At 39.3% G+C, this 72089-nt stretch overlaps 2 protein-coding genes across 3 annotated transcripts; one reads left to right on the forward strand and one right to left on the reverse strand.

Moving 5' to 3' along the window:
* Nucleotides 1-11235: 11235 nt before the first annotated feature.
* LOC134214403 (snurportin-1) lies at nt 11236-12604 on the reverse strand. The gene has a single exon (XM_062693781.1). It carries the CDS (start codon nt 12439-12441, stop codon nt 11332-11334), a length of 1110 nt encoding a protein of 369 aa, XP_062549765.1. The 5' UTR covers nt 12442-12604; the 3' UTR covers nt 11236-11331.
* Nucleotides 12605-13477: 873 nt separating this feature from the next.
* LOC134214404 (deoxynucleotidyltransferase terminal-interacting protein 1) lies at nt 13478-15397 on the forward strand. Of its 2 annotated transcripts, none has more exons than XM_062693783.1 (2): nt 13478-13530; nt 13593-15397. In XM_062693783.1, the coding sequence occupies exon 2, from the start codon at nt 13667-13669 to the stop codon at nt 15074-15076; it is 1410 nt and encodes a 469-aa protein (XP_062549767.1). In that variant the 5' UTR covers nt 13478-13530; nt 13593-13666; the 3' UTR covers nt 15077-15397. The 2 variants fall into 2 exon arrangements, with proteins under 2 accessions (XP_062549767.1, XP_062549766.1); XM_062693782.1 differs by having other exon boundaries at nt 13489-13534.
* Nucleotides 15398-72089: the final 56692 nt, after the last annotated feature.

Raw genomic sequence — 72089 nt, forward strand, 5'->3', positions numbered from 1 at the left:
ATGTCGAAATTCTTATTAGCATATTGTAGATCAAGCTGAAAACCGAACCGAGGTCCCGCGAAATCGCATTTTCTCGCATTTCCGGATGTTGCAACTGCATCGCGAGTAGTGCGCAACTGTGCCATAGTCGGGCACCACTCGCGATACAGTTGCAACATCCGGAAATGGGACAAAATATGATTTTCGGTTTTCAACTGGATCTACAATATCTTTGCCATAAATAATCTGATTTTCATAGAACGTACAAAGAAATTTTCTCTTTTACTCCTAGCCACTAGCTCATCTTTTTTCAAGCACACACATTTTACGAAGGTCGAGAAAGGCACCATCACCGCTAGGTGGATTAATCTGGGTTTTTTACCAAGTGCTCAGTAACTGTTACAAATCTGCTCGGTATTTTTTGACAGTTCATTATCTTGAATGCTGAACCGAGAACTCGGTAATAGAATTCGATTACCGAGGTGACTACCGAGAGCTCAGCTGTTGAGAAATCGGTAATTCATTTACCAAACCCGGTAAATAGAATTAAGTGTGTACATTAAAATGTGTTTAAAAAAATGTAAATCAATTTTTTGCAAAACGGTGTAACATCATTGTTGAGAATATTGCACATACACCGCTTAGCAGAAAATGTACTTTAAAAAGTTTTTTCGAACAACTAAATAGTTTAATACGTGCGTCTGCTTGTACTTTTTCATCACTGATTTCAAAATTAAGCATGTTGCTTGAATATTGTCTATCCGGAATAAATTTATACCGCTTTTTATACCGAAGTTGGATTTTTCTCCAGATACAGGCAACTTTCCCAACTTCGGAAGTAGTGCGCTGGATTCGCCTAAAGATGCGTTAAACAACGCATCAATTAGTTTGACAAATAAAACTTCGGAAGAAAGTTCGGTTCGGAAGTCCTGACTTCCGAATTCTAACTTGGTGCTACGCCGACAATATTCTGATTTTCGTTAAGAAAAACATTTTACGTTGTTTTTTCTGCAGCAAATGTTGTTACGTCGTGTTGTAAGTGTTGCAATTTTTTTGTCGCATGTGTGTGAAACGTTTCAACTTGACGCAACATTTGCAGCGTGCAGCGTACGCAATGAGAATAAATAGAAGGTGAGGAAGAAGACCAAATGCAAGTGTATTAGTGGATGCTGGAAAATGTAAACAGCAAATGGTGACGTACATATTTGCACGGCTTCTTATGGGAGCTCGTTCAAATGTAGTAGTGAAAGATTTTTCGCCATACACAAAAGGCACGCACACAATATATGGATTTCCATACCTTAGTATTTATTTACATTGCAGCGTACGGAGCAGCGTAACATTTCGACGAAAGTAGCATGACCTCGGTCATGCTGACGTATCAAAACGACGTATGTGATTTATCTGTTGCAGAACGTTGTAACATATATTTTTATCAAAATAACTGAAATGTTCACACGCAGTGCAGATTTCAGAATCAGTGACGATAAACCTTTTCATAATGTATCAATTGCAATAAAAATGATTAGTTTCTAAATAGGAATAAAAATAAAATCTGAAAACTTCCAAGCTCATTTTCTCAGCTTGATCAAAATGTTACATACGCCGATTTGAAAAAGTTTCCGAGAAATATTTATACACGTAAAAAAATAACCTTATATATGTTTTGGCAAAAAACCATTCGAAAATACTCATACTCTTTATTATGCCACATGAATGATCCCATACCAAAAAGCTAATAACATTCATAAGTTAATGAAAAGTATAAGTTTCGGAATGTATGTGACTAATGCGATGTATAAGTTTTTTCTTATACATATCATTAAGCGCCTGCTTTGGCAAAAAGGTATTAGAAATATTAATAATAAATAACATTACATTTTTTTACGTTTAGACAAGACTTTTTAAGACGTTTGAAAGCAGGCCCGGATAAAAAATTACCATCAGTTTTGTTTCTGCTCTCGTCTCCCAGAGGCACTTTTAGTTAGAGGTTAGACACTGGTTAGGGGATGTTAGTTATGCTTCCCTTCAAGAAACATAAAACATAAAAAATGTTATGTTATCTTTCTTTTTTTCGCGCTATGCTGACTTGCTGACAGCTCAAAACAAAACAAAGAAAAAAGAAAATGCGTTTTGTTTCTGGATCAAGTCTTGATCGTCTTGATGGTACTGCGCATCTCAGGTATACGCCAGTAATCATGGAAAAGTAATCCGTAATTTTTGTTTTAGTTTGAACAGCAATTTTAATTTATTTTCTTTTAGATTCGATAGTGCACCTGAATTTTGCGGTTTTTTCTGGAGTAGGCAATAGAAGCTGCTGTGGATAAGAGCAAAATGGAGCCAGCGATGGACAGCGAATCGTATGAACTGCACCAGAAATATTTCATGGCGATCGTTGCTTAAGTGCATAAAGATGGACTTTTGAGACCGGCGCTTGTAAAAACGGTTGTCAAAGGTCGAGAATGACCTCGTATCTACAGGAGCGAAGCAATGCGACAAAAAATGCACCGAAGTGGAAAAGTCTCGTCGTGAAGCGAAAAAACGACGCGACGGTTGGTTGAGGCAGAAAAAACTGCTGCGCAGAATGAATTCGAGTCCGTTCCGGTAAGTGATGGTTTGGTGTGAAATTATTGAGGTGATATTTTAATCAGACATGAATCTTATCTCTATACTAAAATCGCAGGGGGTTTGGATTATTGATGATTGATAGACTCGAAAGGTATTTCTCTATACATACTGAAATAAATACCTCCAGCAGTGTTTCTGTGAATTCTTCACAAAAATTATCTCTGGGACATCCAGATCCGTTTGCCCATCAATACTTCCATGAACTCCATTGCGATTTCCTGTCAATTTCTCTAAAAATTACTATGGTGTTTACTCTATGATATTATCTGGGATTTATTCCTGTGAATTCCATACACGATAAAAAATCAACACGCTCAATTTAACTGTTCCATCTATTGAATGATCAACTTTACAATCACTATTATTGAAAATGATATTCCTTTGATTTTGAAGTGGTATCACACCTTTCACAAGTGTGTTGAATGCAGACAATTCCATAACATCAACACTATTGATCAAAGTGCTACTCACTGGATGTTGAAATGATTTGCACTTCGATCAGCACCAATAATGTCTCCACTAGAATTGAAAGTGCTATGCTATTGAATTCACAAGTTCAAGGCTATTGATTTAAGAGTGGAGCGATATTGGTGTTGTTCTAAAAATAGATGACAGTTCTTTCAACTGTTCTGCTTATTTCAAGAAGTATTTCGAAGTGTGAGATGGAGTCGTGGTAAGACGAAGGACTTTCAATCAAAGGTATGTTGAATAACATCTGAGCTGAGGCAATTATATTTTTTAATTTTGTTGTTTTATATTCAAAATATTGTGCACGTCAAATGGAAGTGGTGGTCTTTGAATGCGACGAGCTCAGCTATTGATATTGATTTGATTCCAAAGTAGTGCATATTCAAATGCAGAACAGTTCGCATGGACGTGCATATTTTTTACAGTGTATGGGTTGATAGGGTGAAGGATGTATTTTGGACCACCTTTACCGGGGCTCTTATTTTGGATCACCAAGAAGAATTTGCACTCAGTGGTCCAAAATATGAGCCGTCGAACTGGTGGTCCAAAATACCTCCCTTACCCTAGTGCTTTTGGTGGGTTTTGAGCACATGATATGATTTCTCAAACTGGATTCTTTTATATTTTCTAGGTCACGCTGGTTGCATCCTGAGAAGCCACGAAGCTGGAGACGGGCGCCGTCAGCCTGACGATGGAACAGTGCATGAAGATGGATACACCCAATATACGCAGGATAGTTTTAGTTTAGTGAAGAGTTTTGTTGTTCTTTAGTGAAGAGTTTTGTTGCCTTTCTACACTTTTCAAAATTCAATGTGTGATGCAACGGCATGGGCATAATTTCAGTTGAACATACCCAAAACAGTTGATCGTAACGGTATCAATGCGAGTAATTTGCACTGGCTGAAGACGACTATGTACTGGTATTTAAATTTAATTTTAATTTAATTTTAATTTAATTTTAATTTAATTTTAATTTAATTTTAATTTAATTTTAATTTTAATTTAATTTTAATTTAATTTTAATTTAATTTTAATTTAATTTTAATTTAATTTTAATTTAATTTTAATTTAATTTTAATTTAATTTTAATTTAATTTTAATTTAATTTTAATTTAATTTTAATTTAATTTTAATTTAATTTTAATTTAATTTTAATTTAATTTTAATTTAATTTTAATTTAATTTTAATTTAATTTTAATTTAATTTAAATTTAATTTTAATAACTTTTTAATTTAATTTTAATTTAATTTTGATTTAATTTTAATTTAATTTTAATTTAATTTTAATTTAATTTTAATTTAATTTTAATTTAATTTTAATTTAATTTTAATTTAATTTTAATTTAATTTTAATTTAATTTTAATTTAATTTTAATTTAATTTTAATTTAATTTTAATTTAATTTTAATTTAATTTTAATTTAATTTTTAATTTAATTTTAATTTAATTTTAATTTAATTTTAATTTAATTTTAATTTAATTTTAATTTAATTTTAATTTAATTTTAATTTAATTTTAATTTAATTTTAATTTAATTTTAATTTAATTTTAATTTAATTTTAATTTAATTTTAATTTAATTTTAATTTAATTTTAATTTAATTCTAATTTGATTTTAATTTAATTAATTTAAATTTAAATTAAATTTAAATTAAATTTAAATTAAATTAAAATTAAATTAAAATTAAATTAAAATTAAATTAAAATTAAATTAAAATTTAATTTTAATTTAATTTTAATTTAATTTTAATTTAATTTTAATTTAATTTTAATTTAATTTTAATTTAATTTTAATTTAATTTTAATTTAATTTTAATTTAATTTAATTTTAATTTAATTTTAATTTAATTTTAATTTAATTTTAATTTAATTTTAATTTAATTTTAATTTAATTTTAATTTAATTTTAATTTAATTTTAATTTAATTTTAATTTAATTTTAATTTAATTTTAATTTAATTTTAATTTAATTTTAATTTAATTTTAATTTAATTTTAATTTAATTTTAATTTAATTTTAATTTAATTTTAATTTAATTTTAATTTAATTTTAATTTAATTTTAATTTTAATTTAATTTTAATTTAATTTTAATTTAATTTAATTTAATTTTAATTTAATTTTAATTTAATTTTAATTTAATTTTAATTTAATTTTAATTTAATTTTAATTTAATTTTAATTTAATTTTAATTTAATTTTAATTTAATTTTAATTTAATTTTAATTTAATTTTAATTTAATTTTAATTTAATTTTTAATTTAATTTTAATTTAATTTTAATTTAATTTTAATTTAATTTTAATTTAATTTTAATTTAATTTTAATTTAATTTTAATTTAATTTTAATTTAATTTTAATTTAATTTTAATTTAATTTTAATTTAATTTTAATTTAATTTTAATTTAATTTTAATTTAATTTTAATTTAATTTTAATTTAATTTTAATTTAATTTTAATTTAATTTTAATTTAATTTTAATTTAATTTTAATTTAATTTTAATTTAATTTTAATTTAATTTTAATTTAATTTTAATTTAATTTTAATTTAATTTTAATTTAATTTTAATTTAATTTTAATTTAATTTTAATTTAATTTTAATTTAATTTTAATTTAATTTTAATTTAATTTTAATTTAATTTTAATTTAATTTTAATTTAATTTTAATTTAATTTTAATTTAATTTTAATTTAATTTTAATTTAATTTTAATTTAATTTTAATTTAATTTTAATTTAATTTAATTTAATTTAATTTTAATTTAATTTTAATTTAATTTTAATTTAATTTTAATTTAATTTTAATTTAATTTTAATTTAATTTTAATTTAATTTAATTTAATTTTAATTTAATTTTAATTTAATTTTAATTTAATTTTAATTTAATTTTAATTTAATTTTAATTTAATTTTAATTTAATTTTAATTTAATTTTAATTTAATTTTAATTTAATTTTAATTTAATTTTAATTTAATTTTAATTTAATTTTAATTTAATTTTAATTTAATTTTAATTTAATTTTAATTTAATTTTAATTTAATTTTAATTTAATTTAATTTTAATTTAATTTTAATTTAATTTTAATTTAATTTTAATTTAATTTTAATTTAATTTTAATTTAATTTTAATTTAATTTTAATTTAATTTTAATTTAATTTTAATTTAATTTTAATTTAATTTTAATTTAATTTTAATTTAATTTTAATTTAATTTTAATTTAATTTTAATTTAATTTTAATTTAATTTTAATTTAATTTTAATTTAATTTTAATTTAATTTTAATTTAATTTTAATTTAATTTTAATTTAATTTTAATTTAATTTTAATTTAATTTTAATTTAATTTTAATTTAATTTTAATTTAATTTTAATTTAATTTAATTTAATTTTAATTTAATTTTAATTTAATTTTAATTTAATTTTAATTTAATTTTAATTTAATTTTAATTTAATTTTAATTTAATTTTAATTTAATTTTAATTTAATTTTAATTTAATTTTAATTTAATTTTAATTTAATTTTAATTTAATTTTAATTTAATTTTAATTTAATTTTAATTTAATTTTAATTTAATTTTAATTTAATTTTAATTTAATTTTAATTTAATTTTAATTTAATTTTAATTTAATTTTAATTTAATTTTAATTTAATTTTAATTTAATTTTAATTTAATTTTAATTTAATTTTAATTTAATTTTAATTTAATTTTAATTTAATTTTAATTTAATTTTAATTTAATTTTAATTTAATTTTAATTTAATTTTAATTTAATTTTAATTTAATTTTAATTTAATTTTAATTTAATTTTAATTTAATTTTAATTTAATTTTAATTTAATTTTAATTTAATTTTAATTTAATTTTAATTTAATTTTAATTTAATTTTAATTTAATTTTAATTTAATTTTAATTTAATTTTAATTTAATTTTAATTTAATTTTAATTTAATTTTAATTTAATTTTAATTTAATTTTAATTTAATTTTAATTTAATTTTAATTTAATTTTAATTTAATTTTAATTTAATTTTAATTTAATTTTAATTTAATTTTAATTTAATTTTAATTTAATTTTAATATAGAATATAGAAGACCGCTTCGGAATCGGCGGCGGCTGTAGTGTAAATTGCAAAACTGCTTCCTTCCTATAGTCTATACATTATAAAACACGGGAGGAAAAAGATAAAATTATAATTTCATAATACATTACCTTAATTAAGCTAAATGTGGGTAATCTAAATATATAACAATTATTTTGGTAAATATAGAAAATTTCTAAGACGATTTTTATTGATAATTTATTTACATTCATCTGTTACTCGAGGCAGTTATGTATATTATGAACATTCTGCCTCGGATGACAGCTGAATGTAAATAAATCAGCATGAAAGCCCTTTCAAAACAACCCTCACAACTCCCTAACCGCTCACTGCGAAACATTGCTAACGTTATACTAAAGTGAGGCTAACAGGTTAGATTAAATTATGCAACTTACATTAACATATCTAACAAAAGTGTTGCAGATCTGTCTAATTTTAGTCTCATTTTACCCTAATGTTAGTGAGAAAATTAGAGTAACTTTCTAACAGGTTACACTCATGTTAGGGTCAAGTTAGAGTAACCTTGTTTGCTGGGCTCGTACGGACGAGCGCAGATCCCGCATAGAAATAAACTGAATGGTTATTATTATAAGATTTCCATTCCGCATGTGATCATCATTAACTGTACGATACGCGTACAATCATATGATTAATTTATCTATCGCTTTGATCAATAGAGGTAATAAACTATAGAGGAACATTGTCGCTGTCGTCACTGGCGAAACATATTTTGCTGGCGAGGATAGGGCACTAAATGTCAACGAAGGAAAAATCAGTACGTTTTGACAGATAGGTACCCAACATTTTTGGGGACGATAACAAAGGGAACCACAGCGACAATCGTCCTCTATAGTTTATTACCTCTGTCATAGATCGGTGGAAAAATTTTAGTGTGTAGTTCCCACATATTGCATTTGTGCTGATCACAGGCATCGGATGTCAAACCCATTAAATTTACACAATTCCTTTTTCTACTCGAAATGCAGCGCTGACCTAAGCCAACAGCGCACAGCACGAGTAATTGCATGCACATGTTTACTTGTATGTATGGTAAACGCCCTTTTTACATTTTTCCGTCCAATGATTGGTTATCGTTGTTTCAGCCTTCTCCGTAGCAGTAAAGTACTAGATTAACCTGCAGGTTAGCTTAAGTTTTGAAGTGAAATAAAAATCATTCGTGATCTTAACACCCAACCGTGCTGGTTGTGTTTCATTTAGTTAAGAATATAAGGGAAAACTCCAAAAGGGGCCCACACACGCTCCGACGTGTTGTACTACTTCGACTCCGCCCTCACGAAATTTGGTTCGATCGGAGCCAAGTCGGATCGTCTGTGGGCAAGTTGTACGACTTTTGGTTGATTGACATTGGATTTGGATAGGATTTGGATTGGATTTGAATTGAATTTGGATTGGATTTGGATTGGATTTGATTTGGTTTGGTTTGGATTTGGATTGGATTGTATTTTGATTGGATTGAAATTGGATAGGATTTGGATTACATTTGAATAGGATTTGGATTGGATATGAATTGAATTTGGATTTAATTTGGATTTGATTTATATTGGATTTGAATTGGATTTGTATAAGATTTGAATTGGATTCGGATTGGATTTGGATTGGATTTGGATTGGATTTGAATTGGATTTTGATTGAATTTGGATTGGAATTGTATTGGATTTGAATTAGATTTTGATTACATTTGGATTGGATTTGGATTGGATTTTGATTGGATTTGAATTGGATTTTGATTGAATTTGGATAGGATTTGGATTTGAATTGGATTGGATTCGGATCGGATTTGGATTGGATTTAGATTGAATTTGGATTGGATTTTGACTGTATTTGGAGTGAATTTAGCTTGAATTTGGATTAGATTTTGATTGAGTTGAATCTAGGATTGATTTGGATTGAATTTGGATAGTTTTTGCATTTTGGTTGGATTGGAATTGAATTGGAATTGGGTTCAGATTAGATTTTGATTGTACTAAGGATGAAATTGGAAATGTCTGTAATGGAAATGTCTGGAAATGATGAAAGTCTGTATGAACTTGGATTTGGATTGGATCGGATTAGGATGCGATTAGGATTGACTGTTGATTGGATTTGTTTTAGATTTTGATTGGTTTTGAATGGGATTTGGATTTGAAATGGATTCAATTAGAAATGGATAGACAATGCATAACATTCATTTTGAATTGGATATTGTTTTGTAACCCGTAGCGTTGGATTTAATCAAATATGATTCGTTTAAATTATTTGCAAGGATTGAAAATAAAAAGTTTTGAATTGTAATTTATTGAACAAAAAAAGTAGAGAATTCAAGGAATAACGATATATAGCTTTGAAGTCATTCTTCGTCTATTACACACCGGAGAGTAGAGTAGAGGAGGAGAAGAATGTAGTATACTATAAGTATACTATAAGATCATGTCTAAGAAATATCGAGAAAAAGTGATCCAGTGTATTTCTAATGTGTAGTGAGCTACCTTAGATATATTGATTTAATCCAACACGAAAACATTTCGGAATTATCGTGTCAAAACGAACTGCGAATCAGTTTGCGGAGTATTGTTGAGACTAACGGTCGAGACTGGAAATCTCGATCGGGTCACGACAAGGAATTTACCTTCGTAATCGCAAATTGAGTATAGCAAACCTTGCTTCAAAAGTGAACGTTTGAAATAGGCAAGTGAATCGACCTTCGAATCCATCGGTCACAATATTACAGATTGAAAAGATTTTTTACTTCCGAAATACAGATTTAAATGTGGCAACACTGATCAGGGTTTGATTCCAAAGGAGAAGGCAATACCAAATTTTCAAAACGACTTATCTACTTTTGTAAACAAAGATTCAAACGTTGATTAACGTGGGAGTGCTATCAGATTCGACAAATCGACGTTTGAATCTTTGTTTACAAAACCCGATAAGTCGATTTGAAAATTTGGTATTGAAAGAGAAAATCTCTCACTCATCATGTCTCACTTAGCATTAAAATCTGATTGATGTATAATACAGAAAAAGTTCCGAACTGTATGATAGATGCATTTTTGAAGAATATTCAAAAAATTGAGATAAACTTCCAAATATGTAATTCAGAACTTTTTCCGTATCGTACATCAATCAGATTTTAATTACATTTTCTCTAGAATTTATTATAAGCATTTTAAAATGATCTTCCTATGCTGTGTTGTGTGCTGTAGGATATGTCATAGTTAACACCAAGATTCTTTTATGTATACAGGTTATCCGTACTTGTCAATATCCCCAACTCAGCCATCTTGGATTTTTGTATGGAATTTATGCTCGTTTGTTTACTTTTTGCACTGAAAATGTATGTTTCCCCCCCGCGCTGGTTATTCTCATCTACTGACGAAGTCGGATAACCTGTACATAAAAAAAATCTTGGTTGACACCGTCGTGTGTCTTCTTCTTATTTTTACTTGGATTCGTCTATACACTCTCGATAGGTAGCATACCGTGAGAGACGTTTTTCGGTAGCTGTTACAATAATGAACAGATTGGTATGGTCCCATGGTAAATTTCTTTTAATAAGCCCCAATTGCGGGAGGCACCGGTTCCGATGATGCATTAATACTTGTTTTACACAGCTGTGCGAAAAAAAAACATGGTCCCCAACATAAAATGAGCGAGAACAAAGCGTTTTATCAACGCCCCTCGGTCGGGGCCGCCTATCCGCCTATCTACTAACTAAAAAAATCTTTTGTATGAACATTTTGTCCATTTCGCTCGAGACTTTTGCTGGTTTAAATGAGATATTGTGGACATTCATCGTCGCTTTTTGCTGTTTGGCCTCAAAATCAAAAGTATGCAAGCTGGCTGGTGGAATAATTCTGGTTGGAAATGCAAAATATGAAGATTTATAACGATAAATGTGCATATTGAGCTAAGGTTTGAGCCGTTCACCCTATTTTTGCATCGCCGCACCGCTGTACAAAATATGTCTCTATAATTTCTCATGGCTGTTAATTTTAGATTTAGGTTTAGGAATTTCGGGGGCAGTGTAATATCACGGAATTCTTTTCAGTTCATGGTCAATATAATCTCAGCTTCATCTGCACATCTACGTCAATTATTTCAATAAATATGATATTAATAAAAGCGAGCAAACGGTCACTCACCTCGTCATTCCCAACCTCAGTCCGTCTAACCTTCCATTTCAAGCCTCCTGATCTCGTCCAATTCCTTCCGTTGCCAATGCTCATCCTCGTATTGATCATCATCTGGCACCGGCACGGCATCCATTTCTTCCCAGATGGGCAGGTCACATGTTCCATCATCGTCACCTTCCTCCATGCCACAAATACGACCGCTTCTACGCGACCGCTTCTTCGCCAGTTTGGCATCAAATTCGTCCATATAAGCTTTACAGCCCAACTGTTGGTAATCGTTAGGTATCTGCTGCAAGTACTGATGATGCATCGCCTGGCTCAACTCGTTGCCAAGTACTTCTGGCACCATGAACGGAAACAGCCATGTTACAAGCGGCGTTCGCCCGTAGATGTAGTTCGATTCTTTGTGATAAAACAACAGTCCATCCAAACCAGTCTCGGTAAACATGGGATATTTAGACAAACACTGTTCGATTTGACTCCGATCCTTACAATCGAACATAGGAAGCACATCGAGGTGCCATCGGTTCTCAGTGGCTGTACAAAACCGTTTTTGCAAATTGTCCTCCTCAAGCTTGGACCTCAGCCAGAGGAACCGAAACTGGCACTCGCACTGCACAAGATCCATTTCATTATAAACCAACATATCCAGAGCGTAGAAAACTCGCCCCTTTGTCATGAAGCAATCCAAAACAGTAATCCGCTGCTTCTTTCCCAAACGAGTGGAAAACCGCGTAATCGATCGGCCGTTCTTACCATAAGCAACTGCCAAACCCTTCCGAATGACCAACAAACATCGGATCCCAACCGGACACGGCACCAGTAACCAGTTGTCCAGATCTTCCGGTTTCTCGTACATCCACTCGGAAAGTTGCGCTTTGTCCCGATAAAGTTTGCTGAACCATACCTTCGGTCGGTATCGTCTTCGTTCCGCAAAATCTCCCGAGCAGTCCGATTCCGTCGCAGTTTCGGCTTCGATTAGTTCCAGCAAGCCGGGACGTGTGCTGTCCAGTTCCGATCGGCGGAGACGTTTCTGTTCCTCCAGAAGTGTGCGTCGGCGTTCCGACTGGTGCTGCTCTTGGCTGCGGGATTTGTTTTTGTATAAGTCCGTGAACCGAGAAACACTATCATCCGAATCAGTCATCTTGTGTGGAGAGATGAGACTAACGATTGCACAAAAATTCACACAATAAAACTAAACTTTCAACGATTAATATTTTAATTTTGTTTTGTGTTTTAATTCATAACGGATTTCTGTCAACAAACATTCCCAAAGACTTGCTTTTGTTTTGCTCCTTTTGCTCTGAATTCTTCAAACGTCTGATCAGTGATGCCAACGCATTTATATTTTCAAGCATCTGATTAAATTGTACAAGTTAAGGTTACGGCTGTCGAGACAAAAGATATTTTAGTTACCAGATAAACATTGTCGCTGTCGTCGCTGTCTGAAACATCTTTTGCTGGCGAGGATAGGGGATCTAAATGTCAATGAAAAAAAAATACATACGATTTGACAGTTAGTTACCACACACATGTTTCGGACAGCAGAACAAAGGGAACCGAAGCGACAATCTTTATCTGGTAACTAAAATATCTTTTGTCGAGACTTTCATTTCTTCAGACTTTTTCTTTTTCTTTCTTGGTTATTGAGTTATCCATCTTCCCAAAGTGAAAACAAATGAAAATCCAATAAAATTTCATGAAAAAAACAAAAGAAAGTTTTCTTTTTGTAACTATATCAAAACCCATGATTCATCATTATTCAAATAAATGTTACATGTGTTTTTATAATATTATTTGTGTTTGCCACACGTAAATAGAATGATTGTATTTTTGTGCCAATAAAACAATGAAAAATTAGGTTCTCGTTCTAATTCAAGACAAAATTTTCAAAACGACTTATCTGCTTTTGTAAACAAAGATTCAAACGACGATTTGACGAATCTGGTAGCTCTCCCACGCAAACCAACATCACCGGACGGTAGGTGAAGGTTTCCGCTACCTGTTGATGGTGTTGGTTTGCGTGGAAGGGCTATCAGATTCGTCAAATCGTTATTTGAATCTTTGTTTACAAAAGCAGATAAGTCGTTTTGAAAATTTTGTCTTGAATTAACATCTTCAATAAATATCTGGCAGCACTGTCTTTCCAAACGTCTGATCTCTTAATGATACAAACAAATGGATGTCAAACGTGTAGTCTATCTTTAGGCACCTTTAGGCAACAGTTTTATCAGTTTGTAAAATTATATTTAATCTACATTTAGGCGTTCATTTCGAATATTTTTCAAATTCCAGTCCTACCACGTGTTATCGTTCCTGATCCCCACTAAAAGGAAATCCTATCAAACCCAACTGGACCCGCTTCAAGGATGGTTATCCAACGAGTTTGGCGTTCCTCTTCCAACACACCCAGCAGCAGCAGCAGCACAACAGTAACAAATAGCAACAGCGTCGTCGCCCTCACTTCATCATCATCGGCGTCGGCAGCAGCAACAAGTTCCTCTGAATTGGCGCCACAAAATGTGACCAGCGAACTTGGTTCGGATGGAACTGGAAGTAAGAGTTCTAAACTGCAACGTCCCAAATTGAGTGGAGAGGCCATGCTGGAGGTAATAAAGTTGCGCTACTCCGGGCGGACACACGTTACTCAATCAGTCGGTGATACGGCTATGAAATCGCTCGAGCTGTTGAGAGCCAACATTCAGTATCTGTTCGACAAAGAGATTGAGGTGGTCGTTAAGAAATTTAGCTCTCTATTCTTCATACCAGCTATAAAGAACATCAAGGAAAATCTTGGAGAAAGTGCAATATCGGAGGAAACCCTCAAGACGATTTATTGCTCTTTGCTGGAGAACAGTAAGAGCCAATACGTTGGGCAAATTGCTTCTCCTGCGGAGAATTCTCTCTCGAGGGCAAACACCCCTGGAATGGAGCTGAGTGATTCCGACTCGAGTACAGATAATGTGGTACCAGCAGGAACAACGAGTCTTCTTCAACAAGCACTCAAACGAAAACTTCCAGAGCCGAACCAGCCAGACACATTTAAACGACAATATTTCCTGCAAGGGTCTCTGTACTCTCAAAATCATTACTCTATTTTGCAATCGTTGGGAAACGTCCAGGGTTCGCTACCATATCAAATTCGACCATCAGTGCTAAATCCCACTGTTTACACAACCACCATTAGCCCTGAGACTCTTTTCATCTTGGATTTCAAAGCCGGCCGCGCCCTAGGAGTAGCAGATTTTCGCGAAAGACTGGTCAACAAGCACCCAGAAATCCTACGGTACTGTCCAGACAACCAGGACCGCGATTGGTTGCTGCAACAAAAACAAATATCCCCACTCAACAGAAATGGTCGTTTCTTCCTACTGGTTTTGGACGAAGTCAGGAAATTGGCCGATCGTAACTCGGAATACGCAAGCAACCCATACATGAAATTATCGGAACTGCAGGGCTTCAAACTCACAGAATTGATCTACGCCAAGGTGCAGAAACTCATCAAAGACAGTGCCGATTCGGGTGGTCTGAAACCTACGAACTCTTTGTCGTCGACAGCAGTAGTGGTCACAGCAACAGCAGCAGTTCCTACCAACACTATTCAATCGAGACCAAGAGTGTCTTCACTGAGTTCCTCGCATGCCACGCTAACGGCACTACTGTCCTCGCCTCAACAGTCTCAATCGAGCAGCACCGGAACGAATGCGGGGGCTTCCGCCAGCAGTCAGAGACAGGAGGCCAACACTGGTGAAACCGGAGGTGGCGAAGTGCAAACATAAAGCTGGAATGTTTTTACGATGGTTATATGAGATGTGATCTGGTTATAAGCAGTAGAATAGTTTTTACTATTTTGTGTGTACATATCAGGGTTTTTGAATAGTTGTGGATTTATTCATATTCAAAATTCGAAGAAAGGGATATTATTGATTCCATGGTAGAGTGACGAATACATAAATTCCTTTATCTTTTAGGCAGTTTAAAAGTTTTATTCTGTATTGCTAAACAATCTACTATTGGAATGTGTGAAATGATGGAATGTTTATCAGTGTGCTATCATTGGTGTAATGCGCTTTACATGTTTTAGAGTAATAAAATTTTAATCGAGGTGAGAACTGATCTTTCTCATTTTATATTTTGATGATTCCATTCCTTGATTCACCTGATCGATCCACCTTGCTCGCTGCGCATCTCGCCTTCTTGTGCCCATCGGATTCCCATCGAGAACCATTTTCACCGGGTTATTGTCCGACATTTTACGTGCCCGGACCACCACAGTCTTCCAGTTTTCGCGGTTTGAACGATGGATGATTCTCCCAATAGCTGTTGCAACTCGTGTTTTATTCGCCTTCTCTATGTACCGTCTTCTAGCTGCCATAGTTAGTGCGCATCACTTCCCTCTTGAAAACTCCAATCGCGCGTTAGTCCTCCACGAGCATTATCCAGGGGTCGTGTTTGTAGAGGACTAGCGGTTGGGCCAGCAGGGACTATGTCCAAGGGTTTTACGACCCCTCCCTATGCCCTCTGCGAGTTAGTTGTCAAGAACGTGGTGAGGCTTGGTAGTGGGCTCTGTTAAACCTCTACGAAAAGCTGCGTGTGTCTGCAAGCAGGCGCTATCAAAGCGACAATGTGCCGCTCAAAGCGCACAGGAGCCCAGGGAGTGCCAATTGGCACATCAGAATCAATACCAGTGCGATTCTGATTGGCACGGCAAATGCTGGGTAAAGCGTACCATTAGTACTTCGCGTAGCTAAAGGAATAAAATAGACCCCATCTCGCGGTCCTTAGCCTCTTACCCAGCAACTCCTATCCCTACCTCCCCGTGGTGCTGGCCGGGATACGAGAACCTTAGGGAAGATCGGGTAACCAACCCCGGTGGGAGCTATGGTCGAATGTTGACAGGGAAGGGGGGTTTGCTCCTCTCCGGAGGTGCAAATCTTACTGAGCGTCTGTTCTCCATGTCAGGATCGGCTCACAACAGCGTCTGTTCTCCATGTTATGGGCGGTTGATCATCGTCCGAGTGCCAGCGAGGGACTCTAAGTGAAACTGTGCACCATGGTTCACCGGGAATAAGTAGGAATGGTCCTCCGAAAATTTAGGAGGTTTGGTGTCAGGCCCAAGTCAGCTTTAAAAAAAACATACGCAACAAACAATCAACAAGAGAGTACGGACCGGAACCATCGCCGAAGACCACTGCGACGAAAAGGGACTAGCGATTGGAAACTCGGTTCGTGGAACTGCAAATCTCTCAACTGCAGGAGGTTTGTTGGAAGGGATCAATGGTGCGAACGTTTAGAGGTAATCAGGTAACCATCTGCCAGAGCTGCGGCAACACACATGAGCTGGGAACAGCTTTCATAGTGATGGGCGATATGCAAAGGCGCGTGATCGGGTGGTGGACGATCGATGAAAGAATGTGCAGGTTGAGGATTAAAGGCCGGTTCTTCAACTTCAGCATAATCAACGTCCATAGCCCCCACTCCGGAAGCACTGATGATGATAAGGACGCATTCTACGCGCAGCTGGAACGTGAGTACGACAGCTACCCAAGCCACGACGTCAAAATCATCATAGGAGATTTGAACGCTCAGGTTGGCCAAGAGGAGGAGTTTAGACCGACTATTGGGAAGTTCAGCGCCCACCAGCTGACGAACGAAAACTGCCTACGGCTCCACGAATATGGCCATTCGCAGCACCTACTTCCAACACAGCCTCCCGTATCGGTACACCAGGAGATCACCACTGCAGAAAGAATCACAAATCGACCACGTTCTGATTGATGGACGGCACTTCTCCTACATTATCGACGTCAGGACATATCGTGGCGCTAACATCGACTCTGACCACTATCTGGTGATGGTTAAACTGCGCCCAAAACTATCCGTCATCAACAATGTTCGGTACCGACGACCGCCGCGGTACGACCTAGAGCGACTGAAGCAACCTGATGTCGCCACTGCATACGCGCAGCATCTCGAGGCAGCGTTGCCGGAAGAGGGTGAGCTCGATGGGGCCCCTCTTGAAGACTGCTGGAATACAGAGTCTATTATATAGAGTTGCGCAAAGAGGATCTTCTTATTCTTATTCTGAATGATGCTCTTGTTATTATGTTGAAAACTTTCATTTTTGATCAACCCTTCAAGTGACTTCACGGGAGTGATCACTTCTAAAGCTTTTTAATTCGATAACCAAAGTCACCTACAGAGTGCAAACACGTGAGTTTCTTGTTGCAACTGTATTGGGGGGTGTATTGAAGTTTCTTGAAGCTGTTTCTAGAACAAATCTAATACATTTCAATTCATGAGTTTTAATTCGCCATAATAATCATCAGGCGATAACAATACTTCCGCCTTACCAACAATCATTTGTTTACTTTGCTCGATAGGTAGACGGTTTGACAGTTCAATAGGTAGATTTGGCTTCACTCTTTGCGTAACTCTATATATAATAGACTCTGCTGGAATACAGTCAAAGCAGCCATTAACGACGCAGCGGAGAACAACGTCGGGTATGTGGGTCGAAGTCGACGGAACGATTGGTTCGACGAAGAGTGCAGACAGATTCTGGAGGAGAAGGATGCAGCGCGGGCGGTCGTGCTGGAGCAAGGTACCCGGCAGAATGTGGAACGTTATAGACGGAAGCGGAGACAGCAGACCCGCCGTTTTCAGGAGAACCCAACTAACATTTAAGGGTCTGTTCAAATATTACGTAACGCGATAAACGTTGTTTTTATGAACCCCCCACCCCCTCGTAACAATCTGTAACACAATTTAGAACTATAGTTCTATAGTACAGTTCAAATTAATATACAGCTAATAAAACTAACTGTACGAAGAAGGATTGAATGTTTAGGTTTACTTACGATTGTCATTTATCATATGATTCAGATCAAGCGGTTTTTTAATCGAGGCTGTTTTGGCAGTTTTTCTGCGCTTGACAACAAAGTCCGATGCATCCGTAGATTGGCCAGAAAGATCGTCAGCCTCTTGCTCAGCCTCAGAGAATGTAGGGATAAATTTACGCTTGATCGAGCAAGACATTTTTATCCACGAAGGCGATGGTGTTGATGCTGCATTTTTACGGAGCTCGTTTGCTTGCTTGTTGGGCCACAAAAGAGTATTTCCGCAAACCCATTTATGTGGGACTACCGTTAATACTGGCTTACCAGTTTCGATGGTTTGCACCACCAAGAAATAATCTCCTGCAAGGACAAACAATGTTCTTCAATCGGAGGAGCATTTTTACAACATTAAAAATACATACCTTTGCTCATTTTGGTGGAAAATAGAAAATTTGCACCGGTACTGTCGAAATTTACTTCACAAATTGTTTTTGTTTTGAGATGAGTTTGACAGTTTGGTGCCGATTCAAAGAAGCAGTGTTACCAGATGGTTTAAGATGTGCTTATTCAGCTTATGTTATTGCTGTTTGCATTGAAACTTTTCGTTTCGTCGTTGAAGACAATGACATTTGTCTCCAGCGACTGCTTCCCCGATAGACCTTTTATATATGTTTTTCACTCGTACATGAATAATACTGTCAAAACTTGCATTTGACAATGAAAAATTCAGCTAAAAGCTCTATTTTTTGACATCGGTGCACTCACACAAACAATCGACATTAATTGTCAAAAATCAGGGTTACCAACTTTATAACTTTCCGCTTGTCGCCGAGTCTTGCGCTGAGTGCTCGGCGCGGAAACCCAAAGGTGGGAATAAAATTTTGGGATTTATGCGCAATAAATTTAGTAAGAGCATCGCCACCATTGATATTGATGAAATGTTTAATTCGATATTTGTTCAAACATTAACACTCTGTGATTCCATTAACTCTTAAGTCAAGAAACAATTGAATAAAGCAGTTGTTGTGATGTCTTTTAAATATGGCTACATCGAATAATTCAGCTCATAAATTGAAACTTTAAATACTACTTTCAACTTTCTACCAGATGTCATCAAGGATGGTGTTGGACGCATGCAGACAGCAGTGAATCAAAGGATCTGGAGATCGAGCCTAGTCATCGGTGGAGATTGCGATACATTTGGTTATTGAAAAATTTCTTCAGTGGTTCATAAGTTTAGTAATTACAAAGTAGTTACAAAAACGCAGGCTATGAAAATAATTGACTTTTTTTGTAAATGATAGTTTTAATAATTGTTGATGCTATGTTTCTTAGCAATTATTTAACAATCAATAATTGAATAACATGGGTTATAAAATCATATTCATCATTTTGATTACAATCAAAGAACAGCAGTAATCAAAAAGAGTTTGTTAATTGTTGAAGAAGAACTTCAAAACATCTAAATAAGGCTTATTAACTTGAAAATTAATCAATTGTTTGTAAGTGCTTATTCCATATTTGTATGCCAATGGAAAAGCAACTCGCTGTACAACTTTGTTCGCTAAGTGTTTGTTCATAAGGCGTCAGCAACGCCGTGCAATAAGTTGTGAAAAAATGTATTAACAGGTATATTCATAAAATAAACAGCAAACGTTCAGCGCTTCAACAACCACGTATCATCTGTTGTTGAATTATGTCTCCACTTTTGGGCGAACAGTATTTGTGAAGCAGTTTACATCTACATCAACACAGCTATTGTCAAACATTTAGCTTATTAAGGTAGTTTGATGAGACATTTCTTCAATTGAAAATTGTTTCTTGGGTACCCCCATCCCTATGCGTAACGCGTAACAAAAACATTTTTTTTTTGAAAAAATCTTGTTTTGGAAGAATTTGAACCACGATACAATACATTATTATTCTTTGTGTATTTAATGTTATTTTGAAGACAGTAACTATTTTTTGAAAAATTTAAATATTTTTTCTCAGTTGTTATGCGTAACAATTTCTCGAAGGACCCCCACCCCCTATACTTGGCGTAACAAATCGTAACAAAAATAAAACAACCCCCCACCCCCTATTGCGTTACGTAATATTTGAACAGACCCTAATGACAATGTAAATGTTATTTCAACTCGTCTATACGGCTTCAAGCTGAATATGTGTGCTATACATATGATCAAGAACTCCTATTCAATTCTTAACCCTTAAATGCGCAATGTTGTTTTAAAACAACAAACCGAAAACACGTTTAATATTAATAATTTCAATGATTATTTACGTTAAAAATATTTCCGACGATTTCTAAAAAAATCGCCTTGCACCTTTAAGGGTTAAACCAGCAAATCTGGCAAATCTATTCAGCTGTTTTTGACGTGCCTGCACAACTACTTTACAGCATGTTATACAATTTTTTCTCAATCTTTACTAAACCATTCAGTAATATAATTCGCTTCAATGGCGCTTATTCAGATTTTTTGAATCTGTTAAATAAGTTTTATACAGCCACTGAATTCAATTTGATTAAATATAGGAATTTGAGAGAAGAGTAAATTTCGGAGTTTATTTAATGTTTTTTTTTTGTGAAAACTGAAATACTAATTTTGTTGCTATCTATATTCGAACTCCGGATCTGCTGATTCAATGACTGCTGCTCTGTCATCACCGTCACTTTGACATATGTAAATAACAAAGAAAATTATGGATGTGCTTCTTCGCATATCCAATAGGTTGTTATACTAACGCTATTTTCAGTTTCGTGCTGTATAAACGTTAGAAAGAGTCCTACGTGCTGCTTTTAACACATAAGCTTGAAAATTATACTTTCAGCATAATTTCAACTATTCATCAACATCAACATCTTGACGGACGAACGTGTGGTGATCGAAATGTGGAAGCAGCACTACGACGAACATTTCAATGGCGCTGAGAGTACAGGCATTGAAAGTCAAGGCAGCGGAGGATATTACTACGTCAGTTCAGTGGGCGATGGAAGCCAACCAGCCCCCACATTGAGGGAAGTTAAGGATGCCATCCAACAGTTAAAGACCCATAAAGCTGCTGGTAAGGATGGTATCGGAGCTGAGCTCATCAAGATGGGCCCGGAAAAACTTGCCTGCACAAACTGATAGTCAGAATCTGGGAAACCGAACAGCTGCCGGGGGAGTGGAAGGAAGGTTATATGCCCCATCTACAAGAAAGGCGACAAACTGGAGTGTGAGAACTTTCGAGCGATCACCATCCTTAATGCCGCCTACAAAGTGATATCCCAGATCATCTTCCGTCGTCTGTCACCATTAGTGAACGAGTTCGTGGGAAGTTATCAAGCCGGCTTCGTTGACGGCCGCTCGACAACGGACCAGATCTTTACTGTACGACAAATCCTTCAAAAATGCCGTGAATACCAGGTCCCAAAGCACCATCTGTTCTTTGATTTCAAGGCGGCATACGGCAGTATAGACCGCGTAGAACTATGGAAAATTATGGACGAGAACAGCTTCCCTGGGAAGCTTACCAGACTGATCAAAGCAACGGTGGATGGTGTGCAAAACTGTGTGAAGATTTCGGGCGAACACTCAAGTTTGTTCGAATCGCGCCGGGGACTAAGACAAGGTGGTGGATTTTCGTGCCTGTTGTTCAACATTGCGCTAAAAGGTGTCATGCGGAGAGCCAGGTGTAACGGGCGGGGTACGATTTTCAACAGATCCAGTCAATTTATTTGTTTCGCGGATGACATGAACATTGTCGGCCGAACATTTGCATAGGTGGCAGAACTGTACATGCTTGTGGACAGAACCGAGCGCGACACAGCCATCTGAGAAGCAGTGTTACGATATACGGGGATACTTTCGAGGTGGTCGAGGAATTCGTCTACCTCGGATCCTTGCTAACGGCTGATAACAATGTTAGTCGTGAAATACGAAGGCGCATCATCTGTGGAAGTCGAGCCTACTACGGGCTTCAGAAGAAACTGCGGTCAAAAAAGATTCGCCACCGCACCAAATGTGTCATGTACAAAACGCCAATAAGACCGGTTGTCCTCTTCGGACATGAAACATGGACAATGCTCGAGGAGGACTTGCAAGCACTCGGAATATTCGAGAGACGGGTGCTTAGGACCATCTTTGGCGGTGTGCAAGAAGACGGTGTGTGGCGGCGAAGAATGAACCACGAGCTCGCCCAACTCTACGATAAACCCAGTATCCAGAAGATAGTTAGAGCCGGAAGGGTACGATGGGCAGGACATGTTGCAAGAACGCCGGACAGCAACCCTGAAAAGATTTTTTTTCGCTTCCGATCCCGCAGGTACATCGTGGAGCGCAGCGAGAGATGTGGGCAGACCAGGTGCAAAACGACTTGGCGAGCGTGGGGCGCGTTCGAGGATGGAGAGATGCGGCCTGGAACCATGTATTGTGGCGTCAAATTGTTGATTCAGTGTTATCTGTTTAGATGTAAACTAAATAAATGGAAATGATTGCGATCCTAATTATGGCACTCTGGCCGCGTGTTAATGGACTTTGTCTTGGATATCGTATTATAGGGTGCTGTCAATTCTATACACCGCGCGGCTGTTGTAATATTTCCAAAAGCGCATTTGCACAAAATTCCACGCGGCGTTCCATAGTCGAAAGGAACAACCGCACCTTAGGAACGCCGCAATGTTATCTCCCCATAAGAATCGAGTATACAGGCAGCGGTGCGGTGCGGTGCGTCGTTTTCCAAAGGAAGCGCCGCGTGTAATTTTGGGAAAATGCGTTAATAATATTGTGAAAGCGAGGGCTGGCAGTCTGACATTCTACTCTCTTAAAAGAGCAGGATGACACTGACTCGAAACGGCGAGTGGGCTAGTGGCTAGGCTGTCTTCCATTCCCTAAAACCGTGGCGGGCCTTGTAGCACGCTGTCCAATCCTGTCACCAGGCTTTGCCTGCTGGATGCGCGTTTCCTGACTTGACACATAAGTGTCAACCCTTGCATGGCCTCTCTGATTTGATTTCGCCCTGACGGCAAATGAAGAAAATACTGCGCTCGAACCGAAGCGGCTCAGGCAGCAATCCGGCGAAGGCGCTCAGAGCAAAGCCAAACGACGTGCGACCATAAAAGCCAAACGTCGTCTCAACGGAGCAGATCGGGGTGCAGAGGAGCCCGAAGGGCGTCGACCCGAGAAGGTGACTTCTCGCCCCAAAAAGGCCGAAAATCCCTGGCTGTTGGTCAGTAGGGCAAAGCGGAAGTCGGCATCTCGACCCGCAAAGAAAGCTAAGGACAGAGGCAACACGAGAGACAAGGCCTTGTTGGTGAAAACTGATAAGGAAAAGTACGCTGAAGTCCTTAAATCGATGCGGACGGCCGAAGAGCTTTCGGCGCTGGCTCAGGACATGCGAAGCATTAGACGCACCAAGGTGAGGTCATTGGGGTCGTTGGGGGCAAAAGTCGAGGTGAGGTCATTGGGGGCGGAAGTTACCCTCCAGTGCATGCAACTGGACGAGATCACGAACGCGGACGACGTCGTCTCTGCCGTCAGAGAACAGTGCGGTTGAGGAGAACGCGGTGCTATCGGTGCTTAGAGTCGGGGCACAAGTCCTACAACTGTAAGGGCCCAGACCGTAGCAACCTGTGTCGTCGCTGTGGTGCCTCAAGTGACTCATCTGCGCCAGCAAAAATAAGGGCCTTGGGTGGATCTTCGTGTCCCATCGGAGAGACAAACAAGAAAAAACCGTGCAAGTAACACAGCTTAATTACTGTGCAACTGCTCAGTAGCTGCTATGGCAGTCGGTCTCGGAGTCGAGGAGAGAATGATAATGGAAAATAGTGGTAACTTGACGAGACTGTGAATGTGAGCGAAGAAAGCGAGGATAGGCAGTTAGTCAGTTATAGTAAAGCGCAACGGACGTTTCGATTTCGTGCGCAGAAATATATTAAATTTCGGCCTGTAACTGCATCACTTCGGCTGGGACAGTTACGACGGGACGGTACCTGATCCAAGAGGTGGTACACTCCTCTGCTGACTGCTGAGGGTGTCGCGATAGCCAAGATCAATGGTGTGTTCTATTATAGCTGCTATGCCCCACCAAGGTGGCCATTAGAACATTTTAACCAGATGATCGATAGGCTATCGTCTGCAGCAACTCCTTTGCCTTATCACTTTGTGGTTCCCCTATTCCTTCTAGAACTTGCGTTGAATTTGACATGAAATTTCATAATTCGACTTCATAACTAGAGAAGGCTTTAGTATGAACTAACAAGACTTCCTTCGTCATGTCTATGGCTTCCTGGACGTTTCTAAAGCTGTTCAGGTAGTCATCTACATAATAGTTTTCTATGATGGCAGTTGCAGCGCGGGGAAACTCTGTTGCAAATTCTTGGACATTCCTGTTTTTAATATATTGAGCAGATGTGGGCGAGCATTGCATGTGGCCACATCCATCACGTAGGTTTGGATGGGTTCCTTAGGGCTATCACGCCAGAGAAAACATTGAGAGGATCGATCTGCTAGCGATATGGATATTTGATGAAACTTCTCCCGTATGTCTCCACAAATTGCTACCGGAAACTGACGGAAACGACACAGTACTGTTATCATTAGCGTCAACAGATCTGGTCCCATTAGAAGTTTAGAGTTGAAGGATACCCCGTGGGATTTGGCTGCAGAATCCCAGATCAGCCTTGTGTTCGTAGGTTTTTTGGGGTTTTTAACGACACCCAAGGGGAGAAACCACGTTCGTTTTGGGTCCATAGAGTCTAGCTCCTGCATGGTCGCCTTATGTGCGTATCCTTTACGCTCATAATCCCAAATTAGCTGTCGAACGGAATTTAGTAGTATTTCATCCTGTCGAGTGAATGGAGACGACGCACTGAGGAGTATTTCAGCCCAAATCCTGGCCAAAAGTCAAAAACAAAAATTTTAGATATTTCCATATTATTTTTCGTTTTTGAACTCTCAAATAGTAATACTAATTTGCCAAGGGATTTTTGAAACAATATTGTTTACTTGTAAGCAATGCTGACTGTCAAAACTTCACCATAATTCCAATGCTAGTTTAATCGCAATTGTGCATAAAAAAATGTTCACGTTTTTTCTTGTTTTTCTTGGTTATTAGTGATTTTGAAGATGAAAATCAATGTAGGTATCAATAATGAGAGTATGTAAAACGTTTTCAAGCATGATTCGATCTGAAACCGTTTTCAGGTGATCCATAATCATGATATCATTTGCTACCTTTTTTCTACCTTTTTTACAATTATTTGTTTTACAAAATACAACTTTTAATTAGGTTCCAAACTCGCCCAAGCAACAAAATTTTCAGCGTTGGAAAGATTGGATTTTCCTTAAAAAGCTCCACAAAACACATTTCACGCATCCTCACGCAATCGTGATTTATTTGTAATTTAATAATATGAAGTTTGCTTAAAAGCTAGTCAAAAAGATAAATAATCTTGGTTTTGAGCCACAAAGCTCACATAAATTAAGTTTTGCTTCCAAAAAATAGTGATGCCAAAAATTTTGTAATTAATGATAATCAAAGAATGAAAAATAACATAAGAAAGATCATACTCAATGACGGATCCACAGGTGGGCACCACTCGTCGCAAGCACGCTGTAGTTCTCAAAGGCAGCGTTCTTGCGCCAAGTGAAGCTTTACCAAATAACAATAACTGACGCCGCCAGTGGTCATACTGCACTGCTATGAATGAAAAAATCATAAAAACTAAAAAATACACTTTGCTGTGTATATTGACTGCATTTACAGACAATAAAATGATTGACATAGTTTTGGCCACGCTTTTACTCTGCCTACTCCTATGTGCGACGTACCGCCATTTCATAACATTCCGGGAACTGCATCTCATCTGCTCTCCAGAGGAGCCCTGTTTCAGGATCAGGATCTGACGTAGCTTCGAGATGGAAATTGACAGGAACCACTCTTGAAGAAAATTTGGAAGCATATCCATAAATGCCCCAACCCAGACGACACTTGGCGGCGATTGGATCTCTTCTTCCTCCTTCGTGAACTTTGAGGGGTACAGCCAAACGTAAATTGTCAATCCCTATGAGTAGCTTCGGTTGAGCGTTCTCGTAATCTTCTAAAGGTAAATCTCGTGAGTGTGGAAACTGATGGCAGAGATATCGCAATGTTTGTGTTGGGAGGACTAGACTATCAACTGTGTGAGCCTGCATAGAATGTGTTTGAGAGCCAGAACCCGAACCGACTATTCCAATTTCTATTCGTTGAGACTTCGATTCCTCACGACTCACATTCCCTGTCCACAGAAGCGTAAAAGGCTCCTTCTGACCACGAACTCCTAATTGCTTGGCAATGCTGGCTTCAAGAAGGGTCAGAGATGAACCTTCATCTATGAAGACAAAGACAGTAAGCGACGTCGCATTTGCAGCTAAGACCACTGGCCGGATGCGGAATAAGGGAAGTTCCACGATGTTGGGATACGTACTGACTTGATGAAACATTGAGAAAATGTGGACCTGGGTTTGAATTATGCAACAAAGTGTGATGTTTCAATGAACAACCGGTTACGCCACATCCTTTCCACGATTTACATGGCCATTTACCACGGTTGTTGAGACAGGTTCGGCAAACAGGGTGCGGCAGAAAATAATGCGAAAATTGCTTCTATTTTTCTTCAAATTCCATTTGAACTGCTCCAAGCAATAATATTATCATTTTCGAGTTCAGTTATCATTATAAGGTCCTTTCAAACAAATTTACTGAATGTGTGCTCTATTTTTATTAATAATATCCTCAAACCGACGCTGGAGCTAAAACATGCCTTTCAAACCTAGTTCTCCGACATCGACTGCCATGTGAATGTTAGGGCTGACGTTAGGGTCTTCACACAAGGGTGCGATAGTTAGCAGGCTCGTGTTTCAATATATGTCCCAATCGCATAAACCAACAGATTAAGATCCGGACTGCTAGGGGGTCACAAATCTTTCGATCAAAATTTCATGTTGTCAGAGCCGTAGCGTGGACTCTCAGCGCCCTTGGCGAAACCATTGTTGTGCGCCCTTTATTTACAAAAAAATTATCAATATTTTATATTTGTATCGATTGTAACAATTGGTAATAGCTTAAAATTCAAAAAAAAATAACTCTTGATATTTTCACAAATTTCTCAAAAATCGATCGAATCGCTAATGGACTCGATTCATTCCAGCTAAGAAAAAACCAACTCTATACCTGTAGGCCTATTCGAAGTTTTGAATCACTATTAGACCTAGTTGGGCCAATAAAATCCAACTCTGAAGTGAGATGGTTGATGCATGATGGTAAGAGTTGTTATTAGACCTAGTCGGATCAAAAACCCTGTGGCCGGAACCGCCAGCGAACCTATTCAGATCAAGAAAAATCCAAAGCCGGTCGATGGTTTGAAGGAATTTATTACTGGACTTCGTTGCGTCAAAATAATGCTACTCTGAGATGAATCTATGAAAGGAACCACAATAACCCAGTTACCCGTCCCTGGAATGGGTTAGTTATTTCAATAAAATCCAGCCGTGAAGTGAGAAGATCGATGATCGGGAAGTCGATTTGGATTAAGGAGGCACTACTGGTCTCTGGAAATCGTGGGGTTAAGGAAATTCAGCTCTCAAGTAAGTAGGTTGATGGTCGGAGTTGCTATCGGTAGCAGCAGGGTACATAACTTTCTAATCATCTAATACCAACCAACAATTTTACAAAACAAATATTTTGTTGTCGAAATCCTTCGCTTCGATCTTTTTTGATGTTTCTATTTGGCAAAATTGTCAGATGAGTACCACTAGTTCAAATACGCATTCTCGTTTTAAGCTTTTTAACTCTTATTGGTCCCAATGAAGAAGTCAAATTCTAACTATCACTGCTAATCTAATATTCAACGGCTTTGCTTTGTTTTTCTACCACCGTGCTAGTTCGTATGTGGTGCCAGAACAAGTTTCTTGTTTTCTGGTGTCCAAAAAAGTCGAAAAGTCAAATGCCCCCGAAATGGCCTAATTCTGCTAGTCTCTATAATAAACGTTTCCTGGTATTAGCTATTAGAGCAAAATGATCCTTCAGAATTTGGTTAACCAGCTGATCTTTGGGGTGTAGTCCCTTAAAATCTACTGAGAGAATCTGAGTTATCTCAAACCAATTTATTTATTTATCATCAGACTAAGGCCGGAGTGGCCTGTGCTGCACATAAAAGACTTCTCCATTCAGCTCGGTCCATGGCTGCACTTCGCCAACCACGCAGTCTGCGGAGGGTCCGCAAGTCGTCCTCCACCTGATCGATCCACCTTGCCCGCTGTGCACCTCGCCTTCTTGTTCCCGTCGGATCGTTGTCGAGAACCATTTTCACCGGATTACTGTCCGACATTCTGGCTACGTGCCCGGCCCACCGCAGTCTTCCGATTTTCGCGGTGTGAACGATGGATGGTTCTCCCAACAGCTGATGCAACTCGTGGTTCATTCGCCTCCTCCACGTACCATCCGCCATCTGCACCCCACCATAGATGGTACGCAACACTTTCCTTTCGAAAACTCCCAGTGCGCGTTGGTCCTCCACGAGCATCGTCCAGGTCTCGTGTCCGTAGAGAACTACCGGTCTTATAAGCGTTTTGTAGATAGTCAGTTTGGTACGGCGGCGAACTCTATTCGATCGTAGCGTCTTGCGGAGTCCAAAGTACGTACGATTTCCAGCCACTATGCGTCTCCGAATTTCTCTGCTGGTATCGTTATCGGCGGTCACCAGTGAGCCCAAGTACACGAATTCTTCAACCACCTCGATTTCGTCACCACCGATAGAAACTCGTGGTGGGTGGCTTACATTGACCACTCTTGAGCCTCTTCCTATCATGTACTTCGTCTTCGACGTGTTGATGACTAGTCCAATCCGTTTAGCTTCGCTTTTCAGTCTGATGTAGGCTTCCTCCATCCTCTCAAAGTTACGTGCCATGATATCAATGTCGTCGGCGAAACCAAATAACTGGACGGATTTCGTGAAAATCGTACCACTCGTGTCAATCCCTGCCCTTCGTATTACTCCCTCCAAAGCGATGTTGAATAGCAGACACGAAAGACCATCACCTTGCCGTAACCCTCTACGGGTTTCGAAGGGACTCGAGAATGCTCCTGAAACTCGAACTACGCACATCACCCGATCCATCGTCGCCTTGATCAACCGTATCAGTTTATCCGGAAATCCGTTTTCGTGCATTAGCTGCCATAGCTGGTCCCGATCGATTGTATCATATGCGGCTTTGAAGTCGATAAATAGGTGATGTGTGGGCACGTTGTATTCGCGGCATTTCTGCAATACCTGACGTATGGCAAACACCTGGTCTGTGGTAGAGCGTTCACCCATAAATCCCGCCTGGTACTGCCCCACGAACTCTCTTGCAATTGGTGTTAGTCGACGGCATAAAATTTGGGAGAGTACCTTGTAGGCGGCGTTCAGCAATGTGATTGCGCGGTAGTTGCTACAATCCAGCTTATCGCCCTTTTTGTAGATGGGACACACGACACCTTACATCCACTCCTGCGGCAGAACCTCATCCTCCCAAACCTTGGTAATCACCCAGTGCAGCCAGTGCTTCACCACCGTGTTTAAACAGCTCTCCAAATAGTTGGTCAACTCCAGGGGCTTTGTTGTTTTTCAGCCGGCCGATCTCCTCCTGGATTTCCTGGAGATTCGGAGCTGGAAGTCGCATGTCCTGCGCGCGTGCTCCTAGGTTCATTACCATACCGCCACCGTTGTCTGCCATATCGCCATTCAGGTGCTCTTCGTAGTGCTGCCGCCACCTTTGGATTACCTCACGCTCGTTCGTAAGAAGGTTCCCGTTTATGTCCTTACACATATCGGGCTGTGGCACGTGGCCCTTACGTGAACGGTTCAACTTCTCATAGAACTTTCGTGCGTTATTAGCGCGGTACAGTTCCTCCGTCTCTTCACGGTCTCGATCTTCCTGCTGGCGCTTTTTCCTCCGGAAAATCGAGTTTTGTCTGTTCCGCGCCCGTTTGTATCGTGCCTCGTTCGCCCTCGTGCGGTGTTGCAGCAATCTCGCCCATGCTGCATTCTTCTCCTCAACTAACTGCTCACATTCGCCATCATACCAGTCGTTTCTCTGATCCGGAGCCACCGTGCCTAGTGCAGCGGTTGCGGTGCTTCCAATGGCGGATCGAATATCTCTCCAGCCATCTTCAAGAGATGCTGCGCCTAGCTGCTCTTCCGTTGGGAGTGCCACTTCCAGCTGCTGCGCGTAGTCTTGGGCTAGTCTACCGTCTTGTAGCCGCCCAATGTTAAGCCGCGGCGGACGACTCCGACGCGTGTTGATCACCGTCGAGAGTTTTGAGCGCAGACATACTGCGACGAGGTAGTGGTCGGATTCAATATTCGCACTGCGGTAAGTGCGAACGTTCGTGATGTCGGAGAAGAATTTACCGTCGATTAGAACGTGGTCGATTTGGTTTTCCGTTACTTGATTAGGTGATTTCCATGTGGCCTTGTGGATATTCTTGCGGGGGAAGAAAGTGCTTCGGACTACCATTCCATTCTCAAACCAAATTGAGAATAAATTCTTCTCACTGCTGCATTATATTACGGTTCCACCCAAGTAACAATCGCAATGCTTCGAAGATTTATGCTAGTTTTATAGAGGTTTTATTACGGCATGTAGAAATGCTTAAAGTTTTATTTTGGTTTTATACAGTTGTCATTTAATCAGATCCGCAAGAGTACTTGAAAACTACGTTTTGAATTCCAATATAAAACCACAGCTCTTTGGGTTTTATAACGCTCCTGTGTTCCTCCTCAGAGCTAAAAAATGGAACTGACATAAACCCAACAGTTTAGTTAAATGTTGGTTTTGACCAAGACTTATAAAAGCTACCAAGCTTCGTAAAGTCCTGTATAGGACCCACATATAACTTTTAATCCTGAAGAAGACCTGCATAGGAGTACGAAGCTTTCAACTACAGTGATCGTTCGCTGATTGGGGCACAACCTCACCCCAACTAACGAATGCCGTTCGCTAATTGGGGCGTTTTGACAAGCGTCAATGTTGTTTACTTTTTGCATTGAACAAAGGAAAATTTTACGCGCCAGAAAATATCGATCCCGCCAAACATGGAAACAAAACGTCAACGCTTTTTTGACATCACATTCTGACGTTTAGCTGCTTTTTAATTGGGTTTCGCCCCAATTAGCGAACCCCCAACTAAAAAACGCCCCAACTAGAAAAACCCCAATTAGCGAACGTTCACTGTACTACAATGGATAGAAACCAAATTTCAAATTCAGCACAAATTGTTTGACCCACGGAAGTCTTTTCTTTTCGATTTCAGTCGAAAATAAAAAAAACCCAACTGCAGTTTTTTCTACGTCGTGAATTATGTAGGGGAACTGTTTTGATCTCCATCTCACTGAACATACATTCATCTCATCGAAAAGCAAAGAAATACGGTACCAATTTCGTCGCTTCTTTTTGTCAACATAAGTGCTCCTGCTGAAAAAGAAATTACAAATCAAATACCTTTCCATTGCTTTTATGGAATGAACATCGGAGCCATGAGATGAAATCCAGGAGCAGTTTCCTTATATATTTAGGTCGTAGAAAAACCTGTTGATGGGAAAAACCGATGAGGGGAATGAAAATATGTATTTCATCCATACATGCTTTACCACTTTAACACAGTAAAACACTTTTATGGCTCAAAATGTTCCATTTAACAATTGTCACTATATGCTGTTTAATTGTAATACTTATTTTTAGAATTACCTGCATGCGATGCCGAGGGCAAAAAATGTTTGTTTATGATTTTTTCTTGTTGTCATGTTGTCATTATATATAAGACTACCAAGCTTTTAGTTTGACCAAGATAAAACTTGCTAGTCGTAACATGGTCTTGATAAAGGCCAAGATAAAACCTCTAGTTGTTTCAAATGCCAAGATAGGGCCAGTTCAGGAGTAGTGGTTATATAGAGGCATATTTTATGCAATCAAAGTTTTATTCGAAAAAAAATGTCGCCGATATGAAAAAATAATTATTTCATAATCGAAATATGCTTATTTATGTTACACCTTTTTAACGGTGAAATTGATCATCTAAAAAAAGTTTTAAGAATAACGCTTTGATTATTTGATCAAACAAAGTGGTTATTTATTGAAATTATTTCGAAAGTAATTAACTAAGGCAATTAATTAAACTTAAAAAATTCTAAATAATAACAAATTAACAAAGCGCATTGTTAAAATACTGATTATTTATCATGGTTTCACCATGAAAAATCTCTGGCACGCCTTCAAACATGCATAGAACACTAAAAGTCAGATATGAACTTTTATTGAACATGGCTGATAATAATTCTTAAATTTTTGTTGCTGATATGTAATGCATAAAATGCAGAAAGTAAAACATATTCCAATTCGAGTACAAACGATAAACAAATAATCGACTTGAGAATTGACAGCTGTCTGATTATCGGCTTGTTTGTTATATCATAGTCATGAAGTGGTTGTATCATGGTTATATAGTGGTTCTCAAAACCACCAAGTCTGGAGGAGGTTTTGTGCGAGGTTTTGTGTTGCATGTTTTATGTGAGACTTGAAGTTTATTATAAAACCGTTGGTCCTGAACTGGAACGCATATCAGGTTTCAATGATTGCAATAAAACTGGGCCAACTGGCCGTAACATGGTTATATAGAAATCTGCAGGAGGTTGTGGAAACTGCGAGGACTGCATGGAAGGTTTTGAGATTAGGTTTTGAAGGACTAAATCGTTTTCTTATTTTTTAACCCTTTAATTCATACAACTGTTTTCTTCTCATTATTGGGTGATTCTTGATTTTGGCGCCCCCTTAAGGCTGGCGCCCTTGGCGGGGGCCAACCTGGCCAACCGCACGCTACGGCGCTGCATGTTGTTCTTCAGCCATTGTTGTGTCGATAGGACGTGTGACATGGCGCTCCATCATGCTGTACGACAATGTTATGATCGTCGGAGAATTTTGCCTTCACCCAGGGAGGCACTTGATCCTTTAAAATACCGATAAATAATTCGTATTGATTTTAAACCCAACATAAATGAAAATAAGCGGCAGTTTCAAACCGTTGGACGCCACCAAGCCAAATATGATGACATCAGCCGGATTGGTTTGGAATTTAAGCTTCATTTTCTCCAGAAAACCCACAATTTTCTTCAGTAAAATGAACCATTCCGTTCGACCGTTGGCGTCAACATCGATGCTGAAAAGCTATTCGTGTCGGAAAACAGGATCATTTTTTTCCTTCTTCAACAAAGAAAGCAATATTTTTGAACGAGTCACTCGTAGTTCCTATACCTGGTCCGTAATCAAGTGGCGTTTAACTCAAGCTCTGGAAGGTACATGCAAGTCTTCTTTGATGACTCTTGCATTGATATCTCAGAAATTTTGACTTCCTTGACAAGTTTTTTGATGGAACGCACCAGGTTGCGAGCAATCTTTCCACGAGCCGATTTGATCACGTTTGGTATACGTGCAAAGCACGGACGTCCACTTCGCGGCTTCCGCCGCTTAGATCCATCCTACAGAGACGTTTTAAGGCGATAAACTGTGGCTTAAAGACATCCTACCACCATAGCAATCTCATTTGGCGTCTTCTGGCCGAGCAACAAACTAGTAGCCACTTCTTTTGCGTACATTTTTTTTAAATTAGAAATAAAACAATTATAATTTCTCGGTAGAGCATTTGAAAGTAAACATAAACAAATATACTTTTAACAAAAATTAGTCACTAGCTACTCGAATTCAATATTCAGATTTAATCATTTTCGCATTTTTTTCTGCCGCACCCTGTAGACCTTTCTTCTGAACTATTTGCCGCTATTCTTCAATATTCATTGTGTTAAACTGCGAACAGTCTCCTACACGATGACCTTCTTTAGCACACACAGCACACACCTTACCTGCCTTCTGGCTATCTTTACAACTACCACTTGCTTAATTACTGGAAACTGGCCTGATGAAGTTTGGAGTAGTGTGTTTGCAGCATACCCCTTTCTCGTCCCCTCTGGTTGTCGCTCCGTGTTGTCCTGTTGAACGCCGGTATTTCTGATGTGACTTCGCTTGCAGCTGATACCAACTGGGACATGAAGCTCCCAAAGGTAGCCAAGGTGGACTACAGGATCTTGGTTTTTGTACACCACCCAGATTAGCTTGAGAGAACCCGGCAACAAGTCAACAAGTTCCTGCAGGAGCACTGGGTTTGAGAGATGATTCTCCTGATGTGCCCCAACGAGATGATCCACTAGGTTTTGCACAGCCAGGCCAAATTCCATAAGTGTTTCCAGTTTATCTTGACGAGGCGGTGGAACTCGATACATTTTTGTTATCAATGACCGAATCAGTAGATCAGGTCTTCCGAACAATGTGCGCAAAGTTTGAATGACGTTGGGAACACTAGTTGGCAGCAGTAGACGACTCTTGACGGCCTCTAGGGCATGACCCCGCACGCATCTCTGAAGACGTATCAAATTTTCGGCGTCGGTGTAGCCGCAAGCTAAAGTGGACTGCTCGAAACTGCTTACAAAAACTGACCAATCTTCGGGGTTCCCGCAAAAGACCGGAAGCTCTTTCCCAAGTACTTGACGACTGACGAGCAGAAATTTGCTCCACTGTTAGTACTGGTAAGCTAAGGTACGACGGCTGTTGTTGATGTAGCAATTGTCCAGCTATGTTTCCATTGTTTGGTAACGCATGTGAGAACCGATGCTGTCTGGGTACCGGTTGCGCAACGAAATTTTGTAACTCGTGACTAGCTGCTCGGTGGGGAAACACTAGTACACTTGCGGTGTTAAACTGTCGCTCTGAAAGTCTCATCTGGGTTCCAGTCTAATGCTTGTTACCAGATTTCGTTTCCGCCCCTACGTAGAGTGTGGCCGAACCAGCTCCAGTTCCGATCCCGAATTTTTGTTGCTGTCGGACTCTGGTGACAACGACTTTGTTTGAGATCCAGTTGTGAGGCCACCAGGCCCGAATTATATACCGCAGGCATCTGTTGATGAACACCTGCACTGCCGTTATACGCATAACTGTCCCATGTATAAAGGAAACCCCAGCAAACATGGGACAAATATGCGTATGACGGCAGTGCAGCCGTTTAGTGTTCTCCACTAATACACACCATGTTTCGCTAGCGTATAACAGTACAGATTTCACGTTAGAGTTGAAAATTCGTATTTTGATGCGTTCCCTTATCTGCCTGTTTTTCCAGATATTTCTTAAACTCGCAAAGGCAGCCTTTGCTATCCTTGATCCGTGCGCCTATGTCGATCTTGGTACCGCCGTCTGACGCCATTTGGTTACCAAGATATTGGAAGCTTTCAACATTCTCCACTGGTTGCTCGGCTACTGTGAAACTGGAAGGGGTCACCATGTTTACATCCAACGATTTGGTCTTGTTGACGTTGATGACTAAGCCCGCTGAAGAGGAGCGCTCGGCTAGGTCGTTGTGCTTACTCTGCATATCAGAGCGTCGTTGAGCGAGGAGTGCAACGTCATCAGCCAATTCGAAGTCGTTTAGGTGCTCCATGGTTATTCGCTGCCATAGCAGCCCGCGGTTTGGTTCATGGCCAATCACACCTACCAGAATCTCGTCGATTATGATGAGGAACAGTAACGGTGATAGAATAAATCCTTGCCTCACATCAGCTACGACCTGGATAGGCTCAGACAAGACCCCATTGTGCAGCACTCTACACGAGAAGGCCTCGTACTGTGCTTCGATGAGGCCGATGATTTTCTCAGGAACCCCCTTGCATCTCAGGGCGCCACACATATTCTTGAGAAGGTTTTTCGTAGTCAATGAATACCAAGGAAAGAGACTCTTGGAATTCGATGACCTGCTCTAGAATGATACGGATCATGACAATATGGTCCACACAGGATCTTCCGGCACGAAATCCGGCATGCTGCCGCCGGAGAATCGCATCGATCTTCTCCTGAATCCGGGCTAGGATAATTTTGCATTGAACTTTGAGAACGGTACACAGCTACATAATGCCTCGCAAGTTATCATCCTTTTTGGGCACCTTCACTAAGATACCTTGCATCCAGTCAACTGCTCGAACCAGCGTTTCAGCTGGTCAGATGGCTCGGTCAATAATTGATCATTCGCGTCTTTCACAGGCATCGTTGGATTCATCTTCGCCCCGCTTAAGCGCCGTGAGATATCGTAGAGGAGGCGAATGTCCCCGGTTGCTGCGGCTCTATCTCCTTCGTCGGCCAGATAGCCAGCCCACGCAGAGCCGAGTATCGTTGACGGGCTAAGACTTTGGTTCCTCTGGTTTTTGATCGCTCTATCTTCTTCTTTCTTCTTATTGGCATTACATCCCCACACTGGGACAGAGCCGCCTCGCAGCTTAGTGTTCATTAAGCACTTCCACAGTTATTAACTGCGAGGTTTCTAAGCCAGGTTACCATTTTTGCATTCGTATATCATGAGGCTAGCACGATGATACTTTTATGCCCAGGGAAGTCGAGACAATTTCCAATCCGAAAATTGCCTAGACCGGCACCGGGAATCGAACCCAGCCACCCTCAGCATGGTCTTGCTTTGTAGCCACGCGTCTTACCGCACGGCTAAGGAGGGCCCCTGATCGCTCTATCGCGGCTTTGGATTCTCTTGTCTCCTCTACATACTTCCAGGTCTCATCGGTGATCTATTGTTTTCTCTGAATGCGCAGTTCGCCCAGATTGTTCTCGCTGGTGGCGATGAAGGCATTCTTGATGGCAGTCCATTGGTCTTCCACGCTGCCACCTTCCGGAATATCTGCAGCACGCGTCTCCAGTTCTTCGACGAAAGACCGTTTCACCGTGTCATCAGGGGCAGCAGGGACTATGTTCAAGGGCATGACGACCCCTCCCCATGGCCACTGCGAGTTAGGGGGCCTGTCTAGGATGTGGTGGGGTTTGACAGTGGGCTCTGTTGAACCTCTGCAAAAAGCTGCATGTGTCTATAGGCAGGCCCTATCAAACCCAGTCAACACATGGAAGTGTATGGTGTCGTGTAGGCTTTTGGAGTGGAGGCGATATAGGTGCTTCTCCATACAACATGTATGCATATCGTCTATCTATATCGTCTCCAATTTAGAATCTTGTATTGCACCATGTACGACTTTATATTGACTGAAAAGCGACCGTGTGCCGCTCAAAGCGCACAAGCCCATCAGGATTAATACCAGTGAGATCCTGATTACGGTATACTGGTCACGGCAAGCGACAGACACACGCGCGAAAGTAATGCAAAATAAACGACATGTAAAATAAACGTAAATTAACAAAATATGTCTGGCTGAACATTCTTATTTAACGTCAAATAGAGATAACATAATTAGCTTTCCGATTACTTGAACAGCCGTGATTATTACTTTATTTTCAATTTAAATCCCGTTTCTTTTTTACTTTTCTTGCGTTGAAGAAATGATGCCGCGGGCGCCTCATCCGAAATTCAAATGAACAATCGCTTATTTTGAGCGATTGATTGTTTATTCTCGCGAAGGATAAACAATTGAACAAATCAAGAAAATGCTAATACTGTAGTATAGAAGTTGCATAGTCACATCACTTTCCATGGTGAATCCCGATCTATGTTACTGGTTACCCCACCCAACTAACACAACTTCCTTCCCGTGGTAATTGTGGAGATGCAGAGGTATTCTCGGTCTCTAGTAGCAACAATAACCACACACTAACATTCCCTCCCTTCCCCAACTGACTGTAAGGACTTGGCCGGCGCCGTTATTGATCAACATTTGAGAGCTGCTGAAACGTGCACTTCGAGAATAGATGATAAACCCCAACCACTATTCACTTGGATCGTAGTGCAATTTGCACCAGTTCTGATCAATCACGGAGTAGCAACCATTGATATGTACAGTCAGTCTAAGCTAAGCTAAGCTAAGCTAAGAAAGACCGTTTCACCGTGTCATCTTCCAGTCGACGTGTGTTGAACCGTCGTCCAACTTTCTCCTCCTGCCGACGAATCCGCACAATGCGCAGGCGTATTTCGCCGATGAGGAGGTGATGATCAGACGCGATATAGGCACTACGTTTATTCCGTACATCAAGGAGACTCCGTTTCCATTTTCGGCTGATCACCATTTTATTATTACCACAAAACTCTGCATACAGCTCTCCGTTTCCGCCATTTCTCCGAGAACATGGCGTCCCATAAGGCGCTCACGGTTCGAGTTGTCGGATCCGATCTTCGCATTAAAGTCGCATTGAAGAGCGCTTAGCTACCTCCGCGATGCCGGGGAGCGTGTTCACCTCGTAAACCAGAGTATAGCAGAACTTGTCCCGACGGAGGTCTGTTTCTCCCAGGATCTCAAGCTTCATGCGGCGTGCCTCATTGGCAAGTTGTGCCAATTTACCCTGCTGGGCTTGGGTTAAAACGTTCCATGTTCCTATTCGTGTTCGTTGTTTCGCGCTAAGAGTCGTTGCTGTAAAATCAGTTCGTATTCTTTCATTATCGGATTATCGAACAAATTGATGTTTTGGGAATAGAAGGTTGTTGGCCCAAGGTTCCTTATGGGATAAATCTGTAAAATAATTTAAAAAATACTCTGAAGAGCCGATTGGTTTTCTAGGTAAATTGTATACGCATAAAAATGTTTCAGAAAACCCAGATTAATCCACCTAGCGGTGGCGATGCCTTTCTTGATTCAATCGTTTGGTTTACCCTTAGTTTGATACACATCATAAAAAAATGCCTACATTACGGCTCTTGCAAACGCTGTATAGCGAATCAACCAATCGAGCTTATATGGTGCAAAACACCATTTTCTTCTTAACTTTTGAACGCAATGACCGATCGTAATTATATTCAAACGTGATTAACTAGTCACCCGTCGAATGCAACATGTTGCGAGAAAATCGGCTAAAAATTACTACAGGCATACCTCGATAGTACGTACAACTGCGTAATTTTAGTGTACGTACTATCAAAGCAAAAAAAAATCCGACCAAACATTTTTTTTGCCTTTTTGTTTATTTAGGAATAGCAGAACGTTCATTAAACCATCCGGAAGTCAAAATTTCGATAGAAGGCTCTGTACTCTAATCATATTTGTATTTGATATAGAACACAACGAACCAACAGGACCCAGATGTTTCTTGAAATGGTGCCTATATGTAGCATTGAGCTAAATAATCGTCTTTGTACATGTGAGGCTTTTTCTACAAAATATGTACTGTTTTTTAATGCTTCAGAACATCCATAAATTACGTGAAATTTGCAGGAGTGATGTTTTAAATATATGTTACACATCGTACATGATTATGCATGTTACTACAAAAAGCGACGATTGGGGGTGGTTGATAGATCGCTTAATTTTTACGTGACGTATTTTATGGATTTCCCCTATAGATTTTATGGGAATGAAAAGCTTTAAGGTTGCCTATCACTGTCGTTGCGACTCTGCATTACCAAAGCGACAAACTGTCAGCCATAGCAACAGCCGCATCGCGTTGTTTTGGAGGAACCTTCTTTATGATTCGTAATTATATGAGTATTTAACACTGAGATGAGTATAAAAATAACAAGAAAAATTTCGAAGGTGTAAAAATGTTCTATGTTATTTTAGTATTCTCGTCTTTAGAATCGTGTTTACGCTTCTCGTGCACCAAGGTGTAACGAAAAGGCTGTATGTTCACTAAAAAACGAAGTTTTGATGACAGGCTGATGACTTCCATATACCGATCAACACAGCTCGACGAATTGAGGTGATGTTTGTCGATAAAGTTTTAAAATCTAAATTATAAGATGGCGATCTACTAAACACTCTACTAAAAGTCTGAAATTATTTCATAACTTTATTTAAAATTTGTTTGGAAATTTGAAAGTATTTTCCTCTGAAAATTCCTTATGAACTTTATTTAAATAAAACTTCTTATTTTAGAATTTCACCTAGATTTGTTTCCGATACTTTTCTAGGAATTCCTATGAAATTTCTTCATGAAATCCAAAAAATCCATCTGGGATCCTCTCCTTCGAATACTCCCACAAGAATTCCTTCGAAAACTCTTCCTAAAAAAGAAACTTCCCTGAGTAGTTCTCGAAGGAATTCCATGCAGAATAGCTTGAGAAATTCCTGCGGGGATGCCGGAACGAATTCCCGGGGAATTCATGAAGAAATTTTCTGGGGAAAAGGGATTTCTAGAGAAACTCTCGAAGTAATTTCCGGGGAAATTCTTGATGAAATTGTTGGGAGAATTCATGGTGGAGCTTCTGAAAGAAAATTTGGGAGAGTTTTTCGAAGAATTTCCGAGGTTTTGCTTCTTACTTCTGGAAAAAATTTCAGAAAATCACGAAGGATTTTTTAGATGATTTTTTAAAGAGATTTTAAAGAAGGTACCCGCAGAAATTTTGAGAGTTCCGGGTGTTTCTTCCGGGAGAATTACATCAATAATTTCCAGAGGAATTTCAAGAGGAATTTTGGGAGGTAGCTCCAAAAGAGTTTTATCGAAATTTTCGAAAGAATAGCTGGAGAAATTGCCAGATGAATTTTCAGACAGATTTCTCAAGGTATTTCTGACAGAAACCCCGAAAAAAATTTTGAACAATTTTTCGGGACAGTTCTTGTAGCAATTTTTGTAGGAATTCCCAGAGCGTGAGTGGGAGATGTCTATCAAGGGCTTCTACGTGAGTTTATGAAGAAATTCATAAGGAATTTCTGGAAGACTTCGACGTAATTAATGAGAGATCTTGGTGGAATTTCTGGAGTAACCTCAGAGCGAATGCCAGGGGAGTTTACATGGGAATTTCTGAATGATTTTCTGGTGAAAGTTCTAAGAAAGGAGACGTGGAAATTTCTATGGCAACAGATGGAATTTTGAAAGATTTTTGAAAGGATTTACGGAAAAATTTCTGAAGTAATTCCTATGAGTTCTAGTCGAATTCTTGGAGAAACTTCCGGAGAAATTCCTGGAGGACCTTCCGAAGGAATTCTTGGAGGAACTTCTGAAAGAGCTTCCGGAGGAACTTCTGAATGAACTTCCAAAGCAATTCCTGGAGGAACTTACGGAGAAATTTCTTAAGGAACTTTCGGAGAAATTCCTGAAGGAACTATTGGAGGAAGGCCTGGAGGAAATTGCGGAGGAAGACCTGAATGAGCTTGCGGAGTAATTCCTTGCGGAACTTACGGGGAATTCCTGGAGGAACTTGCGGATAAATTCCTGACGGAGCTTCTGGAGAGATTTCTGGGCGAACTTGCGAAGAAATTCTTGGAGAAACTTCCGAAGGAAACCCTGGAGAAACACAAATGCACGAAATTGATTCACGTCGCCGCAAATCACCAGCGGCATGACGCCGCCACGCCACCGCCGCTGACTATGGCTGAAAATTATTTGCCACGCTGATATAATTTCAATCGGCGCACAGGTCTTGATTGAATATCAAGTGAAATCCTGTATGGAATTGTATGGAAGAACCCTTGGGAGAAACTGGGGTTACAGGATAAACTTCTTCTGGGATTCCAGTGAGACGTCTTAGAGGAATCTTAGAAGGAACTCCTGATTGAATTTCTAGTGGAATCTAGGGATGATTTTTTTCAAGGAACTCCTGGGAAATAACAGAATTTATATTTCAAATAAATAACTGAAAAACATAACAAAATAAATAACATAAAAGTAACTATTCAACCAAAAAATATCTTTATTTTAGTAACGCTGCTTATTTGTTTCTCAAGAAAATTTTTGTCACCAATAAGGGGATAGATTGTAACTAAACTTACTGTGAACTGAATTAAACTATTAAACATCTTGTCGCAAATTCATTTTTGTGAAACACTTTTCCCATGATGAATTTAATTTACTCCTCGGGATAATATTCTCTGGTCTATAAGGTGAAATAACACATGGGACGGTTTCTAGAACTGGAACTAACTTCCTTGATAGATTAAATAATAATCGTTCAATTAAGTGGATAGCTATTCTGCTTTCTAAGAAAATCGTCTATACATCGACACCCATACAATTATGATAATATTTTTGTAATCAGCTGTTTCAGATGCTCCTTGAATTGTTTAAAATAGTAGAATGATGTGTGCTACGTGAGACTGTCAGACGATTATTAAGCGCTGCTTCTTTAAAGTACTGCAACTAAATTCGTTATAAGCTCACGATGGTGTTTAAATCAGATGTAAAATGAATACAAATTACCGACATACAATACAATACCGACCCCACGCATGTGCCATGATTAAAACATATTAAAATTTTAACTAAAATCGTATAGAAAATAGAATGAAAAATTTTTTTTTTTGTGTACGTACTATCGAGGTAAAATGTACGTACAATCGAGGGTACGTACTATCGAGGGTACGCACTATCGAGGGTATGTACTATCGAGGTATGCCTGAATATGAAAAAGTGACTGATGTTTTTCGGTTTTTATGTGCAAACATGCACTCACACACATATACACGGACTGACAGACATTTGTTCAGTTCGACGAGCTGATTCGATTGGTATATAACATCATGGGTCTTCGAGGCTTTTATAAAAAGTTCGATTTTGGAGTGAAATGATAGTCTTTCGGTACAACTTTGTTGTACGAAAAAGGTAATTTATATAAATTTTTCATATCACTCTTATGGAGTTTTATCATAATGTAAGACACCATTACACGAAATCGCATAAAAAAGGAAATATTGAAACAAACGCGCCAATACACTATTCTAGTGCAAAGACGTTTTTCTGTTTTTGGCAACACATGATACCTAAATTCTGGAATTTCAATGAATGAATATTTTGAATTCCATAGAAGGGCAAATCATGTTTTACTAAAAACGGGAAGCTGCTACTTCAGCAGAAAATACGATGGGTTATTTTGCCTCACCTTAGATTAACAATACATAATACATAATTGAGGGGGTTAGAAGCAGAGGGGTGTAAGTGACATTTTTGTCAAAATTGAGTTGACTATAGTAAAAAATTCTTTGGTTCTAGAGCTTTGCGGAAATATGGCGATCTAGTTTGTACCATGTTTATAGTAAATGTGAAAATTCACACAAAATTAGTAATTTTTTGAACCTTCATACAATTTGTATGAAACGAAAAAATATTGAAAAACTTTGCACCTATTTTTCTCAAAACTAAGTTTTTGTCACTTACACCCCTTTGCGTTTGACCCCCTCAATTATTAATAATACATTATTATTAATTATCTAAGCTGTGGATTACAAGCAATCTATGTATAATTATCTAAGGCAGAACTGATGAATTTTTTTTACAACGAAGAGTGCGCTGATGGAAATCAAAACTTCGCACATTTTAATTTCATAAGCATAATCCTACAAAACAAATTCGCTACAATCACCAATTATCAATATCGCTTTCCGAACCACCCTCACGGTCAGCCCCGTTTTTCTGCATCGGTATTTTCCCTGTTGTAGCCCAAACCGCGCCGCACGCGGTCACTCACTCTCCATCCACTACCTTAATTCGAGTGCCACCCGCACCGGTCCCATCAGTCGGCAACGTCGTCGTCGTCGCCATCAGGAGGGTGGTTTGAGAGTGAGTGACACGCCCCCTCGTCTCAGCTGTACCACCCAACAAACCATCCGGCCAGCAGTGGGTGGTTTTGTGGTGGGAAATGCAGCTAAAACTGCATGCCACCACTACCACGAGGAAAATGTTTTCACAGCCGCGAGAGTGGGTGGGAATGGGAAAGCGTTTTGTGCGGTGTGCTGTTGTGTTTTGGTTCCGATGATGGGGAGATTTTGTTGTAGAGAGAAATTTTCTCTGCGAGAGATTTTCGCGCTTCGTTGAGTGGTAGACACACGTGATCGCTAGAAGCGATTGCCACCTACAACTACTATCACTTACTTCTTGCTGTCGTCGTCGTCGTTGCAGACGTCGCTCTCTTGCAGTTTGGATCATCCATCAGTATGGTGTGTGTCGGTGGGAGAGTGAGAACTCGAGTGAGTGGAACCGATTGTACCGTGTGTCTGCATCGATGAGCCGGATTGCGACCGAGCAGGACCAGTTAGTTAGTAGCCGTAGCAGCCAGAAGCATCAGCCGCAGGAAGCAGCTCAGCAGCTCAATACAGCAAATAGCAGAAGCTAGCATACTCCACAAATCTCAGTATCATCTCGAAACCAGCACGTCGGAAGCCCTTCTAGGGAGTATCGAAATCCTTCACCGGATATAGTTCCGAGATAGTAGCGAATCCCCCCCTAGTGGTTGGTTTTTGTGATCAATTTGTGTCGAGTGTGTTCCGTTTAGTGTCGTCCCCGGTTAGCCAAAGCTGCGGAACGTCACCTGCGTCGTATCCGAGTCGTTCGAATTTAGATTAGATCAGAAGCCGGTATCAAACGACGTGGAAACGTTGAAGCTGCTGACCGTTCTTGCGTCTCAGTCTCTCGGAAGTGCGTGTGATTCGTTTAACCGACACCGACACCAGCTTAGTCCTGTAGTTTGGTAGTTGCATTTGCACCCAATAAACGACAACATTTTGACACTTTCAAACAACAACCATACAGAAACCCGCCATCCCAGAGCTCATCCATCCCTTGATACAGATCCCCCCAGAATTCAGACACAGCTTTCGCGGAACGTGAATCGACAATCGAGGTCGCCGTCGCCGCCGTACTCGAGAGCTATCCGTGCACTGTGAAGAATCCAATCGAACCAGCAGGGTCGAGATAACCTCTTCCCAGCGAACGCCCGGCCAGAGTGCAATCCAGCCTGCAGCGAGTTTTAACGGACGACGCCAGACACCAGCAGCCGACGCAAGCTCAAGTGTGTGCCGAGCTATAATCGAATCCAATCGACGGAAGTTCATTCAATATTGAGCCGCTATCATTCCCCGGCAGCGAATTCTGTATTCTATAAATAAATATTCAAATCAAGTATAAATAAACCATTAGCAGTTAATTGATAGTTTGATTGGGGTTTGATCGGATTTACCGCAGAGTACCGCATCCCATAGCACACAGTAATCAACAGCCAGTTTTTCGGGAAAAAAAAATTTAGAAACCTAGCCACTTAGCTGCAGTTTATTGTGTAGAGTTCAGTGTTTTAGAGAGTTAAGTGCATAATCTACGAGTTAATCTACGTGTTTTAGTATTCGTGTCCAGCATCTTGGAAACATCGTTGAATAGTATCTACTGATAAGAAGATTGTGTTTAGCAAATTTGAAGCGTCATCTAACTTCCAGTTCACCGTACGTAATCTGCTCGATTTGAGTGATCTGCCAGCCTCTATACAAGCATCAACAGAAAAGTATTCATCGATTAAGTGTCTACGCTAGAAGAAAACACAGTAATTCCCTCCGAAGGTATCTACCGGCAACCACGAGGTCATTTGTATTGTTAGAGAAGCGAAGCTGTAGCAGCGCATCGTGTCTGTGATCGGTTAAAGTTGGAAGCCCAAAGGTTCAGTTCAAAGTTCAGCAATTAAGTGTCGTGTTCTGTGATCGGCCCTTTCCTTCAAAAGAAAAAGGAAGCAAGCTAGCATATTTTCCAGCAATAGAAGAAAAAGTATTCAAGTGTCGTGTTATTTCCACTGGGCGAATCCATCTTAGAGCGGTTTGTGATAACGCCGAGCGCGCGTCTTAGAAAGCAAAAGCCAGAAGCATTTACGCCCCGTTGGAACAAGCAATCAAGCTGTGGAAGATGGAGCACCAGAGCCAGGATCTCGGAGCGCACCAAGCTGGCAGTCAGGCCGAGGTGCCAAACGACCCAGGGTAAGTGACTAAGTGACTCGAAAAATAACTTTAAAAATAAATTCATCGATTTGGCCCGTACCGGCCCGATGACGCGACACCGCGCTGCGGAAGGGGCCAGATAATAAGATGGTGAAAATTTGTCAGCAAAACCAGTCTGCGACATGTCATCGGCATGTGTCCATCATCACATCGCGTTGATGCCGTGGGGTGACAGGTCCGATCGAGCGGTGCGAGGGGGTTCGGTGAAATCCCGGAGCGTTCTAGATTTGTTACGCTTCGGCGATCCGTTGACGACAGAAGTGCGTTGGTCATCCGGTGTGGTGCCTTGAAATGTTGAGCCGGCAGATTTGGTCTGCCACCTTGGTTTTAGATATGGGCGGCTTGGCTTTAGATATGATGTTTCGGTTGAAGACGTTTTCAATATGAGGTCAAGTGTGTATTCCACGTGGTTTAAAATGATATTTAGATATAAAATGTGTCATAAGCAGATTGAGTGCTGACTGCTGATGTTCAAAAGATCCAAGTTACAAGTAAAAAGGGGAAAAAATTGAAATGATACGACGGTATAACTTTATCGTTTATGATAATAATAATAAAAACATGCGTAAGCAATGCAATGTTATCAAATCAAACATTTGGTTGCCCTAATGACATGGTTTAAATCATCTCTAAAGAAAAATGAATTCTGTTTAAAAATCGATAGTGAAAAAAATCGAAATATATCCGGTGGAAATTTGAAAGCTGTCGCAATTGATGAAATCTATCGGCGTAAAAACAGCAACGTTGTAATCAAATATGTTGGGCTTCAAACATAAATAATGATAAGAAAAATGATACGAATAGCCGACTCTATAATTTTTCAGGATTTTTCCAAAAGACTAGCATCGTTGTTTTAAAATACTTGTGAAAAAAGTAATTTAAGACATAATCCTGTTACTACGAGCTAATTTATTTTTCTTTGTTGCATAGTTTTTCTTAAAAAAATGTTTGGATTCGAACAAGTATTTGCAATGTATTGAAACTAGATGAATATTTTTGTTCCGATAATTATGTAGCTTTCTGTTACTTAGTAATAAGATCCTTGGTCACAATGCCTGAGTTCGATGGAATAATATTTAAAAAAATAACCCTGAATTGTACAATGATGCTTAAAATATTGTTCTTACAATCTAGTGTAATTTAAATGGAATTCAAAATAGGTACAGGAGTCTTCGTTTTCCCAAAATGCGCTCCAGAATACTACGGACCTTTTTTAAATACCAGGAATTTATAATTTATTATCTAGCAATGGAACGAAGAAACAAAATTATCGATTTTCAGAAATGAATCCAAGAAACTTGCCGGTTCTCTTATTATTTATCTTTTCTTTAAATTAATTTTATTTTACCTAATACATGCATTCATCTCTTAGACTAGGTGTCTAAGACTATCAATTACAATGTCTTAAACTAAACTTGACCTAATTTATACTAAAGGTACAATGAGTTTATCGTTACAATAGAAGATTGCAACGATTTTGGTCTCAAATTGGAAATTATTTTATTGGACATTTGTTGCAATATTAGAAATTCTATGAAGTTCCATAGTACTATACCAGGGAGGCAACTTCAGAATCATTTTCAAAATCTTATTTTGAATCCACTGAAGTACCTTATTTTTTATATTGGAACAACTAAAAATTTGTTTTTTTTAATCTTTCGTTTATTTGGAAGGCTCATTTGCCGTGAAGCGTTACGGAGCCGGAATCAGGTTTAACAATACATTTCTTGATTCTTATACATAGTGTTAGTTTTGGGGAACCGAAAGACTCGCGGTTTAGTCGAGGTTAGGGAATACAATAATACAGTAGGAAAGGAAAGGATTTTAGGGTACTTAAGTAATTACAATGCTGATGTGCACAAAGTTGACATTCCTCGCGATGTATCACATCTGTAACGGGAAAAACAAACTTTTTTTTTGGAGACAACGACGAGAAGAAGACATACGGAAGGGATTAACGACAGACATTGAAATGTACAATAAGAGGAAGACATTCGTAATGGGGTTCGACAGACAAGGGAATGGGCAGACAATGATTACAGACTTACATCAGCAACTTTCAAAAATTGGTGGACCAGGGACAATTGGTGGATCAAGGCCCGACAACACTTCCCTAATAGGCTTTGGTTGTTTTCTTCGGACCCGGAGATGTTCAGTTAGCGCAGATCTGGGGCCACGATGCTCCTCGCACGCCCACACGACATGATCGATGTCCTGATAATCCTCTCCGCAAACACAGAGATTGCTTTCCGAGAGTCCCACTCTGAAAAGGTGTGCGTTTAAAGTGTAGTGATTGGACATTAGACGACACATGGTTCGAATGAAGTCCCGTCCCATATTCAATTTTTTGAACCATGGACGCTTCGATACCTGCGGGCGAATTGAATACAGCCATCTACCCAGCTCCCCATTTGTCCATTTATGTTGCCAGCTGTTCAAGGTTTCCTGACGAAATGTAAATATCACCTTCCATAGCGCCCACTTTAGCCAAAGAGTCCGCTTTCTCATTTCCTGGGATCGAGCAATGAGAAGGGACCCAAGCCATGGTGATTGTGTAAGACCGTTGTGATAAGGCACTCAAAGCTTTTGGTATCCCATTCAGATGATACGCTGAGTGCTTAACCGGTTTCATTGACCGAACAGCCTCCAAGGAACATAGACTGTCGATGAAGATGAAGTAGTGGTCAGGAGGTAGTGATGCGATTTGTTCGAGTGAATAGCATATAGCTGTTAGCTCAGCAGTATACACGGAACTAGGCTCTTTGAGCTTAAAGTAGGCGCTATGAAAAACGTTGAAAACACCGAAAGCAGTGGAGTCATCCATTTTTGACCCATCTGTGTAAAAGCTTCTCTCCTCGCTGGCGTGCCCGTATTGACTTGCAAACAATGGTGGTATGACCTCCGCACGAAGGAAGTCTGGTATTCCATGAACCTCCTGCTTCATGGACAGATCAAAAGTAACAGAGGAACTGTAAGAGTCTAAGAAGTTAGCACGATTGGTGTCAACCGAAGATGGGCTTACCTCCAGCGTTATGTACCAGTGGTAAATACTCATGAATCGAGATTGAGGGTTTTGTTCAAGCAGCTTCTCGATAATTCCGCGAAATGATCTGTCAACGGCAGTACTCTCGCAAGTATTTCCAGGCTCATCGTTTGAGTCGAATTCATACAACCTAACGCGATACGGAGACAACGGTACTGAATCCGTTGAAGCTTCAGCATGTGTGTTTTAACCGCGGACTAAAAACAGAAACTACCGTATTCGAGAACCGGCAGAATGGTTGTTCGGAACAACGTGATAAGATCTTCGGGGTGCGCACCCCACCATGTTCCGGTTATTGATCGCATGAAGTTGACCCGTTTCTGGCATTTTTGTGTCAGATACACAATGTGCTTCCTGATGGTGCATTTTGAGTCGAACCAGACCCCGAGGTATTTAGAAGACATGCTATGAGTGATTGTCTTACCATCAGTTGAAGCGAGAACTCAGCCGGCTTATGTTTTTTTGAAAAGACAACCATCTCAGTTTTCTCCGGGGAGAATTCGATACCCAGCTTTAAAGCCCAAGCAGACAAATTGTCCAGAGTATCTTGCAATGGTCCTTGCAGACCAACCGCTGTTGGGCCCGAAATGGATACAACACAATCATCTACAAGCTGTCTCAACGAGCAATTTGGCATGAGACATTCATCAATGTCTCTGACGTAAAAAATGTAAAGAAGGGGGCTCAAACATGAGCCCTGGGGGAGACCCATATAGCTAATTCGTGAAGTTGCCGAGTCATTATGAGAATAACTCATACGCTTCTCTGACAACAAATTGTACAAATAATTGTTTAAAATTGGTGAAAGTCCACACGAGTGGAGTTTGTCGGATAAGACATCAACGCAAACTGAATCAAAAGCCCCCTTAATGTCCAAAAACACTGAGCCCATTTGCTCTTTTTAGCGAAAGTAAGCTGAATTTCTGAAGAAAGCAACGCAAGACAGTCGTTCGTTCCCTTGCCCCTGCGGAAACCAAATTGTGTATCTGACTATTCGATTCAACCCATTTGTCTAGCCGAAAGAGAATCATCTTCTCCAACAACTTCCGAAGACAGGACAGCATCGCGATTGGGCGGTACGAATTATAATCTGACGCAGGTTTTCCGGGCTTCTGGATGGCTATCACCCTCACTTGCCTCCAATCATCCGGAACAATGTTGCACTCCAGTAACTGGTTGAACAAGCTCAATAAGCGCCTCTTCGCGACGTCTGGGAGGTTTTTTAGCAAATTGAACCTGATTCGATCCATCCCTGGAGCGGAATTGTTACATGAAAGGAGAGCAAGTGAGAATTCAATCATCGAAAAGGGACGATCCATATCATCCCTGTCAGCAAAAGCATCACGTAGCTCTTGCCTCACCGGTACCGAATCCGGACAAACTTTCTTTGCGAAGTCGAGTATCCACCGCGACGAGCTTTCACGATCTTCGTTTACGGACGACGCGTTGCGCATTCTTCTCCCGACGGTCGACAGAGTTTTCATTGAAGTCTCGCGCGATAAACCTTCAAAAAAAAATGTGCGCCAATATCCGCGCTTCTTCACTTTGACCAGTTTCTTGAACTGGATTTCGAGCGCGGTGTATCGTTTGTGAAGAACAATCGCCCCGTGTTTCTTCTTTCCGAAATACTTTGAACGCGGCGGATTTCTCGCTATAAAGTTGCGTACACTCGATGTCTCACCACGGACTGTAGGGTTTCCTACGAACCGAAGCTCCTGGCACCGGCCGACGTTGTGCTTGAAGAGCGCTTTCAAGAATCAACTGCGATAGAAACTTGTACTCTTCCCGCGGGGGAAGTGCTTCTATAGACTGTATGCCATCGCTGATGGCGTTCACATATTTGCCCCAATCGATGTGCTTCGTGAGGTCATATGAAAGATCGATGGAAGCAGATTGCTTATGTCCATTGGAAATCGAAACTTCGATCGGCAAATGATCACTACCATGAGGATCTTGGATCACCTTCCAAGTACAGTCCAACGATAATGAGCTCGAACAAATGGAAAGATCTAGACGGCTATCTCTTGCTGGAGGAGCCACTCGTGTAACTTCTCCTGTATTCAAAATTGACATATTGAAGTCGTCGCAGAGGTCGTATATCATTGATGAACGGTTGTCGTCGTACAGTTCCCCCCAGCCTGTTCCGTGGGAGTTAAAATCTCCCAGGAGCAACCGTGGCTCGGGCATAACCGAGCAGATGTGCGAGAGGTCTCTGCGAGATATCGCGGTGTTTGGAGGAAGATATATCGAGGCGATACTGAGGTCTTTTCCTCGAATAGTCACCTGACATGCGACAGCTTCGGTGCCAGACATCGGCGCAAGATCGACTCTTTAGAAGGAGTGCTGTTTTTTTGATCCCTAAAAGCACCCCTCCATATCGATTTAGCCGATCGCGGCGGATTATGTTGAAATCAGGAAAATGAATGTTCACATCTGGTATTAGCCATGTTTCACATAAAGCAAAAGCATCGCATTGTAATTTGTTAACTAAAAATTTAAAAATATCTAATTTTGGAAGAATACTTCGACAGTTCCACTGTAGAATCGAAATCATGTTACCCTTATTGACTAAGTTAGCCATCGAAGGATACAAATGACTCGAGGAGGGGCATTTTTGAAGCCAGCTGCTTCAGGAGAGGAGTCAGAATAGGAAGAACAGTTTTGACCATGTTCTTCACGGGGTCGGAAGCATCAGAGAAGTTGAGGATGAGCTCCACGATGCCAGAAAGTGTGAACATTGGAGCGCTCGGGAGTTCTTCTGCTCGCTCTTTATGTTCTCTTTCCGACTGAGAAATCGTAGGGGTAGCGGGGGTAAAGTGAACAGGTTGGGTAAAGTGGGTAACGGCTTATTTATCCCCTATTTATGGATTTCTCGTATTATTTTTCATGCTACACCATAAATTAAGCATTTTATGCTCTCCGAGCTATTTCAAATCATGAAATATCTATTTAACATCTAGATTTTAGCAAAATTTTGCGTGCTTTCGCAAAATGCTAGTTTGATGTAATTTCGGCACTGTTGCATTTAAGACATGAAAGCTCTGAGTTAGTAGTTCTAAACCAAAATATCGTTCACATCGTTCATTTTGCTTGTTATGAAGCGGAACTGGGTCTATGGAAGATAGTTTTTTAATTGTTTTTCTTAGTTTAGGTGTTATTTGAAAAACATGTAGCTATGGGGTGAGCAATGTTCTGACTGAGAAATGGAGACAAACTAGCTCAAATTTCAACCTTAATCAGTTCGGTTGACAGTGGGATCATCAATCAGGGGCTGAAGAAAAGGGGGATCTGGTCATTTACGCTCCACACATACATTTTCGTACAATTTCTACATTCCTGAGCGAATATTTCCATACAACGCACCTCGCTCATGGAAACATCCATATCTCAGATGTTTGTCATCCGATCTGTGATATCCATATATCAATCAACTCAGTAAAAGCTCTAGTTTCTGTAAAAGAGTATTACAAGAGGCAACATTTAATCCATTTTAATAATATAAGCGTATCAGAACGTCGGCTCCAGGGGCACGTTCACCTCAATTTGGGAGATTTGTGCCATCATATAAGCGATAATCATCAATATAAGCGCACAAAATCTAGCATTTTTGACATGCCCTCAAATAATCCGGAATTTCACCTGCGGCCAGAACATGATTTTTAACCCGTTTTTCAAAACTAGATAAATTTCCTGCTGAACCATACCAAAACCAAAGGAACCTTAGATATTAAAAAAAAATCCCGCCCTATCATTTTGACCAAGCCCGGTACGTCTGCTTGTCTGTGGTAAAACGAAGGGATTATACCTGTCAGGTAACCTTTTGAATATTATTAAGAATATGTATTTGGTTTAAAATATTTTGACCGACTTATTTGCTTTATTTACAATATTGTTCACTTTACCCCACCGCCTGACCATTTTACCCCGCCCAAAATAAAATTGAACTATTTTGGACTATTTTTAAATGATCAAAATAACATATTTAAATATTTTTTCAATTTTTTTTCACAGCGGTCTTTGTTAACCAATAAGATAAGCTTCGACACACCTGCATTGAACAATACAATTTCTTGATAGCCACTTGATAATCAGCAGCAGTTCTTAGGGTGTCCAATTTACCCCCACCACCCCTAAGAATTGGGGCATCTGGGATTTTAGATGTTTCCGGAAGCGGTGGAAACTCTCGATCATCCCGATGTGAAACCACAAAAGTTGAACGTTTTTGAGTATTTCCACCCGCTTTGAATTTGACCATGTTGGATTGGGGCTCACTTTGAGGCTGTTTTCTAGGCTTTTTTGAGGGTCCCTGGCTCTGTTAGACATTTGTTTGTAAATTAAAAATTTGTTCTCAAGACAAATCTTTGATTTGCTATTCACAAGTGGATATAGGCACTTAATATTTTTATTACATTTAGCTGGGAAGCCTTCAAAGTAATTTTAAAAATTGAATTTTTGATCTAGCAGAAGCCCTAAATATTTAGCTTCGCTATACCAATTGATTGGAACCGTATTCATAGTGACATTGACAATATGTTTGCTAGAAGGCATCGAACAAGAAGCTCTTGGCACATGTGGGAAAATTATAAGCTGAGTTTTGGAAGTAGGTGTTCGGGTAAAATTTCCATTTTTACAAGTAAGTGGAAAAACATCCTAACTTTTATGTAATCCACTACACTTTTGCGCTTTTTGTGTTACAAAAGAGTTCTATACACGGCACGTTGTGCATAATTTAAACCTTCAGTTAGTCACACCACAGTTGCTGTTACTCACTGAGAAACAAGTAGGGTTACTTGGGTTGGGATTGATAAAATGTTAACATAACGTAACAGCTTTTCAAAATTCCGAAATGCGAAGGAAAAAATTGAGCGAAGAAAATGTCCATATAATCAAGCAATACCTGTACTTCAACGCGAATTGCTGCCTTGGTTGACTATATTGGATATTAGTTCGATTGGCCATTGCGTTCCGAAGTTATAAAAAAAACATTGTTTTGTTTCAATTTTCCCAGAAAAGTTCTTTCGAACTTCTACAAAAACTTCTTCCTCAGTACCATGGAAAATTCTTCTGATATTCTTCTGCATTTCCACTGGAAATTCGTGTGATTTTTACGGGTAATTCTCCCGAATTCTCACAGGATATTCTTCCGAACTCCCATGGAAAATTCTTCTGAATTTCAATGGGAAACTTTTACGAATTTCGGGGGGCAATTTAACCAAATTTTCACTAGAAACTTTCACTTAATTTCATATATTACATTCCAGAATCCGAGAAGTTTTAATTTTTTTAAATTTCATTACTTATTTTTTATTCCACTTGGCTGCTACTATCGGCGGTGTCACAGTTATCATTGGTAGGAATGGTACTTGATGATTTTTTGCTAACTTTGTTCATTGGGATTACCACAAAATTTATTTATTATAGCATTGCGAAGCTCTGCTTTTCTGATGAATAATACTATTGTAAACCACTTATTGGCTCCACCTTCACTTTGACCTATCAAGCATAAACAAACGCGGTTGTTGAATAGAGACCAAGGTTATAGTAGCTGTACTTGTCTTAGGGTTTTCACAAATTACGTAACGCAAAATTTGGAGTTTCTGACCCCCTCCCTCCCACTTCTAACAAAAAGTAACATTTTTTATATCCCTCCCACCCCCATGTAACGCGCTCGGTAACGCGTAACTGTAAGAATTATAAATTCGGATTTTTTTTTGTGCCGCATGCCATGGGTTTTAGCTGTTTCAAAGTGCGAAAGCCAAATAGCCTGTCGGAAATACTTTTCGAAGAAAAAAAATGAAAAAAATCACAAGATTTACGAGCAGTGAAGCCACTTACGAGTAGTTCGTGTACTGACGTTCTAGCTATGCTCGTACCAAATTGGAAATATTACTATCAAGGACTTTGCGATTTCATTTCATTTACATGATTTTAAAAATGAAATTTGGAAAACAAATACCTGCTTAAACAAGCATTTTCCGGGAAATCACCGTATATAAAATTGCTTTCTTCTATCAGATGAGGGTGTTAGTTCTGGAGAAAAACGTTTGTTGTTTGGTTAAAAAAATTTCATTGCTGTCGTCCAACTGGTAGAAAATTTAGGAACATATAGGCTCACTGAATTAATAAGACAACTGCCTTTCATTGAAATCATTCTAATTCATTCATTCTAGAGATTTATATGAGACAATTATGCGTAAAAAGATAGTAAAAAGGTTAGGTGGATGCGGATCCATCTTCTTGGTTAAGACATGTCAGCAATTGCTTCAATAGATATTCAATCGTGTTACGCGTAACATTTGGTAGTACCCATCCCCTACTCCCCCTACTTTTTGTGTAACAAAGTAGAACGCAAGGTGGACCACCCCCCTCGCCCCAAACGCGTTACGTAATTTGTGAACAGACCCTTATGATAAGTAAATAATTTGTCACGTATAACCAATGCAAAGCTTTGAATTTCAAGTTCCGTATTTTTAGTAAATATTAGCTTTGTATGCCGTTTTCTGGCACCATCTTTTTATCGACCAATATCGAAAATAACTTTGAACAAGAATACTCACCAACTTTTTCCCACTCTTTTAGAAAGTAACGAAATTTATATCAATTAGTAAATCTGCATGACCAAATGTCCATGATAGCTGTCTATTCTGAGGAAATTTTGTCGCAAAAAACTCAATACGATGTTCATAAGAATCAAAATCTAATTTACAGTGATGTTTCGAAATCATTTCTGTAGAAATTTTTGTTTGGGTAAGGTATGAAAAAATGAATAATGCAGCAATTCCTTGCCATGAAACGAAACCTACAAAAAAATTAATTATTTTTATAAAGTAATAGAAAATGGGATAACATTAAAAATATTATTGATGTACTGATGAGATGATTATTTTATTTCTTCAGTAGAGAATAACTTATTTATCCTGGAGTGAATTTTGTACAAACTTAAAAATGCTGGAATATATTTCTACTGAAATTTGTTTTTTTGTTGTCTATACATGGCTGTTTTAAGAAGTTCTTGCATAGGTTCAAGATTGCACAGTCCCACAGGAATGCATAGATGAGGTAGAATCGGCGTGGAGCAAATAATATTTGCATTTCCTACTACTTGTTAGCGGACAAACTCGTAGAGAGGATGTGTACATCCGGAAAGCGGTGATCACAACAGCTCATCAGACCAGCGTTGGTAGAAACCTGCGGGTGAGGAGTAATGTCGCCATATCTTGTTCCAAAAAAGGTTCAAGACACTGAAAACAACCTTACTTTTGAGGAATTATGATTCCACTTTTTGCCTTTCTCGTATACTGAGTATACGTAAAGGCTATATGATCGCTACCAAGACAATCTTTTTATAGAAGACCCGGAAACCTATAGTGTTATATACCGATCGACTCAGTTCGACGAATTGAGGTGATGTCTGTGTGTGTCTGTGTGCACCCACGTACCAAAATGTAACAAATGAGTCACACAGACGCTCAGTAAGATTTGCACCTCCGGAGAGGAGGAAACCCACCCCTGTCAGCATACGAGGAGATAGGGATAGGAGTTGCTTGGTAAGAGACTAAGGACCGCAAAATGGGGTCTACTTTAATCCTTCAGGTACGCGAAGTACCAATGGAACGCTTTACCCAGCATTTGCCGTACCAGATTGCAATCATCTTTCTTTATCTCTAAAGCTAAAGCTTCGTCGCCATAAGATCCTGGTTTGCCTCTACTGCGATATTCTGCCGGATTCCAGTCCAGCGCTTGTTTGCAAATTTCTTTTCCGCTTTTTCGTAGTGACCGATCAATCTTTATGTGCGCTGCTGAGTTTCTGTTGATATTGGGCTCGAGTTGGTAAACGTAGACATCAGTTATTGAATATATGCTCCGTATTTCGTTGGCTCGCAAGAACTGACATGGTCCTCATAATCAGTGCTTCTATGATGATCTTGGTCCGCCGTCCGCTAGCTGGTTTTGAGGATTTTCAACCTTCTCCCCTGCTTGCCACTTGTTGCCAGTGGTTTCATGTTGACATTCAAGAATTCGGACTTGTTGACGTTGACGAGATGAACGTTCGACAAGCTGGTTCAGTTAGCTAACGCCGTTGCGTTAGTAGATTCGGCTGGATCGAGGCCGCTCGGTTGTTTCATGGGGTGGACTGCCTCAACGGCTCATGATTTCATCGATTGCGATAGGGAACAGTAGCAGAGATAGAATACATCATTCCTTGCTTCACTCCAGCGACTATCCGGATGGGGTTGGGGTACTGCACTTCGACAAGGCCAACGTTTTTGTCCGGATATTTCTTGCTTCTTGGTCTCCAGTAGCCTTGCGACAAAGGCGTAGGATTGCCAATCCGGTGATGGCGAGTTCGATTCTCGGTCCGGTCTAGGATGTTTTCGGGTTAATAACTGAGAAAATGCTATTATTATTTATTTAATCAGACTAAGGCCGAAGTGGCCTGTGCGGTATATAAGAGTCTTCTCCATTCGGCTCGGTCCATGGCTACACGTCGCCAACCACGCAGTCTACGGAGGGTCCGCAAGTCATCTTCCACCTGATCGATCCACCTTGCCCGCTGCGCACCTCGCCTTCTTGTGCCCGTCGGATCGTTGTCGAGAACCATTTTCACCGGGTTACTGTCCGACATTCTGGCTACGTGCCCGGCCCATCGCAGTCGTCCGATTTTCGCGGTGTGAACGATGGATGGTTCTCCCAACAGCTGATGCAATTCGTGGTTCATTCGCCTCCTCCACGTACCGTCCGCCATCTGCACCCCACCATAGATGGTACGCAGCACTTTCCTTTCGAAAACTCCAAGTGCGCGTTGGTCCTCCACGAGCATCGTCCAGGTCTCGTGTCCGTAGAGGACTACCGGTCTAATTAGCGTTTTGTAGATTGTCAGTTTGGTACGGCGGCGAACTCTGTTCGATCGGAGCGTCTTGCGGAGTCCAAAGTACGTACGATTTCCAGCCACTATGCGTCTCCGAATTTCTCTGCTGGTGTCATTTTCGGCAGTCACCAGTGAGCCCAAGTACACAAATTCTTCTACCACCTCGATTTCGTCACCACCGATGCAAACTCGCGGTGGGTGGCTCACATTGTCTTCTCTTGAACCTCTTCCTATCATGTACTTCGTCTTCGACGTGTTGATGACTAGTCCGATTCGCTTAGCTTCCCTCTTCAGTCTGATGTAGGCTTCCTCCATCTTCTCAAAGTTACGTGCCATAATATCTATGTCGTCGGCGAAACCAAATAGCTGGACGGACTTATTGAAAATTGTACCACTCGTGTTAATCCCTGCTCTTCGTATTACCCCTGCCAAAGCGATGTTGAATAGCAAACACGAAAGACCATCACCTTGCCGTAACCCTCTGCGGGTTTCGAAGGGACTCGAGAATGCCCCTGAAACTCGAACTACGCACATCACCCGATCCATCGTCGCTTTGATCAACCGTGTCAGTTTATCCGGAAAACCGTGTTCGTGCATTAGCTGCCATAGCTGGTCCCGATCGATTGTATCATATGCGGCTTTGAAGTCGATGAATAGATGATGTGTGGGCACGTTGTATTCGCGGCATTTCTGCAGTACTTGGCGAATGGCGAACACCTGGTCCGTGGTGGAGCGTTCGCCCATAAAACCCGAAATGCTAAATGCTAATAGAATACTAATTAGAAAAGCAGGCCACGTTACACTTGGAATGTAGAACCATTGAAGAAGAAGAAGAAGATTTCTTGCCTCTAGCCCCCCTAGGCCACTGGTTTCCGTGGTAAATAAGTACCAAATGAGGGGGGGAACTCGTTGACCTACTCCAAATAAGGATAACTTTGCACAGTAACATGATGCCTCGCTAGCTATCGCACAAAGTCAGATTCCTTTTTTTGGAACCTTCACTATGACACCTTGCATCCAGTCGGCCGGAAAAGTCGTTATGTCCCACTGAACTGTTAATGCAGCATTTGCGCAGATGCCATGGAGTCGGCTTTGAACATCTCTGCTGATATATGGTGAAAGGGCTTCAAAATGGACGCGTGTAATGTGTATCACTCTTGGCGTCACATGCCGAGATGTTAAAGGTTAGTTGGGCGTCAAAACTTGAGAAGTACTCGAGCTAACATTTCAGCTGATCAGATGAATCGGTAAGTGACTGACATATATCTGGCAAATGCGGGTTCGTCCTTGTTCCACTCAGACATCGTAAGATATCATGGAGGAGGCAAAATATCTCTGGTTGTCACGCTCCCCGCCGTCGTCGTCAGCTGGCACTGGTATTTGGCTGCTCGGATTCTTGCCCGCTTCATGGAGATGGAAATTAAGCCAGAAATAGATCAGCCGAAAACGTCCGGAATAAACGTAGCGCTGATCACGCGAATCAACACAGACTGATTAACAGATTCAGCTGTGAAGAGTTTGCTCGTTGGAGAACTTGGGACTCGGCCGCTCGGGCAGTGGTTGCTCCAGAGTTCGGGCAACGTTGCCGCCGGGACAAACTGGTGAGGTAGACTTCGATGAGGGAGGGGGTGCAGGACACAGCAACCTGATATTACCGTTGATCTGTTCCTCGCCGACATAGACATCTGAAATATTTGTCCAATTCTTTCGAATAGCTTCTTCAAATTTCAACCAGTGTTCTTCAGGAAGCAGCCATCCGAAGCGTGAAATCTAGAGAAGCTTTCGAGGTCAACAGGCTGTCGACGGGGGTGCTCGGGGCTGATCCAAGAATATCTGAGTGAATGTTGTACCTAGCAACCATTCGGCAATATGTTGCCCCGCTTCACATCATCCTGGAGAGCTTTGTAGAACAAGTTGAAATGCATCATCAGAACCAGTGCTCTTCGCGTTTGGAGCTTTTTTTTTTAAAGAAATTTATCATGAGGTATAGTCTCCCGAATCAGTGCATCATCATGACAGCTTGCGAAAAAAAAATCTTTCACGGTATCTAACATATCGTATATGTATACAGAAATGATAAGTGAGAGACATTTTCATTTTCATTCATTGACTAAGCATACGCTATTTGAAGTGTGTATAATGCTACTAAGGAAGTAGTCAAATTACAACCAACCTAGCACCAAATTTGGGAGCATTTCAAAAATGGCAAATAGAACATGGCTTGAGCCTACGGAAGCGAAAAAGTAAAAATTTGAATAATTCTGGTACATATATCTGCCTCATCCACACCGTTACGTAGTAGGTTTGATATGTAAATAATTTCCTACCAATCTAAATCACCAATTCAATCTTTCCAAGCTGTTAGAGCTAAGATTGCGTTTATAAATTACACTCGCTCAAGAATGACTTCTACCAACATGTGTTGAAAAATGGTATCACACCAATTTGTGCACCGTTATCACATCACCCAAAAAAAAAGTACAATCTTTGGGAGGTATCTCACCGGTCACGCGAGTGAATTTCAATTTGATTTACGACGTGAAGTAAGTCAAACAAACAAATTATCACCTCCACCTAGAGAATCCATACATTATCTGACTGGATGGGAGCGTATTTCTTCCAAACAGAAGTAGGTATATGTATTCCACAAATATTAGGAACTGAAAGATTAGTCGCCTCACTATGTCACCAACCAATCGGGGTGGTTATCACGCTGCTGTTGAATAGATTTATTGCCATGCCGGGACGGGTAGCGTCAACCATTTGTTAGCGAGGTAGGTCAGTATTTTTTTGGATCCTAGAACTCATATGGCGCGACTACCAGCGCAATGAATTGAAATCTGGAAGCAGCGTGTTGATTTGAGTTTTTTTTTTTATTTTTCAACTCTTTACGTAATAGTAATGAACGAAACATGACGATGAGCTCAAGATTCGTCGCCGCTGAACTGAAGCTAATATCTATATGAAACATCAACAACACCGTGTTGGTTTGCGCCGATTGAGAATGAGAAAGAGAGCGTGCGTTACTTAATGTTGCAGTTAAATCAACGTTTCACACGTAAAGTAGAAATATTCCATAAAAAAACTTCAGTTAAATTAAATAATAATGACAGAATCTTGAAATTATGAAGCATGTTTACAGAAATTTTAAAAGTAGCCTTATATGTCGAAACATTTTCGTTTTGTCACATCTATTTAATAATATTTTTCAAATTTATTAAACAAAATTTTTAGTGCTTATACGTTTTAGTCATTTGAACGGATGTCGTTGCGCGTTTGCGTCCGTCGATCTCGTGGATTGCTGTAGGTTGAGCGAGCCGCGCGAGTCCGCGACGTCGATGATGAGTGGAAGCCGGGTACCTACCTTCTCACCGTTCGCTCTTTACAGTCAGTGTGCTGCGGTTCTCGAATTTCGGTATTCGACGTCTTCCCGATCCACGCACATATACACAGGCCGGTTGGACGTTTGATTTTTCGACTGTGCTGCTGCAGGTAGCTGCGGAAAAAACCGCAGTACCGTTTTGGTGTCTACGAAAGTAATTAGATGGGAGGAGAAAATGAGTAATCAAAACAAAGCCAAACCGCGTGCTCGTTGGATACGGACAGCGAGCGGATGAACCGGTTTCACGGTTTTTGTTGCCGCATCAGAGTTGAACTTGAGACTGGCGTTAAATTGAGATACACCTTGATGATGCCTTTCCCCTTTAGATATGTGCGTAGATACTATAGACCAGTTTCATTTTGTTTGATATCTTGGCTGATTTATAGGAGTGGTGGAATTAATTTCATTCATTCGTCGACTGGGTGGACCGTCCGCGCGCGCAGTTGGCAGAGTGGGAGGTGACTCGCCCACCTCGTGCGATAATGGACTATAGAGCGTCGCGATGGACGCGGCATCTCCGTCAGAACATCGTAGTGGAGAGCGGAATTATGCATCACCGCCACTGGTTTTGTGGACTATTCGGATGTGTAGCATAGTTGTGTGATCGTAAATCGGTTGCGGTATATTAAAATTGATTTAATGGGGTAAAAATAAAAAGCATTGGAAAATCGCTAAAATTATTGCTCTAATCCTTAACATTAATGAAAATTGTTGAATGTATGTAACGTGACGAAGTATCTCAAATTTTCTTACTGTAATGTTATTTGTAGATGACATTTATGTATGGAAAAATTGCTGTGTAGATTGGGAAGGATTGGAAAGGGTGAAAACCACAAAAGAGTCCCACTTGAAGTCTACTTCTAGTGATGCTGTGCTATCATTAGGCTCACTGATATTTTGTAAGTGCATGTTTTTTTTGAATGTATTTTTTTTTTCAAAAATGGCTTCGATAACTGATTCCTCCGAATTGTCTTGGGAAGTTCTTCCGAAATTCCATGGGAAATTCTTCCGAATTTTTTTTGGGAAATTTTTCCGAATTCCCTTGGGAAATTCTTCCAAATTTTCTTGAGAAATTCTTCCAAATTTCCTTGGGAAATTCTTCCGAGTTTTTTTGGGAAATTTTTCTAAATTTGCTTGGAAGGTTCTTCTGAATTTCCTTGGGAAATACTTATGAATTTCCTTGGTAAAGTCTTCTGATTCTCCTTGAATTATTCCAAATTTTCTTGGGAAATTCGTTCCAATTTCTTTGGGAAGTTCTTCCGAATTTCTTCGAATTTTTCCCGATTTTCCTTGAAAATTCTTACAAATTTCTTTGGAAAATTCTTACAAATTTCTTTGGAAAATTCTTACAAATTTCCTTGGAAAATTCTTGCGAATTCTTTTTAATTTCCATAGAAAATTCTTTCAATTTTCCTGTGGAAATTCTTTCGAATCTAATTGATAAATTCTTCCATGTTTCCTTGGGAAGTTCTTCTGAGTTTCCTTGGAAAATTCTTCCAAATTTCCTTGGAAAATTCATTCTAATTTCTTCGGGAAATTCATCTGAATTTCTTTGGGAATTTTTTCCGAATTTCTTTGGGAAATTCTTCCAAATCTCTTTGGGAAATTCTTCCGAATTTTTTTGGGAAATTCCTTCGAATTTTTTTGGGAAATTCTTTCGAATTTCTTAGGGAAATTTTTCCGAATTTCCTTGGGAAATTTTTCCGAATTTCCTTGGAAAATTTTTCCGAATTTCCTTGGAAAATTCTTTGGGAAATTCTTCCAAATTTTCTTGAGAAATTCTTCCAAATTTCCTTTGGGAACTTTGTCCGAGTTTCCTTGGAAAAATGTTTCGAGTTTCCTTAGGAAATCCTTCCGAATTCCCTGAGGAAATTCTTCCACATTTCCTTAGGAAATTCTTCCGCATTTCCTTAGAAAACTCTTTTGAATTCTTTCCAATTTCCATAAAAAATCTTCCGATTTTCCTTGGGAAATTCTTTGGAATCTATTTGAAAAATTCTTCCGAGTTTCCTTGGGAAATTATTCCGAGTTTCCTTGGGACATTCTTCCAAAATTGCTTGGAAAATTTATTAGAATTTCTTTGGGAAATTCTTCTGAATTTGTTTGAAAAATTCTCCCGAGTTTCTTTGTGAAATTCTTCTGAATTTTTTTGGAAAATTCTTCCGAATTTCTTTGGGAAATTCCTTTAAATTTCATTGGGAAGCTATCCGAATTTCTTTGGGAAATTCTTTGGAATCTATTTGAAAAATTCTTCCGAGTTTCCTTGAAAAATTATTCCGAGTTTCCTTGGGACATTCTTCCAAAATTGCTTGGGAAATTCTTCTGAATTTACGTGGGAATTTCTTCTGAATTTACTTGGGAATTTCTTCTGAATTTCTTTGGGAAATTGTTCTGAATTTCTTTGGGAAATTCTTCCGAATTTCTTTGGGAAATTCCTTTAAATTTCATTGGGAAGCTATCCGAATTTCTTTGGGAAATTCTTTCGAATTTCTGTGGGAAATTCTTCCTAATTTCTTTAGGAAATTCCTCCGAATTTCTTTGGGAAAATCTCCCGAATCTCTTTGGGAAATTCTTCCGAATTTCTTAGGGAAATTTTCCGGATTTCTTTGGGAAATTCTTCCGAATCTCTTTGGGAAATTCTTCCGATTTTTTTTGGGATTTCCTCCGAATTTCTTTGGGAAATTCCTTCGAATTTTTTTTCGGAAATTCTTTCGAATTTAATTGGGAAATTTTTCCGAATTTCCTTGGGAATTTTTTCCGAATTTCCTTGGGAAATTCTTTCAAATTTCTTTGGGAAATTCTTCCGAATATCTTTGGAAAATTCTTCCGCATTTCTTTGGAAAGTTTGTCCGAGTTTCCTTTCGAGTTTCCTCAGGAAAACCTGAGGAAATTTTTCCGAATTTCCTTGGAAAATTCTTCCTAATTTCCTTGAAAAACTGTTTCGAATTCTTTTTAATTTCCATAGAAAATCTTTCGATTTTCCTTGGGAAATTCTTTGGAATCTATATGAGAAATTCTTCCAAGTTTTCTAAGGAAATTATTCCGAGTTTCCTTGGGAAATTCTTCCAAAATTACTTGGGAAATTTATCAGGATTTCTTTGGGCAAATCTTCAGAATTGCTTTGGAAAATTCTTCTGAATTTCTTTGGGAAATTCTTCTGAATTTTTTTTGGGAAATTCTTCTGAATTTCTTTGGGAAATTCTTCTGAATTTCTTTGGGAAATTCTTCCGAATTTCTTTGGGAAATTTTTCCGAATTTCTTTGAGAAATTCTTCCGAATTTCTTTGGGAAATTCTTTTTAATTTCATTGGGAAGCTCTTCCGAATTTCTTTGGGAAATTCTTTCGAATTTCTGTGGGAAATTCTTCCTAATTTCTTTAGGAAATTCCTCCGAATTTCTTTGGGAAAATCTTCCGATTTTCTTTGAGAAATTCTTCCGAATTTCTTTGGGAAATTTATCCGAATTTCTTTGGGAAATTCTTCCGAATTTCTTTGGGAAATTCTTCCGAATTTCTTTGGGAAATTCTTCCGAATTTCTTTGGGAAATTCTTCCGAATTTCTTTGGGAAATTCCTTCGAATTTTTTTGGGAAATTCTTTCGAATTCCCTTGGGAAATTTTTCCGAATTTCCTTGGGAAATTTTTCCGAATTTCCTTGGGAAATTTTTCCGAATTTCTTTGGGAAATTCTTCCGAATTTCTTTGGGAAATTCTTCCAAATTTCTTTGGAAAGTTTGTCCGAGTTTCCTTGGAGTTTCCTTTCGAGTTTCCTTAGGAAAACCTTGTGAAATTTCTGAGGAAATTCTTCCGCATTTCCTTAGGAAATTCTCCCGAATTTCCTTGGAAAACTCTTTTGAATTCTTTCCAATTTCCATAAAAAATCTTTCGATTTTCCTTGGGAAATTCTTTGGAATCTATTTAAGAAATTCTTAGAATTATTAGAATTTCTTTGGGAAATTCTTCTGAATTTCTTTGGGATTTTTTTTCTGAATTTCTTTGGGAAATTCTCCTGAATTTCTTTGGGAAATTCTTCCGAATTTACTTGGGAATTTTTTCCGAATTTCTTTGGGAATTTCCTTTAAATTTCATTGGGAAGCTATTCCGAATTTCTTTGGGAAATTGTTTCGAATTAATGTGAAACTCTTCCTAATTTCTTTAGGAAATTCCTCCGAATTTCTTTGGGAAAATTCTTCCGAGTTTATTTGAGAAATTCTTCCGAATTTCTTTCTTTGAGAAATTTCTTGCACATTTCTCTGGGAAATTCTTTTAAATTTCCTTAGGAAATGCTTTCGATTTTCTTTGGGAAATTTTTTCCGAGTTTGTTCGGGAAATGCTTCCGAATTTCTTTGGAAAATAGATTTTTTTTTATTCCCTTGGGAATTTTGTCCCGAATTTCCTTGGAAAATGGTTTTGAATTTCCTTGGAAAATTCTTGCGAATTCTTTTTAATTTCCATAGAAAATTCTTTCAATTTTCCTGGGGAAATTCTTTAATTTTTCTTTGGAAAATTCTTTCAATTTTTCTTGGAAAATTCTTTGAATTTTCTTTGGAATTTTTTTTCAATTTTCCTTGGAAAATTCTCACAATTTTCTTTGGAAAATTCTTTCCATTTTTCTTGAAAGTTCTTTCCATTTTCCTTGGAAAATTCTTTCAATTTTCCTTGGAATTGTTTCTCAATTGTCCTTGGAAAATTCTTACAATTTTCCTTGGAAAATTCTTCCCATTTTCCTTGGAAAATTCTTTAAATTTTCCTTGGAATTTTTTTTTCAATTTTCCTTGAAAAGTTCTTACAATTTTCCTTTGAAAATTCTTTCCATTTTCCTTGGAAAATTCTTACAATTTTTCTTGGAAAATTCTTTCCATTTTCCTTAAAAAAATTCTTTCAATTTTCCTTGGAATTTTTCCGAATTTCTTTGCGAAATTCTTCCGATTTTTTTTGGGAAACTGTTCCGAATTTCCTTGGGAAATTCCTCCCAATTTCCTTGGGAAATTCTTCCGAATTTCTTTGGGAAATTCTTCTGAATTTTTTTGGGAAATTCTTCCGAATTTATTTGAGAAATTCTTCCGAATTTCTTTGGGAAATTCTTCCGCATTTCTTTGGGAGATTCTTCCGAATTTCGTTGAAAAAATTCTTCCAAATTTCTTTGGGAAATTCTTTCAAGCTTCCTTAGGAAATTCTTTCGAGTTTGTTCGGGAAATTTTTCCGAATTTCTGTTCCGAATTTTTAGGGAAATTTCTCCGAATTGCTTTGGGAAATTCTTCCGAATTTCTTTGAGAAATTCTTTCGAATTTCTTTGGGAAATTCTTCCTAATTTCTTTGTAAATTCTTCCGAATTTCTTTGGGAAATTCTTCCGAGTTTCTTTGGGAAATTCTTCCGAATTTCTTAGAGAAATTTCTTCCAAATTTCTTTGAGAAATTTTTTCAAACTTCCTTAGAAAATTCTTTCAAGTTTCTTTGGGAAATTTTTCCGATTTTCTTTTAATTCTTTCAATTTTCCTTGGAAAATTCTTTCAATTCCGAATTTCTTTGGGAAATTCTTCCGCATTTCTTTGGGAGATTCTTCCGAATTTCTTTGAGAAATTACTTCCGAAATTCTTTCAAACTTTCTTAGGAAATTCTTTCGAGTTTCTTTGGAAAATTTCTCCGATTTTCTTTCAATTCTTTCAAACTTTCTTAGGAAATTCTCACGAATTTAATTGATATATTCCTCCACGTTTCCTTGGGAAATTCTTCTGAGTTTCGTTAGAATTTTTCCGAATTTCTTTGCGAAATTCCTCCGATTTTTTTTGGGAAATTCTTTCGAATTTCTGTGGGAATTCCTTTTCTTATAGCACAACCTTGACAGTTTGCTCATAATAAACGATACAGTCCTTATTGCCTTTTGGTCAATAACAGTAAATTTTAGTCAACCTCTAGACCATTGCATCAAGCTGTTTGTCACAGAAACTTTTTATCAACATAATATTGATTCAAACTCTGATATTGGTCCATATTTTGCCCTAATGGAAAATGTTCTTCTTTTCCGTTCCGGCATCACATTTAACAATTCTGGTGTATTGCCGCCTTTCAGTTAAGCAGTCATTAGGCACAGCCACATACTTTCGTTTATGCTGCTATGGTTGCGGTCGTAGTGCTAATATCTTGTTCCATATTGCGGTGAGGCTGATCGACATTCTCACAACGTTGAGCTTTTGCATCCCTCTAATGTGGTAGCTTTTACAAGCAATAAAATAATTCTCCTGTTGCACCCCCCAATGCTTAACTCCTCCACAATAGGCCGCTCTACTATACCTCATAAATGGTACAAATTTGGCACAGGTTGACACCATTCAGCGAACCCAATTGCCTCTACAACCTTTCACCGAAAGCACCCTGCTTGATATCGATTTCAATTCATCCCTCCTTTCGCCCGGTACGCGCGGTGGGGCCACATCAATAAAATCACTCACTGGGAAACTCTCGTTTAATCGGTTGAAGCAAAACACAAAACTTCCCTCGTATTCTTGTTGATTTCCTTTGCCGGTTTCCTTCGCTTTGACGGCCATTACTATGTTGCTATAGCCTCGCGCCAACGACCTAAATTCAGCCGCGAAACGGTGCGGAGTCGATACCGACGCACGCTCGCCAACTTGAAGACGTAGGGAAAAAGGAAACGTTTCAGCCCGGAATTGCAACCCCCAAAAGATAGAGCACAAAAGAGCACTTCCGATTATACACAATATATATTTACTGCACGGGCTTTGGGATTGGCTTCCGGAAATGGCCGCAAAAGTTCGATTGCTCGCTACAAAGCGGTCGTATTTATACGCCATCATGTGGTGGGTGCACGTTGGACAGACTCCATCCAGATGAGCGGATGGATGGTGGAAAAGCGTACACAGCAAGGTGCTGGGCAAATCGATTTTAGCCTTGGCGAAGTAACTTTTTAGCACGACTCGCATCACTCAATGTGAGTGACAAATAGTCTTCTTGGCTTGGTTGCTTCACATTCTGGTTCGATATGCCTCCGGCGGCGATGATCTTCCATGTCTACGAGAGCGTGAATCGAGACGATGGTGGTAAAGTCATCAACCAAGGACTAGGAATAGCAAACCGGTCAGGGCTCTTTGAGGATGGTGGGGAATTTCGACCTCCACTTGTCTAGCTGCTCCACTACTTTGAATAGCAAGAAATCAAAACCAAATCGCACTTACTGTGTTTACTTTGGTCAGCCCATTATCATATCAAACAAGAAAATATCAATTTGCCGATTCCTCGTAAATACACACTAATCAACCCGAGATCGACCAGAACAGCGCAATCATAATGAAGAAGAAGGTGATTGTCTGTTTGATTAGCTTAGATCTGCATCTGCCTCTACGCGGCAATGTCGCCCCTCACTCATCCCATCGTGTCGGGCGGAGAGATAGAGAGATTGTTTGTCAGATTATTGCTACACCACACACATAAAGTGCCTGTCCGCTAGGATTGTCTGTTTATTGTGCCGGATAAGTGGTTGGAAAATGGAAATTAGCTCTGCTTTATTAGTCGTGATAAGCCGTCATCGACTAGGCGTTCGGGTTCGGTTGTACACAATCAGCTCCATCCGATTGCTACATTTGCAAATTTCGCAATTGCAGAAATCATCTGCAAATCAGCTGTGTCGTGCACACAGTTCGGCTGCACTGAGTTGCGTCGCAGCGCGGCGCGGAAATCCATTTGTATCTCGTGTAGCGAACCGCCTCCTGTCAAGTTCGCTGCCAATTACAGACCGATAAATCGATTGCTATTTTTGAATTACATCTGAAAGAGTGCTGGTGAATCCACTTAAAAGTGAGGGGTGGGGTGGTTTTGTGCTTTGTATTTGAGTAAAATTAGAATGTTGCTATCTCGAAATATAAATCAAGGCATTTCTCGACCTCTTGTAGCGAGAACTTTTCACGAGTTACTGATGCAGTATTGAATCACGAATCCGCCTTGCTGATGGACATACCTTACGTCCTTGGCCAATTGGATGGCTTGCTTATTAGTGTCCACGCTGACCAGCATACCGCCAACATAGTGGGATATGACGGCTTGATACGCATCTGGATACTCGTTCACGAATTGGTCGACATTGGTGTTCTTCACGAACTGCGAAGTGGTTGGAAAGTAGCATTTCCTGAATGTCATAACCTGCATGGTGTACATTTTAGTGATGTGGCTGGTGAGTTTTATGCGACGTTCCCGGAACGTAATTAGAATTTTGAGGAGGTTTCACAGCAGATTGTAGGGAAGTAATTAGTCACATTACATTAGTTGTCGGGTCGTGCCTAACTACGACCCTGATTATATGTAAGATAGATGGGGTAGGTTGGCAGCACTGAAGATGCGGCGAAAGAGTAGAGTGTTGGGCGAGCTACGAACAAGTGTGTATTCGTCGGGAGTGTTGGATAACTGATTCGTGGAATAAACTAAAGAAATTAGAAAAGTGTACTGGTGGTTTCTATTTAATATCCGACATATTTTGGCGACGGAGGATAAATCTAAGCGATCTCGGTTTTCTGTGGCGGAAAAAAAATTTATTTGGAAGTCAGTGAGCGTGTTTTCGAAATTCAAAAGCTATTTTTTCGGGAACGATCAACTAAGAGTGTGCAGAATCCAAGGCTAAATATAAGCGTAAGTAGCATGAAGTGAACATATACTGGGTGACGTGCCTGGAAGAAATACACTTGGCTTGTTATTTTGCTAAAATGTTGAAAAAGCGTGATTATTCAAAAGTCTCCAGTTGAAAAGGAAAATGGCGGCCATGGTAGCCCCAGTCCAAAAAAAACGTAACGAATTGTGAAGGTATTAGTTGACTCAGTGCTATATAAGAGTGGTACGGCAGGTCTAACGAACACATACATGGAAGCATTAATAACCAGAATATGGCTTTGGTGTAGTGGTGATGGAAAAATCTGTGGATGTACATAACGATTCGTGCATGATTGACAAGGTTGTGTAACGGTTGCAAAAGAGGAAAGAATAAGCACGCTGCTATGTGCTGATGGAGTTTTGGGATCAAGTGAGGAAAAAAATATATAAAGAGGGATACAGCGTTGCGGGGTGGTTAAGTACCAAAGCAGATTCGTAAAAATTATTGAGAATCGTAAGCCGTATTTATGGATAATAAAATGACAACAAGAATAAAGAAAAATGCAATGAATAATCTATGTGCGGATAACGGTGGCAGAATCAAGAAAAGAATAATGGTTGTGTACCAGGAAACGAACGGGTTGTGTACCCATTAGTAATTAAATCTGGTTATGTACCAAGATGCTAGTGAGAATGGGTTGTGTACCCACCGTTGCGCTTGGTTATGTACCAAAATAGCAAACAGGTAATAGTGATAACTAAAATGGGTGGTGGACATGGTAACGGGTAGTGTACCATGATGATCGGGTTGTGTACCAAGGTGAAGAACGGTTGTGTACCGTGATAAGGAAGGGTCTTGTACTATAGTAGAGAAGTGTTATATTTCGTAGTATGACTAGGGTTATGTACCCATTTAAACATGACTTTTAGTAGATTTTGTTAATACGTAAAGAGTTAAAGGTACGTTCTCGAAACACGACTTATATGATTCGTAATCGATAAGGATATTGGTTACCATTTGGCATAAAAAGGTAAGTAGAGTTTTTTTGTTTTATTTTTTGAAAACAATATGTTAACAACAAATGGATTTGGGGTGAAGTTATGAATGGAAATTTTAATTATTACCACAGGCACGTCAACAGAGTTATGAAAATCGTGTTTTGGATAGAGATTTGATTTAGAAAGAAAACATACATTTTTTTTGTTCATTTTTCATTTTCGTTAGCATGAGTAGCTCGAGTCGAATCAAACCGTTTGACGTCACGATTGAAGCAAGTCGTTTACCGATAGAATGGGAGACGTGGAAATTTGACCTGGAATCATTTTTTGTGGCTCAAAGAATCGAAACACAATTTGAGAAACGTGCGCAGTTGGCTTATCTTGGTGGACCTGGTTTACAAGGATTATTGAGACATCTTCCGGGAGTCGAAAAGGTGCCACATGTTGCAATTGACCCCCCGTATTACGACGTGGCTGTCCAATGCCTTGATGACTATTTTGAGCCTTTCCGACGCAAAACTTTTGAACGCCACTTGTTCCACCAAATCAGCCAAAACTCAGGAGAACGTTTCACTGAATTTGTGATGCGTCTCCGGAAGCAGATTTCAAGATGCTGTTATGATGCTTCGTTGATCGAAGAGCTTATCGCTGACCGGATAACGCAAGGATGTAGCTCGGAGGAATTGAGAACTAAATTACTTCAGAAAGACAGGAATTTGGAGGGAATTGGGAACGAGTTTGGCGGAGTCTACTCAGAAATCCACAGACCTGAGCCGACATCCTACACTGAGGAAGGACCAGCAAGAGATAAACATAGTTCGTCATACCTATCGAGGGTATTCGGAGGATCAGCGCAATTTTAGGCCGGAAATGCGAGGCAAGAGAGGTTTACAACCAAGGTTCCCGCGGAACCACTCGAATGATCGGTTCATCTGTTACAGTTGCGGCAAACGAGGACATATTCAAGGAAGTGGTGATTGTCCCGCAAAAACAACTAAATGTGCTAGTTGCGGCAGAACTGGCCATTGGGCCAAACGGTGCTACAGTCGAAGACCAGCAGCGAAGCGAGGCCAAGAACTGTTGACAACGTCCGATGAGCCTAAACCAAAACCAACCAAAAAAAAACCAAAATCCGTGCAGTTGTCGAAGAATCAGAGAAGGATCGTGCACAGCACATTTTTTACGCGATGGGGCGTTACGTGTTCGTATTTAAGGTAGGCGGAGTGGAAATGCCGATGACCATTGACTCGGGTGCGGACACCAATATTATCATTCAAGATACTTGGAATCAGATGAAGGAGGCAGGTGTGCACGTTGTAAACATGTCGTCGGAGACTGATCGAAATCTG

This window comes from Armigeres subalbatus, chromosome 2 (assembly GCF_024139115.2).
Source record: "Armigeres subalbatus isolate Guangzhou_Male chromosome 2, GZ_Asu_2, whole genome shotgun sequence".
NCBI lineage: Eukaryota > Metazoa > Arthropoda > Insecta > Diptera > Culicidae > Armigeres > Armigeres subalbatus.

Excerpts from the sequence above, each read along its gene's own strand:
- LOC134214404 (XM_062693783.1), top strand. The coding sequence starts at position 13,667 with ATGGTTATCCAACGAGTTTGGCGTTCCTCTTCCAACACACCCAGCAGC.
- LOC134214403 (XM_062693781.1), bottom strand. The coding sequence starts at position 12,441 with ATGACTGATTCGGATGATAGTGTTTCTCGGTTCACGGACTTATACAAA.